Source organism: Gastrolobium bilobum, unplaced genomic scaffold (assembly GCF_033153095.1).
Source record: "Gastrolobium bilobum isolate Gb01-03AN ecotype WA unplaced genomic scaffold, APGP_CSIRO_Gbil_v1 utg682, whole genome shotgun sequence".
Classification (NCBI taxonomy): Eukaryota; Viridiplantae; Streptophyta; class Magnoliopsida; order Fabales; family Fabaceae; genus Gastrolobium; species Gastrolobium bilobum.
In genome coordinates, this window is record NW_026898450.1 from 355,009 (window position 1) to 427,097 (window position 72,089).

The 72,089-nt window shown below is 36.0% G+C and overlaps 5 protein-coding genes across 5 annotated transcripts; 3 read left to right on the forward strand and 2 right to left on the reverse strand.

Annotated features, from left to right (window-relative positions):
- Positions 1-24,966: 24,966 nt before the first annotated feature.
- LOC133316370 (rho GTPase-activating protein 1-like) lies at positions 24,967-28,521 on the forward strand. The gene is made up of 5 exons (XM_061518113.1): positions 24,967-25,397; positions 26,610-26,730; positions 27,085-27,204; positions 27,371-27,601; positions 27,988-28,521. The coding sequence occupies exons 1-5, from the start codon at positions 24,967-24,969 to the stop codon at positions 28,519-28,521; spliced, it is 1,437 nt and encodes a 478-aa protein (XP_061374097.1).
- Positions 28,522-34,064: 5,543 nt separating this feature from the next.
- LOC133316371 (uncharacterized) lies at positions 34,065-34,701 on the forward strand. Its single transcript, XM_061518114.1, has 2 exons — positions 34,065-34,160; positions 34,253-34,701. Exons 1-2 carry the CDS (start codon positions 34,142-34,144, stop codon positions 34,606-34,608), a joined length of 375 nt encoding a protein of 124 aa, XP_061374098.1. The 5' UTR covers positions 34,065-34,141; the 3' UTR covers positions 34,609-34,701.
- A 146-nt stretch (positions 34,702-34,847) lies between these two features.
- LOC133316382 (uncharacterized) lies at positions 34,848-36,967 on the reverse strand. Its single transcript, XM_061518125.1, has 4 exons — positions 36,840-36,967; positions 36,336-36,761; positions 35,757-35,822; positions 34,848-34,882 (listed from the first exon to the last, which is right to left on the reverse strand). Exons 1-4 carry the CDS (start codon positions 36,901-36,903, stop codon positions 34,848-34,850), a joined length of 591 nt encoding a protein of 196 aa, XP_061374109.1. The 5' UTR covers positions 36,904-36,967.
- Positions 36,968-39,890: 2,923 nt separating this feature from the next.
- LOC133316383 (uncharacterized) lies at positions 39,891-40,709 on the forward strand. The gene has a single exon (XM_061518126.1). The coding sequence runs from the start codon at positions 39,891-39,893 to the stop codon at positions 40,707-40,709; it is 819 nt and encodes a 272-aa protein (XP_061374110.1).
- A 5,921-nt stretch (positions 40,710-46,630) lies between these two features.
- Positions 46,631-50,894, reverse strand: LOC133316369 (uncharacterized protein At2g27730, mitochondrial-like). The gene is made up of 4 exons (XM_061518112.1): positions 50,762-50,894; positions 49,862-49,996; positions 48,909-48,947; positions 46,631-47,097 (listed from the first exon to the last, which is right to left on the reverse strand). Exons 2-4 carry the CDS (start codon positions 49,967-49,969, stop codon positions 46,885-46,887), a joined length of 360 nt encoding a protein of 119 aa, XP_061374096.1. The 5' UTR covers positions 49,970-49,996; positions 50,762-50,894; the 3' UTR covers positions 46,631-46,884.
- Between the last annotated feature and the right edge of the window lie 21,195 nt (positions 50,895-72,089).

Below are 72,089 nucleotides of genomic sequence, written 5' to 3' on the forward strand. Positions count from 1 at the left end.
TTTCTACTATTACCCTCAACGGGCATGGTGGAACACACAAGGGGATCAAACCCTAGTACCAAGAGATTACCTGTATAATCCTCTCCTACAGCTCCAACGTGATATATTTCCCGAGCTAGGTACACAAACAGAAATGCCTACACATAGGACATTCCTAATTAATTTTCCATTCACCAATTACATGCCAATTATCAAGCATAAATACGTGGTTCAAAATACTTACCACAATCCCTTTGGTCCGGGACCAAGGGCAACCCACCGAGCTCACGGTTCAGGGTTCAAATCCGCGTAAGGCAACCTACATTGATCATATACGGATCATTAGAACACGGTAAACCACCAAATTCACAAAACATCGATTTTTCTCCCCCCACCATGTGAGGTTCGGCCATTTAAGTGTTAAAATACAAATTATTTTTCTTTATTTTCTTTTCATTTTTCTTAAGCATCCCAAGGCTACCCCAATGTCATTTTAAGTGCCAATTTGCATTCTACATCATCACAACCTCATTTTGTCGTTAATTTCACTCTAGGTCTAATTACCAATTCCACACAACCAACCACTTTTTCCTTTGATTTTCAAGGCATCCAACCATCACACAACCCTTCTAATTACCATTTAATAACACAACTTATCAATCATACAATTTCACAACATAAAACCCCAATTTTTCCTCTCTTGGCCGAAATGCACCAAGCCCCACACCAAGGGTTGTTCAATCCAATTCAACTACTCCACACCTCATACAATCCTACCATCAACTCACACAACCATACAACAACTCAATTACATAATCCTAAAACAATTCAAAATCACAAAGTGTTGGATTTCTCCTTAAATTTCCTAAGTTATGAGCACATTTACTCAATAATTTTTATTGCATTTATCACTCCAACACATCATTTTAAGACATATTTATCTAATACACAATCTCATTTTGAGCTCTCTAACTCCATAAATCAAGCATGCATGCCCTAGGTTTTCATGAAATTAAATTCATCAAATCAACCATGAAAGGTGTTGAAACTTACCCACAATCAAGTCACAAGGCTCCTTCTAATGATCCACAAGCAATGACTTGAGCAGTCAACTCCAAAATCACAAAAACCCCTTGAATTTCGTGGCTGATTTCTCCTATTTTTCTAAAAAATGAGAGGGTTTCAAGGCTAATGGATGGTACGGTTGAGTCCGGATCGTCGTTTACTTGAAGATTGGTGACAAACTGTTCTCAATTTGGTGGCTAAATCACCTTGAATCAAAACAAGACATTCCCCCCCTTTTTTGATGAAGAACCCACGGCCAAAGAGATAGAGAGAGAGTGTGATGATGAATAGTAGCCACACATGTGTAGTTAAGCGACTTAAGTGAGGTGGGCTCCACCGCCACCTCACGCGATTTCAAAATAATTCAAATCTCCCGTCTATTTCGCTAAACGTCAATAATTTTATAACCTATTTAGAAACTCTAATTTTTAACATTAACCATTGTCCTTTAATTACTCTTGATCAGATGAATCCGGAGTTTTCCGGTCGTTCGAAGAAGTTGTAGTTTTAAGCTGTTACGCGCGCCGTAGGCACGCTTCCTCAAACTCACTAATTTTCGTCAAATTTCATTAGAAATCATATTTCCTAGTCCTACACACCATTTATAACTTATATCCAAACCTAGAGCTCAAAACTCAATTGGCACGTTTTACAGTGCAACTGTACTGCGGTATTTTTATCTAGTAAAACACTATTCACAGAATTTTCTAAAACTTGCCTAACCACTCAATTTTTCGTTCTGAATCCATTTCCAGAGTTATTTTTATCATTTGAGACCTCCTACTCAATTTTACCTTCCTAGGGTTGCGTGTTTGGCTAATTACCGTTTTACCCTTTCTTTGTATTTTGACCTAATTTTCAGGATTTTCACTAATCCTTCCCTTTAATCCAATTTAAATATATTAATATATAACTTAGAAATGTGAGGTGTTATATGTGACATGCCTCCTATTGATAGACAGAAAGTACGCAAAGTTAGGACACCCAAACTATTGTACCAAAGGAAGAAATAACCCACACTGCCCCACCAGCAACTGCAATTGCCTGAACCACTGGTAAATACTAAACACACTACTTCTTTTATTCCTGAGCCTGATATTATATCTGATGACTTACCTATTGCTGTAAGGAAAGGGAAAATGTCTTGTACCCAACATCCTATTTCTTATATTGTACCCGCTAAGAATCTCTCTATGCAACATAGAAGTTTTATTATAGCACTTGACTCCATTTCAATCTCGAAATCAGTACATGAAGCATTAAAGGATGATAATTGGGTTCAAGCCATGCATGAGGAGATGAATGCATTGGAGAAGAATAATACATGGGAAGTTGTTGATAGGCCAAATGAAAAAAAAATAGTAGGGTACAAATGGGTATATACTACAAGTATAATTCTGATGGGACTCTTGAGAGGTATAAAGCTCGACTAGTAACCAAGGGATACACACAGACTATGGTATTGATTACGAAGAAATATTTGCTCCAATGGCCAAAATGAACACTGTAAGAGTTCTATTGTCCCTCGCTGTTCATTTTAGCTGGGATTTGAATCAATTTCATGTGAAAAATGCCTTCCTCGATGGTGAATTAGAAGAGGAGGTTTACATGGAGATTCCACCATGATTTAACTCTAGAAATAGAGATAATAAAGTTTGCAGGTTAAAGAAGGTGTTGTATGGCTTGAAGCAATCCCCACATGCTTGGTTTGGAAGATTTACCAAAGTTATGCTTCATTAGGATACAAGCAAAACCATTATCCTTCTAGTTTATGTTGATGACATTAATATAATAGGGGATGGTATAGGTGAGAAATGTGCTCTAAAAAAAAGACTGACTGCTGAATTTAAAGTTAAAGATCTTAAAAAATTGTGATATTTTCTTGGGATAGAAGTTGCTCATTCAAAGCAAGGTATATTTATTTGTCAAAGGAAGTATGTTCTTGACCTCCTTAAAGAAACAGGAAAACTTGGGTGTAAATCTTCCAATATTTCGATTGACTAGAATCACAAACTAGAAAATGAAAACGCGAGCTCTCTAGTTGACAAAGGACAATATCAACGAATAGTGGAAAGATTGATATATCTAGCTCATACTAGACCTGATCTAGCTTATGCAGTTAGTGTTGTTAGTCAATTTAAGCATTATCCAAGGGAGAAACACTTGCGAGCTGTGGAGAGGATTCTCCAATATCTGAAAGGTACACCAGGTTGAAGACTATTGTTCTAGAGAGGAAGAAACCTATCCTTAGAAGTTTATGCAGACGCTGATTATGCTGGATCCGTGACTGATTGACGGTTTACTTCGGGCTATTGTGTGTTTCTCTGTGGAAATCTTATAACATTAAGAAGTAAAAAGCAAAATGCGGTTGCTAGATCAAGTGCAGAAGCAAAATTTCGAGTTATGGCTCAAGGTGAGATATGAAGGATCTCTAGTTACTTTCTGATAACAAGTCAGCTATCTGTATAGCCCACAATCCAATTCAAAACGATCGAACCAAACATATTAAGATTGATCGCCACTTCATTAAAGAGAAATTAGGCAGTGGACTGATCAATGTTGCATATATTCCTTCTAGTCGCAATTGACTGATGTCTTAACTAAGGGTCTTCCAAAATTAGAGGATTATTATAAAGACCTTAGGGTCATAAATTGAATGAGGATGAAATTCTAAGAATTCTGACATCCATATTGATAGTATTCTACACATATGGATTTTCATCTATTATTTTTGACTGTTGACGCAGTAACAATCAGTAGAATAACTTCAATTTAACAAAATGGAGTTGGAGAGCTATTTTGAGGATATTATTATCATAGATGAGGTTAATATATGATTTGATGAAGTTTGATACCCATATTGGGGTATAACACCTCGCAATTCTAAATTAAGTATTAAAATATTAAGTGAGTAATTAAGTGAAGGATTAGTGAAAAATCCTGAAGATTAGGCTAAAATACAAAGAAAGGGCAAAACGGTAATTAGCCAACACACAACCCTAGGAAGATAAAAATTGAGTAGAAGGTCTCAGATGATAAAAATAACCCTGGAAATGGATTCAGAACAAAAAATCGAGTGGATAGGCAAGTTTCAGAAAAATCAGTGAATAGTGTTTTTCGCGAGTAAAAATACCGCGGTACGATTGCACCGTAAAATGTGCCAGTTGAGTTTTGAGCTCTAGATTTCAAATATGATTTATAAATGGTCTATAGAACTAGGAAATAAGATTCCTGATAATATTTGATGGAATTAAGTCAGTTTGGGGAAGCGTGCCAACGACGCGCGCGACAGCTTAAAACAGTGTTTTCTCCGAACGACCGGAAAACTCCGGATTCATCTGGTCAAGTATGATTAAAGGACAATGGTTAATGTTAAAAATTAGAGTTTCTAATAGGTTTTGAATTTATGGACGTTTAGTGAAATCGAAGGGAAATTCAAATGAGTTTGAAATCGCGTGAGGTGGCGGTGGGACCCACCCCACTTAAACCACTTAAGCCACATCATCCTAGGACACTATTCATCATCACTTCCCTCCTCTCTTCCTTGCAAACCCGCAGCCATTCCCTTCCATGAGCTATTTTCATTCAAATTTTCTTTTCTCTATAACTACATCATTTCTTAACCAAATCAAGTGATTTTTGTGTTGAAATTTGTTGGAAACAACCTTCTAAACACATTGGCACTAGTGGCAAGCCTTGAATCCAGCTATATTTTGCGAAAATCCCTCCTCAAGGCCGCAGCTCAAGCTTGGAGATTTGTGTTCATGGAGCTTCTAAGTGCTCCAATGGTGGATTATAGTTAAGAGGAGCCTTGTACCTTCCATTTGGGTGAGTGTTCTTGCATTTTAAACGGTTGAATGAGATGATTTGATTTTTGAACCCTAGACCTTGCATGGTTGATGTGTTATGTTAGAGAACTCATTTGGAAAAAGTTTGTACAAGAAAAGGTCTTATAATAATGTGTATTGATGATAAATGCAATGAAAATTTTAGGTGAAAAAAATGGAATTTTTAACTAAGAAATAATTTTGATGGTCATGACATGAATTTTTGGAAATGTGTTAAGAGGTTATTGGTGAGTTGTGGTATGATTATAAGATGATATAGTGTGATTGGTTGAGGTGTGGAGTTGTAAGAATTGGTGGAAATCCCTTGGAGGGCACCATGTGAATTTTCGGCCATAAAGCAAAAAGAGGAGAATTAATGTGTTTGACATGGAATGAATGATGTAATGTGCAAGTAAATGGTATTTAGATGGGTTGTGTGGTGGTTGGAAAGTGGTAGAATCTATGGAAAATAATAAGTGGTGTTTAGATTCATAAAAGAACCTAGAGTGAATTGTTTAGCAAAACGATGCTTAAAAGACGTAAAACGGAGAAACGACAATTGAATTAGCCTATTGGCAACATATTAGAGCATAATAAAATGAGAAAGAAAATTTAGAAAAATAAATTGTAAAAATACACTACTTTGGCCGAACCTACAAGGGTGTAGGGGAGGTTTTGACGTTTTTCGTATTCTGATAGAATTGCCGTGTACTGATGATTCGTACATGGTTGTTGTAGGTTGTCATATGTTGACTTGAACCCCGAACCGTGAGTCGGTGGATTGCCCTTGGTCCTTGACCGAGTGGATTGAGGTAAGTGATTGTATTATGCATGTGAAATTGAGAATTGGCATGCATTTTGTGAACTTTGAGTAAGTGGGAACGTCCTATGTGTAGGCATTCTGTTGAGTAGTAGACTTGGAACTTAAGCTGCTGCAGAGCTAAGTGAAGGAACAAATTAAGGTAACCTCTTGGTACTGGGGCTTGTTCCCCTTTTCTGTTCCACCTTGCCAGTTGATGTCAACGGTAGAAAGTGTATATGAGTAGTGTAGAACAACATGAGCATGCATGCATTATCACAGTGGGTACTTATGTACCGAGTCTCTGGCCAATAGACAGTTTTTGCCTTCGGGCGTTTCGGACTTCCACTGGATAGGTCTCCGAGAGGGAGTTCCAGTTGACCTAGGGTCATGGTGTGTGATCCGGATAGGAGCACACTAGGAATGTCTCGGGTGTATATGGATGGTTGGGGCATCATGGTTGTGGTTCTTGGAACACACCTTGGATGATACCCGTAGGCTTATATATGCCGAGGATGTTGCGTGGTATTGGTAGCTACCATCCCGCTTCGTCGTATTTTATATCCCGATATTTCTCAGTTTCTCTAAATCCCTTGCTTTATCCCGTTTTGAAAGTGGTTGTTTTATACTATTGATATGCATCGGAGTGAACCATTAGGCGGAGTTTTCTCCAAAACCTCTGGGTTACTGAGATATATCCGTATATCTCACCCCGTCTCGGGGCATTTATTTCAGGAGGTAGCAATGGCACAGGAGTGGCGGGCAAGAGGCCCGTAGGATGAGTGATGGGAGCATTGTCACTACTTGTTCATGATATATATTGTGCCTGAGTCTAGTTAATTATTATTTCATTCGAAGTTATGTTTAAAGTTGTAAATTCAAGTTCATATTTCAAGTTGTAAATTCAAGTTATGAATATGTACGTTGTTATATTTAAATGAAATGTTGCAAGTATGCCTGAATATTGATGTAATATGATGGAAGGACTTTAGGCCTATTGTAGGATGATGATTATATGCTTATGTTGAGAAATGGCATGTAAATGGATCTTGTGATTGAAACAAGTTAAGGATTTTAAAGTGAGCATTATAGTATAAAATGTGTAATAAATATAAACTGAATTGGGTTGTAAGTTCTCCAAGACATTGTTGGTCCTTGTGTGTGCCACCCATTGGATTATTAGGTACATTTGAGGTACTTTTGGAGCTTATGCAAATTTGGGGATTTAAGGAAAAACAAAGGAAACTTTGGCGAATTTTCTGTAGAATTGGCAGATTTTAGGTGAACTTCGGGAGAGCATATCTCTCTCCACAGAGGTCAAATAGGGACGTGCCATACGCCATTTTAAAGCTTGAGATGTCCCCTACATAGTGTCAAAATATGGGCAGATTATGAGCTGCACCCAGCTATGGAGAAATTGTGGAACACAGACTGTCCATGTACCTCTGATACAGGGGCTGTTCTGGTCCAGTTTTGGGAATTTTATTCCCGCTTCGTTTCTTGGTCAAATTAAGCGTATGATATATAAAGTCAAAGATTGATGTGTCTAGTTTATGGTGTAAAAATTTGAGGGAAATTGGATTAGTGGATTCAGTGAAGTAATTCAGAGAGTGAGGTATGTTTTGTGTTGTTTTGGGGTTGGTTGGCTGTTTTGATTGTCCAACTTCAAACGGAGATAACCGGAGCAAACGAGCTCCAAATTGAGCGTGTGATAGCTTGTTGGAAAGAGAATTAAGTAAGACAAAAATATAATCTGAGAAGAAGGTCTGGTTGTGAACGGTGTGTTCGCAAAAAATTAATGAGTTAACCATGTTCGAAAAGGTAAAAACGTAGAGTTGAGAAATTGGCTAAGTGGATTTATGGGAACCTCTTAGTAACTTATAATAAGTAAAGTGTGATGTAAAAATAGTTAAAATAAGTATTCCACAAGAGTTAACAGTTATAGTTACAGCTTTTAATTATTACGCTTTTATTGTTTTAAATGCTCGCGTAATAATCGGAAAAAGTTTATCCGTATTTTTATAAATGAATTGCTGTAATTGTAACTACGCTTAATATCATAATTAATGTTAACAATACCGGTGTATAACGAGCTGTTACATGGGGTATTTTGGAAAAGTCACTTATGCCGGGTATTTTGTACTGCTGTAGAAGTAGCTGGTAGAATCCCGGAACGGGAAAAAGATGAGAAAATGGAAAGAAAGACCAATATATGCCTAAAAAAAAATCATAATTAGACCAATAATATTAAAGTTAAGAAGATTATGAAATCCGGGTTCCGTTAAGAACACCGGTAAAGTATACAGTGCAATTAAACAGCAGTAAGTGGATCTGTGATCTACTAATCAAATTTTTAAGTTAGGAACATGATAATTAGACAAACTTAATTTTAATTACTTATAGTTTGAGTCTTGGATGTTCTAGGTGTAAAATTGATAACAGTTCAGATAAAAATTACACTGGGTGTCACTAAAGGACAGAAATTCACTTAAGTGACTTGGTCAAAACCCTAGAAGACTAGGGCACCCTCCATTTTGAATTTTCAGCTCCACTTTCTCTCTCTCTCTCTCTCTCTCCCCTCCATATTTGAATCTCAAGCTTTTCTCCTCCTTCTCTCTAGCTTTCCACCACCAAAACTCCATCAAATCATAAACACTCTTCACAAAACTTGTTCCTCTCATCCTCATCTTCAAGAACATACCATTTTTGTTCTTAAAAACCAAAATTTCATGGTGAAGCACTCTCCATACAACAATGTTTTCTTGGCTTCTTCAAGCCATAGTCATGGTGTTTTGAGTTCTCTTGGAAGAACACTCATTTGGTGCCTATTCCCTGGAGTTCTAGTGTAAGTCTCTTGAACCTTGTTCTTGAAAAATCCCACATTTGAGTTGTGTTCTTGAGTTCTAACATAGTGTCTTTCTTAAAGGTGTGTTCTTTATGGAAAAAAAGCATTTTTGCTTGAGAAAGATTGGTTCTTGAAGCCTTGGTGCTCACTTGAAGAAGTAAGCATGAAACCTTGGTGAAATGGTGACCAAAACCCTCCTCCAACCACGTATGCAATTTGGTCACCATGCTTTCTTGTGGGTTTGATGTTTTGATTTTCTAAAAAATGGGTTCTTGAAGTGGTAAAGGGTGGAAAATCATAAGTGGAACCAATAAAAATTGTTAAAAATGCAATCTTTAAATTAAGAACCCTAATCTTGATTAAGGATGGCTTTGGAACCCTAATGACACTATCATGTCAAATCTGCCCTAATAAATATAATTAGGGATTTATGTTTAAAATTTAATTAAATAATGGATTAGTGGACTAATTAAGTGTAGGACTTAATTAACTAAAGAAATGAGGAAGTTGACAAGCTAAAAATCTTATTTATAGCACTTAAACAATTCGGCCAAGTCTGGATAAATTAGGATTAGTATGTTAAATATGGGTTCAAGACCTAATTAGGATACTAATCAAGGTTTTAAGTGAGGTGGACCATGCATAATGGATTAATTAATTATAGAACCCTAAAAATGAACCTAATTAGGGTTTAGAAGCACTAATTATGTATTTAGTGAACTTAATGAACTAAGACCTAATGTGACTATGTGGAAATGCATCAGTGACCTAATAATGGAAAAACCCTAAAATTAAAGTAACTTAGGGTTTCCAACTAAACCTAATTAGGATTTGCTAATTAAACACACTTTGGTTAAATGACCAGTTTTTACGCTAAATGTGGGAGAGCATATCTCCCTTCACAGAGGTCCAATAGGGATGTGCTATACATTATTTTGAAGCTTGAGATGTCAGCTATGTTGTATCAAAATTTGGTACCATTTAAAGATGTGTAGCGTCCTGCAAGTTCGATTGAGTGGAGACTACCCAGGGAGGCCATGTGCAGGGGCTGAACGTGTCTGCATCTTCCACGAATTATTTATCCCTCAGTTCTTACTCAAATCAGGCTCATGATATATCAAATTAAATCTGAATGTGTCTAGTTCTCTGTATAAAAATTTGAGAGCAATTGGTTTAGTAGATTTTCTAGAATCGTAGAAATGACGAGGAATGTCTGGGGCTCTGTTTGGAGTTGGCAGGCAGTTTTGCTTGTCCAACTTCAAACAATGATAACCGGAGCTAAAGAACCGCAAATGAGATATGTAATACCTTGTTGGAAAGATAATTGAGTCTAGATTAACATACTAAAAGATGAGAATGTTATAACAAGTGGGTTGCGCACAGTGACTAGAAAATAGAAGCGTGTACAGTTATAGAAAAACCGTAAAAGTGATAATTAGGCTAAGTGGGTTTATGGGAACCCCTTAGTAACTTATAATAATTAATGTTCAAGGTTATGGATAAATGTCTTGATTAGTTGTAAGTTAAGTGGAAAATGCCTTAATCTAAGAGAGTTCATTAATGGACTAAGTGTCTAATGAATTATTGTGGACTTAGGGAATAAATGAACACCTTATATACCCTATGTATGTCACAACCATGAAAGATATACATGACTAGGATGAGTTGAAAAGAATACAAGTTATCTTAGTTTCCTTAGAGTGTAATTCTAAGATGATTGAAGTGCTTAAATCACATAGTTGATTTTGTTGTAAGATAACAATTCCTTATGCACTAAAAATATGTAATTAAGTAATAAATGGCCGAGACTTGTAATGGGCATATTATTGGCATATAAGTACAAAATGTGGAATTATTAAATGGTTAAGTCTTGTATATGACTTGATTAATTACTATCTAATTAATGATATGAATGGTTCCCACTCTAGGTGTGCCTAGAGAACCTTGCACTTGAGGATTTTTTTGGAGTATACATATTATATTGGAGTGTGGGCTTGTGCTAAGGTCCTTGAGGTAAGCTCCTGGTTTTGGTTGCTCCTCTCTCTTATGGCCTCACCATGATGGTGGACATTATGGTTAAATTGTATGAAAGTATGTGATATGTGGTATATGTGCATTCATTCACATTTATGTAGATATTATATGATTCTTGATGTTTTGATGATGCACTGATGATGTATGGTATAAGGTTCCTAGCCAGTGAGTATGTATGTAGGCTGCCCATGGCTTGACCCTGAGAGATATTTCATACTACAGTTTGTGTTGACTGCCTATGGCTTGACCCTGGGAGTCACACTAGGCATGTGGGACATGTCAGTTAGCTATTCTCGGGAAGAGCCCTTGAATAGTTAACCAAACGATGAATTATGATGCTATGTTTATGCTGTCTGTTTGTTATATATGCTTTATATTTGACTTGTCATGCAGGAAGTGAGCTTAGGGGATTAGAGGATCCTCTAAGAACCTTGAGCTTACTGAGATGTTGTATCTCACCCTTTTTTGAGGATATCATTTCAGGTACCCATGGCAGCAGTGAGACTTCTAGCGGCAAGGGCCCAGTTATGGATTAGTAGATTGATGCTGCTGTTTATTTTATGCTTTTATTTTATTATATGGCATATGTATTGTTTTGACATGCCTATTTAGAGTATTTTGAGACTATATTGTTTTATGTAATAATGCTCAAGATTGTTATTATTGAGCTTCTGGGTTATGGATGTATTTATTATGAGATATGTTGGATGCATGTGCTGAGAACGTATAGACATTATGTATGGATATATTAATTTGGGCCCGGGGCCATTATATATGCACTGACCCATTGAGGGGATTGCAATCTGTATGAGACTTACAAGCTGTCTGTTATTTAACTGTGTTTATCAGGTGGGATTGTGTGTGAGATTCTTATCTCCCAGTTATCCATTAAACAACCGTTATGCTGTCCATGAGACTCCTTCAGGAATGACACTTGTTGTCATTTCCGATTGGTCATTGGCCATTAGTAATGGCTAATGGAACTTAATTAGTAGTTGTATGTTGTAGATTTACGCTGGCGCAATATCTCATGTGAACGATTTTGGAAAATGTTTCAGAAAATATTTTGGAAAAAGTTTATTCGGATTTTTACAAGACATTTTATTAATCTTTAAATAAAATCTTCCGCTGTGTACGCTATAATATCATGTATGTTAACAACTGGAGTACTACGGGGTGTTACAGGTCTTCCTAATGATAGATTTGAAGAACTTACTACTAAGCTAGGAATGATAAATATCCACTCCTCAGCTTGAGGGGGAGTATTATAAATATTAGAAGTATTTTGTAATAGTTAGAATACTCTAGAAGTGTATTTGGGCTTAGCCTATTAGGTCTTTTAGTCTCTTTAAATAAAGAACTCTTGTACATATATTACTCAGTTCAATTATATACACATATTTCTTTTAATTCTTTTTGATGTAAATTCACGAGTATTGTCCATCCTTATGCTCTTGATGGGATAATCATGAAATTATGTCTGTAACTATATAATCTACGCAAGTAATCATGCAAAAGCAACATTACGTGTTGATAATAGGCAAACATGGGACCATTTGCAGGATGCATCCACTAATACCATAAAATATCGAAATGGTCCACTTGGTGGTTGTATTGGTCCACAAATATCACCCTGAATTCTTTGTAAGAATAAATGGGATTCAAGATTAACCTTTTTCATAGAAGGCTTAGTAATAAACTTTCCTTGTGAACAAGCTTCACAATTATAATCCTTGGATAACAATATCTTTGTATTCTTTAAGGAATGCTCTTTTGTATAATGAATTATTCTACGCATCAATGTAGCGCCTAAGTGACCAAAACGATTATGTCATAATCCAAATTCATCAGGATTTATCAATTTCAAAGGCTTTATAGCATATGTTTCAACTAGTTTAATCATGACACAATACAAACCAGTTGAGGAAGCTTCCAACTTCTCATGGACGAACTTATGGCCCATCTTATAAGAAATAATGTCAATATATTCCTTATTTTGTTCTGAAATTGTCTCAATATGCTACCCATTTTGGAATACATCCTTTAAACTAAATAAATTTCTTTCAGATTTGCTGCTTAGAAAGGCATTATCAATATTCAAAACAGTATTATTTGGCAACATAACTTTGGCATTTTTGAAACCATCAATAATCTCAACAGGACCCGATATTGTATGAATATGTGCCTGACGCAATGTCATATTTGAGAAAAAAATGTTTATTACGAAATATGGAATGTGTTGATCCACTATCAAGTAAACATACATCCATCTTTTTCTCAATATTATCCATTTGCACTTATATTAACAACTTCATGTGTCATGTGCCATAAAATATTAACAAGTAAGAAACATTATATAAACTCACAAGCGTTTTATTTATAATCAAACAACAAAATTAAAATGCATAATAAGGAAATACAACAAGAAGTAAATAACAAAACTTAACAAAATTATTGTATAATAAAAATCCAAGCTTCATTTATCAGTCTGATACCAATCAAGGCATCTTGATCCTTAAAAAAATCAACAACATCCAAAGATATACTTTCTATTTCAAGGGAAAGAGAAATCCTACCAACATAAATATTATTGGTCTTAATAGTGGGATTTATTTCAATAGCGTGATATTCACCACGCTTGCCTTTATTTTCCAAAGATGTCAAGTATAAATCGACAAAATATTTTGGCGCACGATAGGTATGCAACCAGTGTCCAGTCATACCACAACGATAGCAGACATTACCATCTACCATCTTCTTTTCATTTGTCAATTTCATTTGCTTCTTTCCTTTATCATGATTTAAGCCAAATTTGGCTTTTCTAGGATAGTTAAATTTTTTGCCACCCCTGAGATAATTATTTCCTTTCCTGCGATCATAGCCTTTAAAACGACTAGAATTTTTCATTGAATTAGCATATGCTTCAGGTAATGCTTTTGAACCAGCACGCCTCAGACCATGATTTTTTTAGCAATAATTCATTGGTTTGCTCAGCAGTCAAGAGCATAAAAATCAACTCATAATATGTGACAAATTGACGTTACCGGTATTGTTGTTGCAATACTATATTAGAAGCATGAAATGTGGAGAAAGTTTTCTCTAACAATTCTGCATCAATTAGCATTTTACCACATAACTCAAGTTGAGAAACAATACAAAATAAAGCAGAATTATAATTAGACACTGATTTAAAATATTGCAGCCTGAGATATTGCCAATCATACTATGCTTGAGAAAGGATGACAACCTTTGTATGATCATACATATCCTTCAACCTCTTCCAGAGGATATGAGGGTCTCGAACAAAAAATATTGAGTCTGCAGGAAATGAGAGCGGATAAAAATCAATGCATTTGCTTTATCCTTCCATCAGAGCTACCAATATCTATAATCTCATTAGTGAGACCTTGTCCTTGAAGGTGCATTTCCATATCAAGGCACCAAGACAAATAATTATTTTCACTCACTTCAAGGATATGGAATTTATGCTTTTTAATATTTGCCATAATCCTGTCAGGATTATACTCACTGCTACTTTAGGAGCATAAATAATAAAAATAAAATAGAGAATGAGTAGAAGAATATGAAGTAGAAATCGATAAAGAATACCAACCTTATTTTGATATGGTAGAGACTATCATGCTGATAATGTATTATAAAAACTCTACAATACACTTATTATAGAAACTCTACACTTGATGAACTTGCGACCTATATATGCTCTATATAACTTCGTTGTTACTCAAAATAAAGGACGAATGAAGGATAGAATGGAAGCATATGTGAGTGAGAAGATGAGAGATAAGATAAGAGTTATTTTTAGGAGGAATATCTTATTTTCATTATTATCCTATCACTATTCATTGCTTTACATATATAATTACATTGAAGAATGATAGAGCAAATGATAGAAATAATTGTGTAGCATAGTACAAAACGTTATCTCGAGATTAACGTTGTTGCTCCACAAGAGTTTAGTAGCATAGGATCAATGATGGAGATAATAGGAACGTGACATCCACAAAAACATATTTTTATAACAATATCCTTATTATAACAATATCCTTATATACACTTTCATGTCCTAGAGTAAGGATCTTTGAACTTCTACACTTCTACACACGCAAGTACTAACTTGAGCATTGGTAACTCCGTAAATAAACAGTACCCCTTTTTTTAGGGGAAAGCAACCAAATTGACATATTTTTTAAAATAAATTATTTAAATGTCATATTTCAAAAAACAAATTGTCAAAATATCACGTTTTACAATTTGTTTTCAGCAAGTCCAATTTGTTAGAGTACAAATGCACTATAGCACTGCAGGGAAAGAAAATATCCTCCTTTTATAAAATAAAATGTCGCCTCGACAAGGATCCGCTGTAAAAAATAACAGTCCAAAACCTATTGTTTTTGCCAGTGAATTTTTGTCGAGTCAATGAGTGGAAAAATAATAACTCAATTGCATAAAAAACATTGTCTATTTGTCACATGTTTTGTGGACCCCGACTCATAATTAGAAATAATAGATCTTGGATCCTTTATTTTTGACAACGAGTCTTTGTCCACACAACACGTGATAAATTAGATCCGCTAAAACTGATAACGGGTCTTAAAATATAATATTTTGACAAATTTTATCTAAAACGTAATATATGAATTATTTATTTTGGAAAACATGTAAATTTGGTCTTTTAGTAGAGAACACGGCAAAACACCTAAACAAGCAACTTAGGCCAAATATTGGGGAGACTTGATTTGTTTATATCGAATCACTCCATCTCAAACTATATAACAAAGATTGAATCCACTACCCCGGATTGAATAGTTTCACTGCAAACTTGAAAGTTTGAGTAAGAGCAATATTATTAGGGAAAAACAAATATTATGTTGTAGGAAAATTCTTGGATATGTCATAGAGACAATCAATTGTGTGGTCTACTATTTTTAAAATAAAAGAAAAGTAAAAGAATTGATGGGCCCACTTTTGTGTTTGTGTAGAAAAATTGCTTATGTCATGTAAAAGGAGAAAAACATTACCCATATTATTAATATATGTTATAACATATATATTTTGTTATTAAGTAAATTATATGTCTTATTGTTAATGAGATATGATATAGAACCATTGAAGGTCCATCATTTGAAAGCTTGAGTTTTTAGGTAAAATGATTGTTCTCATAGCAATATTTTATCTGAAATACCCACCGACACGAAATTGCTCGCTTTCCACTAGGAAGTTATGTGACATACCAAGTGTGATTGCCTTCCAACGCTGTAGTCTCTTTCTGCATGGCCTCCCTCTAGTGGGGATCGGACATAGCATCATTGAAGCTGTGTGGCTTAACACCTGCTCTTACAAGAAATCCCTGTTTTAGTGAAAAATTTGAGCAAAGAATAAAGTTTGAGAGATGATATAGACTACCTGAGGGGCTGTTGGATTGGAGAACAGTGACCATTTTGCCACTGTTCATAATAAAATTTAGCAGAATGCCACGTGCATAGTAAAAATTCTCAAACTGCCACGCAGGCTAATTCACTACACAGTGTAGCGAATTAGGCCTGCTAATGTGTCACCTCCCCACTAGTTCATGTATTTCGCTACACAGTGTAGCGAAATACGTGGTCAAAAGGTCAGCCTGGTCAGTCACCTTTTGGACACGTGTCAAGCCACCCATATTTCGCTACACTGTGTAGCGAAATACGTGACAACGGTCACCTGCTGCACTGCGCATGTCAGACACGTGGCAGCTTGGCAAAAATTTGCTACCCTGGGTAAAGAATTATGTGCAAGTTTTTTCCTATTTATACCCCACGGTCCCCACCCCTCTCCCACCATTTTCTCTCATCCTCTCCCTCTCTCTAAGTGTTTTCTCTCTCTACAAGGTTAGTATTTTTTTTATTGCTTTTATAATATGTTTGTTTCATTAATTATGTTTTTATAAATGTGTTATATTATCTTATATTTATACTTAAAACAATAGATTAGTAAATATGTTATATTATTTAGTGTTTAGGCTTGAAACTTTAGGTTAGTAAATATGTTATAGTATTTAGTGTTGATACTTGAAACTTTTTTTTTTTTTTTTTTGGTACATTGCCCGGAGGTATCCCCATTCAACCTTCTCCGGGCACCATGCCCTCGGGGTACGGCCCGTTTGGGCTAGCCCCTCATTGTAACAGTGGGTGCACTAAGCTTCGCAACCGGAGAAAGGACGAGACTAATCCCCCAACCGAAGATTTGTTGGCTTATCCTCTGGCACCCAAAGATTTTCCAAGAAACTGCTTGAGGCAGGGTTTGATCCCTGCACCAAGCAATCCCTTGGGAGCTCAGCTGCCAACTGAGCTACCCTTGGGGGTTTGATACTTGAAACTTTAGGTTAGTGAATGTGGTATATTATTTAATGTTGATATTTCCAACCTTAGGCTAGTAAATGTGATAATTTTAAATCATGCATAAATGATTAGGTATAATTTATTTAATTTATTATTTAAGCTTTAATACATGTGTAATGTTATTTAGTTTGGTTTTTGATACCTTAGGCTAGTAAAATGAGTTAATTAATTCCACGCTATAATGCTTAGGCTAATATAAATAATTTTTTATTTATGCTGTAATATTTTGTGAATATTATTTAATGTTGGTATTTGAAACGTTAGGTTAATAAATGTGTGAATTTATTTTACGCATGAATGAATGATTAGGTCTACATAATTAAATTTTTTAATTAATATATAAACGTTAATAATTTATAAATTTAGATTTAGGGTTTAGGGTTTTAAAACCTTAGGCTAGTAAAATGTGTTAATATTATTTAATGTTGGTATTTGAGCCATTAGGTTAATAAATGTGTTAATTTATTTTACGCATAAATGAATGGTTAGGTCTACATAATTAATTTTTTTAATTAATTTATAAACGTTAATAATTTAGAAATATTGTTTAATTCTTAAAATTTTGAAACCTTAGGTTGGAAGTTATGTGAATCTATCAACGCATAAAATCGTAGGTTTAATTTATTATTTATGCTTTAATACTTATTTCATTGTTAGTTACTGTTGATCTTAGACACGATAGGTTAGCAATAATTTTTAATTTAGTTAAAGCAGAAACTTAAATGGAGAAAAACCTATTGAATTGTGCTTTTATTAATTTAATTTATTTAGCTAAATATTTATGAATTATTTGTTGATGAATATTAATTTAATTGTTTTGTATTAATTTATTTAGATATGGAGCATGATGAGGCACCTCGTCCTGGGTCTCCACGCAACGTGATTGACCCTGGGCCTTCAGACAAGACTCTCCTAACTTTACAGGAGAAACATATATCCACACATGTGTGGAACACCTGTGAGGATCCGAATGTCCCGGATCGTGTGATTAATGTGCGACATGCTGCGACACATGATCACCGTGCCATTCCTGAAGAGATTGAGCCATGGCTGAGGCAGGCTGGCTTCTACCATATTGCGCGCCTGCGCAACCATGAGGTTAATAATTTTTTATTGTATCACTATATCCTGACTTTGGAATATGGCAGTGTGATAATAATATTTTTATTGCTGATTGACCACATTTTTTATGATTTCAGATAGACCTTGCGCTTGTGTCTGCACTTGTTGAGCGATGGCGCCCAGAGACACGGACATTTCATATGAGGATGGGCGAGGTCACCATTACCTTGGAGGATGTGCATCATCTACTAGGATTGCCCACTGATGGTGAGGTTGTGTCCGGGCGCCACTGACGACATTCATTTACGCAGTTGGTCAATGACTACTTAGGCGTTAATCCACAGGCTGGTAGGGATTTGTCTGGAGGTTTGTTGGGTCTCCACTTCCTACGGCAGAAGTTTCGGGATTATGCAGGCCACACAAACACTGAGGTTGACTGTATGAGATATACTCGCGCACTAATTTTGTGCATACTCGGGGGGACACTGTTTGTGGACACTGCTTCCAGCTTCGTTCCTGCGAGATATTTAACATATTTGGATAATTTCCAGCGGTGTGGAACCTATAGTTAGGGCTCTGCAGTTCTCGCCGTCTTAGATAAGGAATTGTGCAAAGTGACTGACAGGAGACGTTCTGAAATGGGTGGTTGTGCACTCTTATTGAAAACATACCTAACTTCTTCAACTGCTTCTTCAACATGACATACTTGAACTTGTGATTGAAATTACTGGCCACGTGGCGAAGGCAATACACATGATATGCCTGTGGTGGAGACCATCCTAGATCAGCATTGTTGACTGCAGATAAGATTCCCGCATGCCGATCAGAAATCAGATAGATTCCGTGTTTTTGTGTAACATGTATTCGAAAGTGCTAAGAACCACGACCAGTTGTCAGTATTCTCCGCAGACACGATAGCGAATGCAATTGGAAGAATGTAATTGTTGCCATCAACTGCTGTAGCAATCATTAGGGTCCCACGATATTTGCCATATAGATGGGTTCCATCGATCAGGATTATTGGCTTGCAATAATTGAATGCTTCACAACACTGTTTAAATGTCCAAAACACCCTTCTTAAAACCTTGTGAGCTTGGTCTAGGCAACCATCAATGGAATGGTCACGTAAATTCAGCTTATATGCGGATCCGGGAGAAAAACGCAACATGTAATCCAGCCACCTAGGTAAGAACGTATACGACTCGTCCCAGTCACCAAATACTTCCACAATAGCCTTTTGCTTTGCCTTCCATGCCTTCCTATACGATATATGGAATCCAAGGCTAGTAGCGGTCCTTTCTTGGATAAGGCCAATTTTGACACTGGGCTCCTCTCTTATCATTTCTGTTTATGTGGTCAAACAACACTGTATTAGTCAACAAGAGACAAAGTTTTTATAAATTTAATAGCAATAACTGTACGCACCTAAGATCAATGAATAAATGAGATTTGAGTCCAACTGCTTGTGATATTGGGTAAGAGACTGACTAACACATGTGTGTTCGTTGTTCCATATGCCTATCACTGATTCGCTGCCACCTTTTTTTTTGGTATGCTCTCATCCTCATTGGACAACCCGCATTATGATTTTGACAAACCATAATCAACCTTTTCGTATTACTTTTCAGAACGACTGTTGTGCGATGATTTGCCATACAATATTGTTTAATTGCCATCTGTACATCTTGCTTAGTGTCAAGCAATTGGTCTTTATATAGCTCGTCTCCGATCTGCCAGTTAGGTATTTGTGCTCCATTCATATCATCCAATTCTTGATCTGGATATTCCCAATTAACATTCTTGAAATGGCTAACTCCAGACCAAAATGGTACATTATCATTTTCTGCATAATAACATATCCAAAACCCCAATATTAATGTCGTTATATTTTGATATTAGATATTTTATTATAAAGCATTAATCCTTACGTACCTACAACAGGAGGATCTTGCATTCCGACAATGCCTGGCGATGGAATTGGTTTTTCAACTGCAGTAGACGGACAATAATCAAAGTCACCATCGACATCCGTATCCGATGACTTGCTATCTGGAACAAGACCTTCATCACGCTCTTCCTCGGAACTATCCGTACGCCAAGATGGATCGTGCATGTCGTTGGCTGGAACCGCTTCATAAAAAATTTCTTGAGTTGGTGGTGCAAGCGTTGGGGACGCGACCTCAACTTCCAGATTAACCACTGGCACCATGTTTATGTCGATGATGTCAGTGCATGGATTGCTTGGTTGACTGCTGGATTGTCCACCGTAGTTGACTTTTGCATACAATTCAATAAATCTTGACTCGCCATGTTCAGAAGTGCTTGCATCTACTACTAACGTTACATCTTCATCGTCGACAATTTCCAAACCAACCCATTGCACGGGGTTACCCGAGGCACATCTAGCGGTCAACCGAGCAAGAGTTTGACCACGTTGTAATCTCAACTTCTTCAGCTCGTGAAGATTGCATCTTGGGCTCATGCGAAACATTTTTGCATCACCTTCAAACACTTGCCCGTTTGGACCAAAGTATTTTCTCCCATTATAATAAACAGTTGCTATTAATCATTCCTACCCTCACTCATCCTACAAAAATAGAAAAAAACTAAGATTCAACAACAACACAAAAGTAGTAAACCTTAACATAAAAGGAAAATTTTCGTAGTGGTGGTTCACACCCGAAATGGACTTATTTATAGCTCGTAATTCGCTATGGGGGGTAGCAAATTAATGATCATAATTCGCTATGCCCCCTAGCGAATTAGTGGGGAGATGACACTTGGCAAATATTACATATTTCGCTATGAGTCATACCAAAAATAGCCACATAATTCGCTATGTAGTACATCGAATTATGTGGGGAAGTGACACGTGGCCTGACTTTGAGTTGACATGATCTAACCCTTCTGATACATAATTCGCTACACATGGTAGCGAATTATGTGTCCAACAGGGATGTGACACGTGTCCAAATGGAACTGACCAGGCTGACCATTTGACCACGTATTTCGCTACACTGTGTAGCGAAATACGTGGACCAGTGAGGAGGTGACACATTAGCAGGCCTAATTCGCTACACTGTGTAGCGAATTAGCCTGCGTGGCAGTTTGGGAATTTCTACTGCGCGTGGCATTCTGGTAAATTTTATGATAAACAGTGGCAAAATAGTCACTGTCCCTTGGATTGGCGCATTGAAAAAGGAGGGTGACCAATGGATACAGATCAGCTGGTAACGCAGGCTAAGTAGGTGTGAGAGAACCTAAGTTCGATTCCTACCAAATACATCTTTGAAGAAGGACAAAGAAAGTTGAAGCTTGTGGGGATCGACTCACCTCAAAAGGTAATTAGGGTCAGTATAAAAGAAAAAGTTAATTATATTACTGTGCGAATAAGAATTCTAAAAAAAAAAATAGGCTTGTGCAATATCCATGTTTCAATCTCAAAGGGCTATTGAGTTTTTTGGAGAGATGAATTTTCAATGATTTTATATTATATTTCTCTAACACACCCCTCGTACAAAAGTCCTCTGGGCTTGAAGCATGGTTATTGTATAGACTCATTTTTTTTTATTCTACCTTGTGTTGTCTTAGTTCCACTAGAAAGTGGGGGCACATAAACAACCATCTCACCTAGCAACTTCAGTTTTTGGATAAGGCTACATCAATAATTTTATATTATATCTCTCTAACACTTATTAATTTAAAATCGTGTTTAATTTTTATTTTATTTTATGAAAATCCATATAATAGCGAAATCAGAATATTGCAGAAAAGAAAAAAGATAAAAACTGAAAGTTATCATATTATGACTACATTATGTATTTACACTTTTGGCTGGCAATCCTTGAATAAATCCTTAAATTATTATATTTAAATGTCAATTCATTGACAGGCTAACTCCACCAGCAATTATTGTATAGATTTCTTCCCTCCAATAAATCTATTTTTTCGTAAATATAATTTTGTTCCCCATTAGGTTTTAAAGAAACAAATTTGTATTCAAGATTGAGAAATTATTAAAAAATAGTAAAAAATTGTTGTTTATCTCCGAAAAATGAAAAATGATTTTTACTGAATCATATAACGAGATTGTGCAAATATCAATCCATACAACAATTTAAATAAGTTAAATTGTAATTTAGTTTCTCATGATTCATGAATACGATATAAGAAACGTGTGAAAATCTATTTATACAATTACAAATACAATTATTCAATAAAAAAATTAAACAAATTAAAATATAACAAAGTCCACTTAATGCTTTGACAAGGTAAAAAAAAAAGGGAGCCTGTACAAATTTTTTTCAAAAAAAGATAACGATGTGGTATCTATGATATATTATTCTTCTGTCAGTTAATGAGATTCTAACTTTCATATCATTATTTTATGAATCTCAATATAAAAAATTCAATGGTTGAAAATACAAAAATAACATACGTAGGAAGTGTCATAATTTTTTTTTTAAAAGAACAAACAGAAAAGAAAAAAGACAAGTGTAAATTAATAAATATTATACAGCACATATCTATCCTAGCTGTACAAACCAGAATAGTAAGCAAAATGTAAATCCTTAATAAAATTTTGAGTAAATATTCTTTTGGGCTCCTAACAAAAAATACGATACCTACTTTAGTCCTTTACAAAAAAAAAAATTAGTCAGTTGGTCCCTATGAAATTCAAAGTGGACCCATTTTAGTTCTTTTGAGGGACTAATATGAGTTTTTTTTTGAATTTATGAGGGACCACGATTTCAACTAAATAGGTTTACTTTGAATTTGTTAGGGACCTCGAGACTAATTTTTTTTGTAAGAGACTAAAGTGGGAACTGTTTTTTGTTAGGGACCAAAAAAAATATTTACTCTAAAATTTTATTTAATGTCCAAGATTAGGGCAAATAAGGTCTTAATCACTTCCATAGGACACATAGTGATAGTGGCATTACTTCACCCCCCAGTGCGAGAGCCAAACTTAGAGAGTTCAGCAAGTAAGGATTTTACACTTTCCTAAATTTTTTTCCTGAAATGCCACATAAATAGTACTTTTTACCAGACTATTATGCGTTCAAGTTCATTATCAGTCATAACGAACTTGGTTAGGTCATGTGGCACGTTCCGATTACCAAATTCGCTACCAGTTATAGTGAACCTCGTCGCCTATAATTTCATGACACGTTTTCATTAGCGGACCAAGTTCGCTTCCAGTCGTAGCAAACTTCATTGCCTATAATTTCGTGACACATGCACACTTTGCAAGAAATAAGCTGACTGAACTAAGTTTGCTATGAATGGTAGCGAACTTGGTACGCTGATGAGAATGTGCCACGTGGCCTAACCAAGTTCGTTATGATTGATAGCGAACTTGAACGCGTGACAGTATGGTAAAAAGTATTGTTTACATGATATTTAGGCAAATTTTTTTAAAACACATGACAATTTGATCACTGTTCCAAATTTTCCATTATGAATAACAGAGTGGGTTTATCTGAATTTAAATAATTTATTTATGTATCACAAAAAATTATTTATTTATTTGTTTTAAATATTTTTTACCGATTCATTCATTATTTGATTAATTTGGTTGAGTCAAGAGGATCATAAAAATAACAAAATTCTCTGATCTAAATTTTAACACTACTCAGATTCGAACTCGAGACAACAAAATATGGAGAAAAAACATTTGAATATTGAAGAAAATGTCATTAAGAGGGCGTTTGGTAGGGGATAAATTTTTTTTATCCGGGAATCACAATTTTCAGAAATATGATCAGAAAATGAGTTTTCCGAGAATATTATCAAAAAGTTATTTGGTAGACTAACATATTTCCGAGAATATTGGGTTAATTTTCTTGATACTATATTTGGTTGTATTAAAATTTTCCTTGTTATAGAAATCCTAGAATACCACCCCATGGTATTCTTGGATGGTATTTTCAAAAAAATTTACACAGAATAAAATTTCGGAAAAATCTGATTCCCAGAAATTTTTTAAAAATCTCATACCAAACATGAATAAATAAAATTACTACTTTCAGTTTTTCAAGAATGCCAAAAAAAATCTTGTACCAAACTGCCCCTAAGAGACTCAATAATTTTTTATGGGAATTAATCTCATGTCACATAGACGTTAAACAAAATATGTGTTAGCATCTTTTCTTTTTTCTTCTTAAAACCCATGGACCCCATGTTTCTTGTTTTAGTTAAAAAAATTTTCTATTATATTAAACGAGAGAAATATGACTACTTTTTTTTTTATTATTGAACGAAATTTAATTAAAATAACATTATATATATATATATTTTATTAGGATCATTTTATATAAGTACAAATTATATTTTCAAGCTTGATTATTGCTCTTATTATATGCAATTGTTTTGAGCCATTTATTTAGAAGTAAATCAATAATAAAAATTTAATATAAAACTTTTTTTTTTGAGTTATCCACTCCTAAATTCCGGTACCTATACAAGAATAACCTCCATCTCTCTCACAAAGAATAAAGAGTATAAGAGTTGAATAAATGACAGAAGCTCTACCTAACAGTATAATTGTTCTTAACTACTGCACTCGTAGAAATTACTAATGTGCTGTAAAACTAAAATCTCACCGTCTTGACTTCATTTCTTTTTCTCCATACCTGTCTTTTCTGTACTATCTTCTTGTTCTTGTTGTTCACATATACACGCTTGTTCAAATGCTCCAAAACACGCAACAATACATAAACAAATGCAGTTAATGTTTCTCACGTTCCACATTGTTGGGGACCCTTTTCTTGGATCCAATTCTCTCTCTCTCTCTCTCTCTCTCTCACACACACACACACTGTGAAAAAACAAAAAAAATGACCACTTGCTGAACAAAAATCAAATCTTTTTTTCTTTTTTTCTTCTTCTTAAACCAGAAAAGTTTTTTATATTCCAAGAAAAAAAAAAGAAGCCTTTTTCTTTTCTTCATTGGCAACCATGACCGAGGTGCGCCACTCTCCAACAACATCAACATCCCATTTTTCTTCATCATCATCACCAACCACTCCTTCTTCCTCCGATGGCATTCTCATTCTCAGCACCGACCAAGAACCACCCTCTTCTTCTCCTTCTTCTTCTTCTTTAGCGGTGGTGGATGGTTTTTCTACGGCCACTGACTGTGACACAGTGGATATCACGGACAGGGAAAGGACACAGCAAGAGCTATCCCTCTTGGCCATTCTTGTGACCCTTTTCAGGAAATCATTGATTGCTTGCAACAGTGACATGAGGGAGCTTTGCACCATGGAGATCGGTTGGCCCACTAACGTGCGCCATGTTGCGCATGTAACCTTTGATAGGTTCAATGGTTTCTTGGGTTTGCCCGTTGAGTTTGAACCTGAAGTCCCCAGAAGGCCTCCAAGTGCTAGGTACCCACATTGTTGTTGTTTATCTTCTTCTTTTGTAATTTACTTGTTGCCAACTCATCACATTGTTTACTTATATATATATATATATATATATATATATATATATATATATATATATATATTTCATCATTCATATTATATGCCATAATATTACTAATTTTCTGACCACAGGTTTGTGTGTATAATTACTAAGTAGCAATTTAATCATTTGTTCATTGAGATTAACTTGGTTATGGATGTGACTATGTGGAAGTTTATTTATTAATATTTACATATTAGATACCACTCCTTGGATTAATTATTGGGTGGGATAGATCATGGAATTTCAAACAAACAACAGTTAATTTCATCTTCCTCGTTCTGTTACTTTTGCAATATAATATGTAGGCCCTCATCAGGCCATTTGCATAATGGGGTTGCATGGTGATTTTCTCCTTTTGGAATTTGGATATCACTGACAAGAGGTGCATCTTCTTGTCTGAGTAGTGGGTGGATTTAGATTCTGCTCTCTAATTGGTTGTGTGCTGAGGTTTAAATGTTATAAGGTTCCTCAATCCTCATTAGAGCAGAGATTAGTTGACTTTTCTAAAAAAATTTGCCTTCTTGGCCTTGTTACTTAGTTGAGGTTTAACAAATGCTGCTATGTCCCCTCTATGAATTGTTTTGTTTATAGCAAACCGCTTGAAGTTGGCTAGTTAAACAATTTTGTAAGCCCATTATGAGCCTATTGAATAATGACTTTTCAGTCACATAAAAAGTCTTTTGTAGATTTCCTGTTTTTGTCAATTCTTCATACAAGGCCCTTATTTCTTTTCAATTTTTTGTGCTGCATTGGCGCCTGGGATATGTTCAACCTTTTGAAATCTGTAAATTGCTCCCTTTTTTTGGGAAAATGGAAGGGTAAAAGGATCATATTTGGTTGACAAAACATCAACTTGCTGGTCATTGATTTCATATTAATAATTCATGGATATATCAAAAGGATTTCGATGACTTCTGCCGGGTTATAATACTTGCAAATGTTAGGTGAGAATGTATAAATAGTTTTCTTTGAAAATTTTAAAAACTCTGTCAACCTTGTACAATATTTGTAGTTGGTAGTATTTATCATGAATAAATATGTTACCTGTCTTTATCATGATGGCCACTTCTTGTTTAGTTATCTGATGTGTGATTTTTTGTGTATTCTTTTGTTTTGATTTTCACATGTAGTGCAACTGTTTTTGGAGTTTCAACAGAATCCATGCAGTTATCGTATGACAAAAGAGGGAATAGTGTGCCAACAATTCTGTTACTAATGCAAAGGCACTTATATGCTCAAGGAGGGTTGCAGGTTGATCTTCTAGATTTTTTAGCTTCTCTTCTCCTTATCACCATTTGTCATGGCGTTGAATTTAATAACTGAACACAACTTGAATTTATTCAAATGACTTAGTCATTACTTCATTTTACAAATTACTAGTTGGGAAATATTTTTCTTATGTTGTAGGAGAGTGATTACCTCATGTTATAGAAATAAAATTACAAGTGGGACCCATACGTAAGAGGAGAGAGAAAAAAAGAGTGGTGGGACCTACCCCTTCTTGTGTGTGTAGAAAAATTGTTTATCTCATGTAAAATGAGATAAACATAACCCTTACTACTTATATGTCCCTGCTTTGTTAAACAGTTGAATCTATCCATGCAGGCAGAGGGGATTTTCAGAATTAATGCAGACAATAGACAAGAGGAATATGTTAGGGATGCATTAAATAGGGGACTGGTTCCGGAAGGCATTGATGTACATTCTTTGGCAGGACTAATTAAGGTATAACAATTTACGATACATGGTACATGCTAGGAAACACTATTTGCGGCTGCTGCTTACTTTCTATTTTGTTTGTGTTTTGTTTTGGTGTGTGGAGAGGTGTACTATATACTCATTTTACATTATATATATGATAATTTGACTTTATATTCTTGTACTTTTCAAGGCTTGGTTTAGGGAACTGCCTACAGGTATTCTGGATTCTTTATCGCCAGAGCAGGTAATGCGATGCCAGACTGAAGAGGATTGTGCTGAACTGGCAAGGCAGCTACCTCACACTGAAGCTTCCCTCTTGAACTGGGCTATCAATCTGATGGCTGATGTTGTCCAACAGGAACATGTCAATAAGATGAATGCACGCAACATTGCCATGGTTTTTGCACCAAACATGACTCAGGTTAGTTCCAATAAGTTTTTAATTCTCAAGGAATTGCGGGGAGGAAAATATATACACATACTATATCAGTCCTATTATATTGCATTTTCCAATTTAATATCATGCTTTTGGACATCTTGGAAATCCAATTGAAGTTTTGTTCTATAAGGAAGTATTTTCTGCATTATTTGTTTGAAATTGTTCATGTATATGGGTAAAGCTGTAAAGGCTTTTGTGCTTCATTTTGTGTCATGACAAATTACATGGTTATTGTGACAATACTTTTACCTCTAGTGAAGTCCTGACTGTGTTGTTTTTGTTCATAGGAGTAGTAAAGATGCCAATGTGATATAGTTTATCTATCTGATGGTAGGTTCAGTTACAGAATTTAGTGTTTCTAATTGCAGATGGCAGACCCTTTGACTGCATTGATGTATGCAGTTCAAGTGATGAACTTCTTGAAGATACTTATATTAAGGACATTGCGGGAAAGAAAGGATTCCGTGGTAGAATCGTCTCCTGGATTTTATTTAGAGCCTTCTGGTGAGAATGGTGACCATATCCTTTTGAAGTCCTGCCAGCAACATGCTGCTTCAGAAAATGAAGAGGCTGGTGAATCCTTTGTTTCTGAGAAAACTGTATTAGAATGTTGCCTTGAATCCTTACAAAACAAAAATTCAACTGAAGGAGAATCTGGCAGTGTGATAAGCTCTTCTGAGAATGTGGTTTGTGATGAGGATTTGTATTGTGAGTTTCCACCCAAAGGAAACATGGGGAAGTGTAAGACTGGCCAATCAAGCAATTCAAGTATTAAAAAGTGGCCCAAAAAAACTAGAGGCCAGCTACCTGTAATCCATGGAACAGTGGCTGTTGAGAAAAAGGTTATTAGCAATCTGAGCCGCATAGATTCAAGATCAGAGAGGATAGAAGCCTGGCGGTGAAAGAAGCATCATTGTGCAGGGTTGTAAATTGATTCTGAGTTCTGACATATGTGGCATTGCAATTGTAAGTTTGTTTGGGTCTGAAGTTGCAATTTGCAAGGACAAGTTTGTGAAGTGGTTCAGTTTTTTTTTTTTTTTTTTATTTCCTGTGTTTGTTTAACTTGTCTGATTTCAAGAATGGCACTATTATCAACACTAACATTGTAATGAAATCTCATTTACTATGTGTTTTTACTTGTGTTCTCATAATTAGTTGTTTCTGAATGATCATTCATCTGTCACTGTTGCAATGTTTAAATTAATCACTTCTGGATCCTCACTCTACCAATTAGGTTTCCTGCCAGTGTATGGTTACCATTGTAGTACAATAGGTTTGCCATACATAATCTTCCATTATTTGCTAAGAAGCAATATGATATGCTAATTAATACCTAAAGTCGTAGGTCAATGTAGCTTTTATTTTATTTTATTTGTGCAATAGTAGAAAAACCTTCATATCTACTTCAATGAAAGTCTCAAAATTGTATGATTTGTCAGATTAAAATAACTAAGTGTAATGAATGATAAGTATTGTCTAAATGTGAGTTGATGCGTGAGTAACCTTGTATGGGTAGAATTCAAATCTTATGTACCCACTATCTCTGACCGTGTGTATAGAAAAGGCTTTGTTGAGAGAGGCTGTATCTATAATTGCGTGATCTCTCCGCCTCGAGGGGATTAGTCGGCTTTGTTGAGAGAGGCTGTATCTATAATTGCGTGATCTCTCCGCCTCGAGGAAATTAGTCCTTGACTTTCGGCTAAGAGATATTCTTGGAACAATTTCCAAAAAAAAAAATCTTATGTAAAGTTCATCATACAAAATAAATTCAGACTATTTAGTCTACTTATAACAAAGTAGATTTTTTGGTGCTACGATAACTATAGTGTACCAAGTAATGTAGGATAAGTACGGATCTATTGTCATCACGAGAAATGAAAACCACACATTAAGAAACTTCAAATAAAGCATCACAAGCTACTTTCCCAAAAAAAAAAATGCATTTGTGGGTTCTTCGTGTGTATATATTGAAGGACAAGGTAGTGAAAGCGAGAGCTAAGTGTGAATGAACCATTTTCGAGCAGGCAAATGTAAAGGAACTAACCGAATATTCCTCATGCTCTTTCCAACAATAATAATAATTTGCAAGTGGCTGTAGTGTTTGTTTATGACTTTCCTATGCTGTAGCCTTATCCGAGTGCAGAAACCTGCATGGGATACTAGAGTTTAACTTTAACCAATTCAACCAAAATAGAGTTAGTTGAAGTAGTATATTAATTCTGCTGAAGTAAGATTTTGGGTTTAAATATTTGTGAATGCAAAAAGTTCTCTTTGGGTGAGCTAGCTCCATCATAATGTAAATATTCCCGACTCAGACAAGATTATTTATAGTAAAAGATACTTATGATTTATAAAAAAGAAAAAACTTTAACCAATTCCAATTGCTAAAGTTGATTTCAGAACGAAAATACTTGAATAATTTTATATTTGGGAAATAGTTTTATCATTTTATATAAGAAAATTTTCTCATGTTACATTCACAATACATGAGTGGGTCCCATCTTGATTTTTTTTGTCTTCTCACCTTTTTGTGGACCACACTTATGTATTGTGTGTGTAGTGTTGGTTTGATTTTTTAAAAAAGTATAGAATTTAGAAAGAATTCAAGTATGGGAACGGGAAATTTAGTTTCTTTCGTTTGTTCTTTTTTTTTTTTTTTCTTGAAGGTAAATTTGATGGTTTTTTTAAATTATAAATTCTAAAATGCAAACTATACTAAGAATAATAAGAACACGTTTAAATGAGTAAAAATGATGATTAAAAAATCTAGAATTCTGAATTCAATGACTTTTCCTTGAAAGTCGCATGTCTGCGTTTTAACTGCTATAGCACCTATCTTGATGGAATTTGACTTTTGTAGAACTTAACTAAACTTTCCCAAATTTTGTTCTAAAATGATTCAAATTAATCCCTTAATCCTGAATCAGTTCATTGATGACTTATAGTCAAATTCTTTCCTAGATTATTCCTAATCTTGAAATCTTGAATTAATGAAATGCATAAACTCAAATTTCATTGATCAAACCTCAAGAACATGCACAACAGTTTGAATCGATTAATGGGTACTTGTCAGCTTCATCAGAATTCTAGAAAATGAAATTAGCAATGCATGTTGAAAGATAAAGCAAAACTGAATTCTGAAATAACAGTAAACATGTTTTTCATTCAAAAATACCAGAAATAGTAAAGAGTAGAAGATAATAGACCAATCTCTTCTTCAAATTCAAATTGCTACAACCAAGAGAAACTAACACACGATGCTACTGTTCCAGAAGGACGTATGCAAAATCCGTTTCCTCTTGAATCCCTTCAAGAAAGATCTCCTTCATACATGTATCTCCAAGAAACTCTCAAAGAAAATTAAACGCTCAAAATGTAAAAAAACTGAATACAATGAAAAAAATGTAAAACTGAGTTCAACAAAAAAATCTCACTTCAACTAAAATCTGACATTTTTTAAGTTCTGAGTTCAACTCTCCTTTTCAATGAAGACTCTGATTTTTTTATTAAAACTAAAGCTTCAAGTTGATTTTGTCCCTTAGATCCAACAAGCATTCAATGGTCCTCAAATTGCTATCTCATCTTCTTTTTTCATCTTTCATTGCCATGTGTCCTTTTCTGTGTATAATAAAAAAATAATTAGTAAAAAGTTAAAATTCCTTTTTTTACCTCTTTTACCAACTTGGGCTTACTTCTTTAAGTTTGGGCCAAATTTTACTTGCATTTTAATACAATTCAGCCCATAAAATATAAGAGAATTACCACTGAATTAAGTAGAAATTAAGACTAACATATAGCATAAGAAAATTTTCACATAAAATAAGAAAATCAATTCCCTTTATATTTTTAATGGGAAAAATATTTCTCCTTTCATAGAAAAAGTGTCTTCTCATATCATTCTCTTTTTCATTTTCACAATTTTTTTTAAAGTGAGCCCATTTTTTTTCCTCTATCAACTAAAAATTCTAATGTCTCGTTTGGATGAGCTTTTTTTTCTTCAAAAGCTGTTTTTTTAAGAAAAAAAAAACTTTTCAAAAAAAGTCTGTTTGGATGCTTGCTTCTAAAAAAAGCAAAAATCATAAAAAAAAGCCAAAAATATACTTTTTTCGAAAACTAAAAATTTTAGCTTTTAAAAAAAGCAGAAGTCAAAAGCTAAATATTTTTCAAAAAATTTAAATAACTGTAACTTTTATAAAAAGTACTTTTAAAATAAAAAATAAAAAAAACAACTTTCTTAAAAAGACAATACAAACGAACCCTAAACCTCTCCTATGACGGGAGAAGTTGAAAGCCCATCTTTAATATGTTCTATTAGGTAAGAGTTTATTTTGACTTGAAACCTGAGTTGCATATATTCATCTACATGCTAAAATTCCACTTTTTTTATTAAAAGAAAACGAAACCGCAATTCGCTTGGTTACCGACACTATAATGATAGTCACATAATGAATCAATTCCCTTAAAAATTTAAACTCTTAAATAAATATACATAAACAATTTTATATTATATCTCTACCACCCAATACCCCCAGTGAAGAGTAGATTCATCTTAAGGACAACTTCAGTATCACTGTAGAGAAAGATGACACCATCTGAACCAAGATTTGGTGTTATAATCTTTTGTCAACACAAAAGTGATATTTGTGAGAACTGGGAACTTCCGAATCACCACGTGTCACATGAAGGTGCACAGAAGCATGCCGCGTTGCATGCAATATTGAATCATGAAAAGCCACTTGGGCAGCTAACAAGTGGTTAAATATGTGATAACGTGGAAAAATACTGTAAAGGGTGTGGTTGTATTGTATATATACAACTAGGGTTTTTGACCCTTATGCCCCTTAATTAATAATTAATTACCAAATTGTCTCTCATTCAAAACTATTTCGAAAATTTACCCTTCCCAACAAACATAACACCAATCTGCCCCTACCGTTGACCAACAAACATAACACCCCGGGTACACCATTACCTACCCGGGTAAATTTTGAAACTTTTTATCTACCCGAGTATGTAGGGGTGTACCCGGGTAGAGTTCTTGAATCTGGGAAAATGTTTGAATTATTTACCCGGGTACGGAGCAGTGTACCCGGGTAAACATCGACGGTAGGGTTTTAAAATACCCCAGCAGCCCCATTTCGAAAACCCACAAAAGGGGTACCCGAGTAGAGCTGCTGGAGGAGTGTCATCTTGAGCGATTTCAGGCAGAATCTTGCACTAATTCGTCTTGTTTGTGATCATCATTCGCGGACCTTGCAACCTCTCTGCCTTCTACCGATTGAAATCGATCAAAGGTGAATTTTTTTTTCAGTTTTTTCAATTATGTTATGATTTCTGTTCTGATTCATTGTATTTTCGTTTATATCATTTGATTCTGTCCGAATTATTTTATCAATTTGTCTAACCCTAACCCTAACCCTGAATCTAACCCTAACCCTAACCCTAACCCTAACCCTAACCCTAACCCTAACCCTAACCCTAACCCTAACCCTAACCCTAACATGTATCTAATTTCTGATTTTGGTTATTTTTTCAGTTTAATAGTGTGACACAATGACCTCTCGACGCGTTTCAAAGCTGCCAGTGACCCATTCCGAGAGAAGAACCAAGAGTCGTCACGATGGGTCGTCATCCTCTCAGCCCCAGGCTGCTTCGAGTCAGGCTCCGGACTTGACGTTCGGATATTTGTTTGAGGATGACATTCCTTCACACGAGAAGTTCGTGAAGTTTTTCATGACCCGGAAGATCTGCGAACCGAAATCACTGGATTCGGCATTCTTCAACCTAGAGCGTTTTGACATCGTGCCGCTTCTTGAGCAGACACATTTACTTCACCTGGCGGAGATGCGGTGCCCATACTCGGAGGTTATGGTAAGAGCCTTCTACCAGAACCTTGGCTACTCGCAAGGCGAGCTGACTTCCCGTGTCTGCGGGATTGATATCATCATGACTGCTCCTATCTGGACGGAGCTACTGGGGTTCGATTTTGATGGTGTCACAGGAGCAGCACTATATGATGGAGACAGCCATCATATATTTGGTGATTATAACCGGGAGACCATTGTTACAGAGACTAGGAGGGCAGACGCTGAGCCCGGTCATTTTGCTCATTATCCTGTTAGCAACTTGTCAGTTTCTGCTCGCATTCTTCATTATGTGGTGACACATATTATTTTCCAGCGCCCGCATAATCACTCAAAGGTGCTGGAAGGGGACTTTGTCATCCTGTGGGCCCTCCTTCACAGTCAGCAGGTGAACTGGAGGCATTACATATGCATACTGATGTGGAAGGCAGCCAAGTCAAAGAAGGCTGAATTGCCTTTTGCATTTCTGGTGCAGAAGATTCTGCATAGATTTGGAGTGCCTATGGCAACAGAGACCTTGAAGACCGCCAGAGGCTGGAATGCTATATTTGGTGAGAGGCTCCTGAAGCAGTGTGGGATCCTACCGAACAGAGCGGGTATCTGGACGTGGAAGAAGGCACCAGAACCACCTGAGATCCCATTCCACCACGATGCTGAGATGGAGGATGCACCTGCAGGTGATGTGTTGGTCTTTATGAGTTTATGCAATTTTGTGTTGTTTAATTTTTAATGTGGTATTGAAGTTTGTTTTTCATGGTTTATGATGTAGGCCTTGATGATGATGACGATGATGATGGCGTTGCTGAGGTTGATGTCAGACCGACACGTCCCACCCGCAGTCGGCGACCACCAGCTCCTCCTGAGGGTGGATGGACACTTGATCATGTCATGGCATCCTTATATGATCTGACTACTGACTTTAGAGGATATAGACAGAGCACGAGCAAGTGGCGAAACCAGATGGACACAAGGGTTGCACGGTTGGACACAAGGGTTTCACGCTTGGAGGGTTTAATTGGCGAGGGTGCCCATACTCAGGAGGAGGAGGAGGAGGAGGAGGATGATGACAATGGGGATGACACACAATCGGATGAAGAGAATGGGGAGGACACGGCATCGGATTAGTGTGTCCATAGGGTTTCATATCATTGATTTAGTTTGATGTAATGTAGTCATTTTGGTACATTTAGGAACTTTACCTACATTGCATGGATGTTTTTGTACTGGATATTCAAAATTTGAATGAATGAAATTTTCGTTTTGTGCACGTTCAGACTTGTTGGTTCTATGCATTAGTATGGGACCTTGCATTAATATTGTCAATCCACCCCCAAGTCATACCGTATGTAGGTATTGCACAACAATTACCAAAATGCAACAAAAATTGCCAAAACAGCATCTGCAACAGCATCTGCAACTGGTCTACCCGGGTACCACGAATAGTCTACCCGGGTAGTATGTACTCGGGTATATCATTACGAGTTACCCGGGTAGACCAGTTGCAGATGCAGCAGCAGGTGCTGTTCAATCCATTTTGTTAGCATCTTGGTAATTGATGTGTAATACAATAACCTTAACTGACTCGGGGAAGGGGTAAATGGGTATGGTAGACATTCGGATTGCACAATACGGAACGAGTGACTCGCTAAACTTAACGGATACATTTCAACAATACATTTCAACAACACAAGAATACAGTTCAACAATACATTTCAACAACACAATACATAACAAATACAAGATAAAGTTTAGGGTACAAGGAAACAAAACAATACGTAAAGTGATTGTCATTACAAAACAAAGTACTACACAAAAACAATACGTAATCATGCTTGTCTTAGTCTCAATGGACATGTACGAATGTTATGTCCAACTTGCTTGCAATGCTTACATCTGCTCTGACTGCTAGAGGGTTGAGACTCAACCCAATCCATCTCATGAAGCAACTTCAGGATTGTTCTCGATAAATTCCTTGTACCTAATGTCGAAATTTATCTTTGAACATGTGTACCCTGCAAAAAACCATGACATATGCATTAGTTAGTGAATTTCATCAACGTTTTCTTCAAATGGTTGAAAATGTGAGTAATTATACCGTACATTACCTAATTTCATCAACGTTTTCTTCAATTCCACATTCCTAAAACGGGTATTGAAGTTGCTTCCGATGTGACGTAGACAAAATACATGATAAGCATATGGAGGCTGCCACCCTCCGTGGTCTTTCACCGCCCTTATGATGCTTCGATGACGATCGGATATTAGACAAATACCATGCTTGTGTGTGACATGAAAACGTAAAAGGCTAAGAAACCAGGACCAATCATCCAACCTCTCACCTGGAGGAACAACAGCAAAGGCAATAGGGAGCAGAAATCCATCTCCATCCTGAGATGTTGCAATCAATAGAGTACCTCTGTACTTCCCATATAGATGAGTGCCGTCAATTTGAATTATAGGCTTGCAGTGTTTGAATGCTTCAATGCATTGGTGAAATGTCCAAAAAACCCTTTGAAATACGGCCCTGTCTGTATAAACCCGACGTTCATCAAAACATTGATTTGTATCAAGTTTGAACACAGAACCCACATTCACCTCCGTCATATACTTTAGCCAATTTGGCAAGAATGCGTACGATTTCTCCCAGTCACCAAACAACTTAACGATGGCCTTCATTTTTGCCTTCCAGGCCTTCCTGTACGTTATGTTGTATCCATATGTTCCCTGTATCCTCTCCTGTATCAGAGCTGGTCTTGTGGATGGATCTTCCTTTAACATATCTGGAAAAAAAAAATTAACTTTACCATATTCTCAATTAATCTGAATCATTAAATAAACAGTAGAATACATACTCATTATAGCCGCACAAATGACATTTGAATCCAACTGTCTATGATCCTGTGCTAGGCCTTGATTTAGGCATGTGTGACCTTGACCCCATTTACGGACCACCCAGTTAGCTCCCTTCTTCGGCTTAATTGCCCTCATATACCAGGGACAACCGTCAGCATGGTTTTTACACTTCATAACAAATCTTGACTCGTCGCTTTTTTCAACTATGGCTGTCCTGCGCCCCTTCATACAATGTATCTTCACAGCATGTTGCAATTCTGGTTTGGACCCAAATTCTTGTTGCACAAATAACGGATCTCCTAACTTCCAACCTCCGTGCAAGTCATCATCGCCATATAGGATCTCCAACTCGTCATTAGGGTGCGCCCAGTTAATGAATGAATAATGTTGGCTTTCATTCCAGAATGGCTCCTCAGACCCTGCATCTAAAGATCATGTCAAATTTAATAACTTACCACAAATAATAAATTGTCTAAAGCAAATATTCAAATTTAATAACTTACCACTACTGACTGGGTCGACATGAAGTGGTGACAAGGCTGGGGTACCGAGACTTACGGCGCTCATGTCAGCCTCAAAATTACCGTCCACATCAGTGTCTGACGAATCACCTTCTGGAATAGCACTTTCAGGTTCTCCCTCCTCTTCGCTGTCCACATAGTCCTCGTCTTCATCCTCTTCATCCTCATCCCATGCTACCTGAGGAGGTGCAGAAGATCGTACAACTGTATCTTCTTGACCGGTACAGTGTGCAGTAGTGGTTGTATGCACCGGTAAAGATGAAGATTGTCCAACATCAACTTCAACATATATCTCAATATATTTTAATACTTTCCATTCAACAAACGCATCTGTTACGAACTCCACATCTTCATCATCATTTATATCGTTTCCAATGTAGTATATTGTATCCATATCCACTACAGTCTCTAACCTGGCTATCATGCGGTGGATGGAATGTATGCCTTCTGACCCCATTTTTTGAAGAATTCTCTCCTTCAGTTCATTGCATGTAGTGCCCACTTTGATTTTCATCGTTTTTGTTTTTCCTTCAAATCGGACACCGTTCAGACCTTCAAAATGCCTCCCATTGTAGTAAACAACTATAGGAACCATGTTTGGACTTGAACTCATCTTTCACACAAAAATTAGATCTAGGTTTTGGGTTTGGAGGTTGGTTCAGATTTTTTAGCACAAAATGGGAGTGTGGAGATGTAATCTCAATGTCCCCCCAAGATTCAGCTTTCTGAAATGATGAGATGAAATATGTGTGATGTTTCGGATTAGAGAGGGTAAGAGAGAAAGATTTGGGGTTTCAAAAACCCTATACCTCGCAACAATGGCCGAAACCCATACATATTGGGGTTTCTGGACGCGATTTACCCGGGTACACTGCTACGTACCCGGGTAAATAATTCAAACATTTTCCCAGATTCAAGAACTCTACCCGGGTACACCCCTACATACTCGGGTAGATAAAAAGTTTCAAAATTTACCCGGGTAGGTAATGGTGTACCCGGGTAGGCTTCGTGGTCAACGGTCAAACAGGGGCAGATTGGTGTTATGTTTGTTGGGAAGGGTAAATTTTCGAAATAGTTTTGAATGAGGGGCAATTTGGTAATTAATTATTAATTAAGGAGCATAAGGGTCAAAAAGCCATACAACTAGTCTTGCTGTTCACATCATTATGCTCTGGACGGCACCATGACACGAGAACATTTGCTCAAAAATTTCAATTCACGTACTAAAGTTTGTTGTCCTGTCCCTTGTTTTCCATTGGTGAGTCCAGTCTCCATATGCATATATGAGCATGCTCATGGTTAAACATATTCATGTATTTAGGTAGAAGCCTAAAAGGATAAAAAATTTCTGTCTGATGCAATTTATATATATACACCCAAAATTAGGGAATGCTCAGCAACTGATCCAAACTGATCTAAACCACGGTGATCGAACTGAAAAATCGATAACCGAATTATTTAAAAATCAAAAATGATTTTTTTTTGCATATTTTAATTAAATTAGATCGATTTTCGGTTTGGTTGGTGAAACTCGATCTAATTGTATTATGTATTTATTATTTTTGAAAAATGGTGACTTGGAATCTTATTGTTTTGTAGACTTGAAATCTTGAATATTATTAATAACAAACTACCTTATTTTAATTTTTTATTGTCTATTAATTTATTTTAACTTTTCATAAATTTTATAATTTTGTTTTAGTTTGAAGATTTGAATTTTTCAGTAGTTTATAACTTTGTATGACTTTATTTTATAATAGCTAGTGATTTATATGACTGAAATTTTAAGCTTTTTGAAAAATCGAAAACTAATCAAATCCAAACCGAATAAAATTGAATTAGATTTCAAAAAAAAAATTCAAAACAAATGGATTATTAAATAATCAAACAGAAAGAATTAGATCAAATGATTTTTGTTTCAGAATACATCCAATTCAGATATAGAACACCCTATCCAAAACTACGTCTTTGTTTTATAAAATACCAAGCCATAAAGTAATCATCACCATGACAATTGTCAGGTAAAACATTTTTTCACTAGGTTAAAAGCCAAAAATGCTAGGAAGGATACAACTTTATTTTAAAAAATAATCATATCCTCATCTAAGCTGCACCAATCACATCACCATGGGCCAAAATGTTAAGTCCACGAATTTTAATATAGACAGATGACAAATAAAGTCAATGCATTTCCTTTCAAAAACGAAATATTAAGTGAGGGCACCTAGAAGATTTTTTAAGAGATAATAACTCAAATAATCTACCGGTTCATAAATCTTACTAATATAGTTTAACGATTTTTTTTTTTTAAATTTCTCCGCCAATTCATAGTTTAATCAACAAATTCGATCAAGTCCGTCAAGACCACAAAGCACCAAAACTTTTCTTATTAAATTTTTAACACAATTATGTACTCAGAACTCCGATCCAAAATAACTAATTAAGCTATAACAAACTTATAACATCTTATGCGCGTGCTTGGTAATTTAGGGACGTTTTTGGCCACCAAATCCTGACCAAGCCTCGTAACCACCCATTCCTGTTCCACATAACCGGATAAAAAGTTACAAAAAAAAAAAATAATAATAAGGAAGAATTCACCAATATTCAGTAATTTGCTTCAGAATCATCTATGCTTTTGAGATTTTTTTTTATCACAAATATTTCTGTGCTTTGTAGAATATAAAAAATCACAAGAGCATATATGATAAAAAAATATAGTCTTTTGCAAATCACAGATATATGTGATAAAAAAAATCCATATAAACATAAATGATTTTCGGAGTAAATCACGTCATCATTGTTCAACTTTTCCCAAAAAAAATCATAGCATCCTACATATAATGGCATCTTCATCTTGATTTGTTCAGCTCATGCTATTTTCGTGCCTCTTTTCCACTTTCCTCTCACCTTCCCAACCACCAAAAAGTTGAACATATCCTTAGTTTCTTTTTTTCTTTCTGTCTGTCTGTCTGTGCTGTTTTCTTTAAAAAACACCAACCTATACAGAATATTTTACTAGATAGCAAAGCCATGTCAGCCTGTGGAAGCCTGCAACACATCTTTGAAAATCCATTGCCAGAAAACCATAAACTTCTTGAACCCTTATCATGGAACCAAATTAAACCACTCAAATCCATTGATCACACCTCCTCCATCACTGAGATATTTGGTGAGCTCCATTTCAAGGAGAGTACTCCTGACCCATCACCACCACCACCACCTTCATTGACTCCCCGCGTTTGTTCTTCATCATTCACAGAGATAGACGATAACCAAACCCCATCTTCTTATTCAGTACCCTATGTTTCAAGCACCACCCCAACAACAAACCATGCAAAAAGTCACAAAAGTAGTGACAGCTTTTCATCCTTGAATTCTGAAAGCTTGCAGCTTTGCACCGAGGGTCTTGGTTTAGAAAGCTCAGATGATGTTGAAGAATTGAAGAATGGGATGAATGAGTGGTGGCAAATTCAGAATGAGGAAGAAGGTGCCAAAAACCATTTACCTTCATTAGAAGATTCTCATGGTGAATGTAGGACTAAATCAAGGGTCAATGGGGTGGAGTACCCTCCTCCCATTTCATGCATAGGGAGGAGTGGGAAGCCTTGGGTTAGCTTCAGGTGTTACAGGAATGATGGGAGGTTTGTCCTTAAAGAAATAAGGATACCCACCCAGGAATTTTTGCATGCTCATAGAGAAGATGGAAGATTGAAGCTACACTTTGTTCAGCCTGATGAAGAGTCTCCTGAGGAAGAAGAAGAAGAAGAAGATGATGTAGATAGTATAGACGAGGGAAAAGTAAATGATGAGAGTGTAAAAGATCAAATAAATGAAGAAAAAAGAGATTGATGCCCAAGCCACCTGATGGAAAAAAGAAAAGAAAAAGGGTAGGACATTTATATGTTTGTGTCTTTGTCTCTCCAATGATGATATATTTTTATTACACAATGTATATGTCACTTCTTTTATTTGTAATAAAATAGAAAAGTAGACACTTACAATAGAAATGTAAAAATGATATAATAATTATGGCGCGCGAATATCAAAATGATTTCTTTCCTAGGATTTGGTAAAAGTAATATCCTGATCGGTAGATGTTGAACCCGATCACACACAATTTAGTATGGTATAATGAGTACCTGAGATGAATCTGTACTGGGATGGTTTTTGGCGCTGGGATTATTTCTGCAGAATGGTAGTGTTGGTGCGGGAAGGCTATGCTTGATACTTGATAGGGACAGATGGAGAGCAACCAACAAGATACTTTGAAGCTTGAGTTTATGAGGTAGGATATTTTTATTACCTATTTTTTTTACTACCACTCCACTATCACTTTAATCACCATTGGATTCAAAAGTTATTTTTTTTTCTCTCTCTTCATTCAACTTTTCCTTTAATCAAATGGTAATTAGAGTGGTAGTAAAGTGATAGTAGAAAAAATAGGTACTTAGAATATCCTAGCTCTAAGTTTAACGAGCTTGATAAAATGACTTGGTTATGCTGCCTTAACATGAAATTTAATTTTAGAGTAAACACCCTTTTTAGTCCGTGGCAATATCTACGAAGTCCTTTTCAGTCCCTGGCAATAAAAAAGGACCAAATTGGTCCCTGAAAGTACAAGAAAAGGGCCACTCTACATATTTGGGAGTTGACATAAGGACTAACATGATCTTTTTTTTGTAATTTCAGGGACCAATTTGGTCCTTTTTTATTGTCAGGGACTAAAAAGGACTTTGTAGATATTGACAGAGACTAAAAAGGGTGTTTACTCTTAATTTTATTGGTGGGCTAAGGTTATTTCTGCTACTTATTTTGTGTGCAGAATGCTTATTAGTGAGCTATGTTATTTAGACATAGTTGAAATTACCTGTTTGTCCCTTTGCCATTCGCTATTAAATAAGTTTTGGAACTCTGAACTGTTGTTGTCATAGCTTTATGTCAGGATAACTTGGGAACAGTGACTAAAGTGCCACTGTTCTGCATCTTATTTCCCTACATGCCACGCCAACAGTGTTATTTCTCAATCTGCCACGGGGGCAAGTTCGCTACACAGTGTAGCGAACTCGGTGTGCTGATGTGTCACGTTTCTGGTGGACACCAAGGTCGCTAGTGTCAGTAGCGAACTCTGGAGCAATTAATGCTGACACAAAGAATAAGTTCGCTGCATGTGGCAGCGAACTAGATGTGAGTGGTGTCTCGTGTACACATAGTTCGCTAAGAGGGATGGCGAACTATGTGCCTTTCAGAATTTTTATTTTGTTGCACGGATTTCGAGAAAAACAATTATATTTCACATTGAATCACGCCATTATGGATTTGTTGCATATACTGGTTACGTTGTTTTTGACTTTTGCGCACAAGATGAATTTTTGGGACGGTGACCAGAAGAATTTTGCATGATATCATATTCAAAACAAACAAATAAATAAAATATCAACTTAAATAATAATGCAGCATGAATATTATTACTGAATGTACTAGTCAATTTTAAAATATTATCCGGCCAATATATTTATTGACCAACAATAATATCCTTTCAAAAATATACAAAATCGAAACACAGGCTGCATATATTTTTCTTGTATTAAAAAACAAAAACAAAATCCAAAACAAAAATAAACCAAAAAATAGCATAATAAATTCATGGATGTAAAAATCAGCACCCAAATAATATCAGTGTATAATATAAAATAATTCAACAAAGTGGTTGATACACGTATGTTCTGCAGTAACCACTGTAACTATTGCGGCATTGCTGCCATAGCCTTTGGCGTTGCGTCTTCGCCTTGCCTGCTATATAGCCTATTTTCCTACCTGCAACGAAAGTTGCACACATAATCAAACAATAGCATGATTCAACGAGAAATATAATTGTTTTTCTTCGAAAGCCGTGCAACAAAAAGAAACAAGCAAATTGATCAGATTTCAAAATTTTGGAAGGCACATAGTTCGCTACGCCCTTCAGCGAACTATGTGCATGTGAGACGCATGTCACATCTAGTTCGCTGTATGTGGCAGCAAACTTGTTCTTTGTGTCAGCATTAATTGCTTCAGAGTTCGCTACTGACACTAGCGACCTTGGTGTCCATCAGAAATGTAACACATCAGTACACCGAGTTCGCTACACTGCCCAGCGAACTTGCTCTCGTGGCATATTGAAAAATAACACTGTTGGCGTGACATTTAGAAAAATAAGATGGGAAACAATGGTACTTTGATCACTGTTCCGATAACTTGTAGGTGGGATAAACACATTTCCTTACCCTCTAAGTCTAGCCTTTTGGGTGATACATGAGTTGAGTTGTTATATCTAGTGTAAATAGGTTAGGTTACACTTTATCTAGACTAGATATATGTAAAAAATCTTAGACATGATCTATTAGTCTTTGTAAGTCCAAATTATAACTTTGGCATAACTTATACTTAAAAATAAAAGTCTTAATCTAGGCCTGTTAGCTTGTTTAAGCATATTAAACATTCCATAATAAAAAAAATAATTAAAATAATATTACTTTATTATTCAAAATTATTAAAATAATAATTTTATTTAAAATAAATAATATGATATAGGCTATCCTATATGCTTATGATATAGGCATGTACAAAAAAACCTATGACCTGCTTTCTAAATAGGTTTTTTTAAAAACATAGACTTATTTTATTTGACTATTTATAATAGATCATAGGCCTTATAGCCCGGCCTAGCCCATTTACATCCCTAATCCCCATGTAACATAAATTCAAATCACAAGAGCATTTTCGGTACACTCAAGTACTGTCAACTTCCATTAAAAAATTGACACTTGGATTTTTTTCTCTCATTTCCGTACACACACATAACAGAAAATGCCACATTGTAATTGGTCTGTCACAACGAGTCAATGTTGCAACTAAAGTACCGTAAATTTTTCGCTATGCAAGGCTGCAAGCAAACTCCAACAGCGCAAGTATTTTGCTAGGTAGGCTTCAATTGAGAGTGATTCGAAGCATAACATGTTCCCTCGCTTTTATCCAATGTTATGAAAATCAGACCTAATCGGCTCTGTCGACCCAAAACTCGGTGAATCGGTCATTTGACCGGTTTGGTTATCACATTGGATCGGTCAAGTACCAGACTCGATACGACCCGACCGATTTTGGTGAAGAACGGTGACCCGGCACGGGTTTTTTAAAATAAAATATTTAAAAAAAAAAGTTTTCCAAAAAAATAATCATAATTAACATATTTGAGTGATCTGTTATTTATTGACTTACCTAAGTTATGTACCTACAATACTAATATTATCTCAGTTATGCACTATGCATAAAATTTTAATTTGATTTATAATTAGAGATGTCATTTACTGAACCTGAGACACTAATATCACAAGTATTATATGTTTGCTTGATCCTTTATTGGACAATAATGTATAATTTATTATTTTTTATATTAAAATATTTAGAATTTATGTTATTTATTTCAGCTATTTGAATATATTTATAATTTTTTAATATAAATTATAGATTTATATATAATCACCGCGTCATGCGATTCAATCTACTACCCACTGATTAAAACATGACCTGGTACCTCGACCAAGTCATTGACCGGACCGATTTTAATAACTGACGAGTTTCACATTGGTTGATAATGGACTAAGTGAAGAGTATATAAATGGAAGTACCCATGAACCTAATGCCTTAAGTTTTGGGTTGAGACATGGTGTCGAATCTACTTGCTACGGTTGGTGTAGCCTTAGCTCATTGGTTGTGGCCCCCCGCCACGGGCTTTCCCTTGGACCCGCCTGACAGTGGTATCAGAGCTAGCTTTTGGGGTGGTAACCTCAAGATTCTTAACATGGTATCAGAGCGTTCGAAATCTCACCGCCTCCCACTTTCTTTGTAGTGGAATTTCCACATGTAGGTGGGCTTGTATGTTGTCCACCCTTCAAGCCCAGTGGGCTCTCGTGTGAGGGGGTGTGTTGAGAAATATAGTCCTACATTGGTTGTATGAACAACTAATGTGAGGTTTATAAAGCCTTGGGCACTCCCACCCTTTGAGCTAGATTTTAGGGTGGTGTATCCCAAAGTTCTTAACATGGTATCAGAGCTAACTTTTGGGGTGGTATATCCCGAGGTTCTTAACAATAACATTGCATTTATCTAAATAATGTATTATCATGCATACCAATAAATTTGCCCCCAATAAATTTTAATATAATATTTTTTTAAATAATGAAAGTTCGATCGTTAATTGTAAATTTAATTTTTTATAATAATATCAGAAATTTATAATTTTTTTTTAATGAATGTCATATGACCAATCTCATAAAATTTGGAGAACAAAACGCCATAAGCAATGTAAAAGACTAAAGAGGCATTAAATATTTAAAATCCATATAAATCAGAATAAAGTTTTTAAAGTAATTTTTATGTAATTTTAGGAGTAAATTTTATGAACTCCAAGAATTGACTTGGTGGAAATATCAGCCACAGAATAGACATATTGCCAAAACAAGAAGAGCAAACTCATGATTAATTTTATATTGGCTCACCCCCAAAAAATAATCAAGGTAATGGAATAACAAAAATAAAAATTTTATGGTATAGAAAAAGTGAGTGCTTCTTTGGTTGCATGTTTGTGTACGCGTAAATAGTTGTTTATGTAAAAATAAAATATAAAAATTCAACTAATAAATATCGAATCATTGTTACACCAAAAGAAAAAAGTAAGAATTTGATCACAAGTAGTAATTTGAAGTTATAATAACTACTATAAAGAGTTATATTCATACGATTAGTAATTTATGAGATAAAAAAGACTTCGTTATTCTCTATTTCATCCTTAAATAATTTAAGAAATTAGTATTCGAAACTTAAAATTAAAAAAACTCTATCTTCTTAACTGGAATTAATAATTACAATTTTATGCCGAAGGTGAAACAGAGCAGATGATAGCACCTTAAACTTGACTCTTTCCTTGTATAGCCACCTGCAGCCGAAGTACAATGGCGATAGTAACTTAACTTCCACTGCGCCTCAATTGCTATCCCTTATCAGCCATTCCAGCTCTCTTCGCTATAAATCTCTATTTTATTTTTTCAATGTTTTAATTTATTAATATCAATACGATTACTGTTTCACCGCCTCGTTTCTAAGTCAAAACATTTAAAATAAAAATAAAAATAGAAATTGACCATTCGGATATCCATATTGCTACCCTGTGAAGCACCGACACTTCAAATATCCTAACGTGTCGTGTCAGACACTTTCCAACATTCACCGACACTTCCCGACACTCCATACTCATTGCAAAGACTTAAAAAAAATTCAAATGTTACGTTGTGTTGCATTTTGAGTTTCAACTATTAAATTCGTTAGATTACGATTACGATTTTATTGAGTTTAATATAAACATTTGAAATATCTTATGTTTCTTTGCAAAATTGATGGGTATTATATGTTTAGATTTATTTTTTTGTTAAATTATTGAATACTAAATATAATATACACTACATAAATTAAAAATATTATATAATATCAAAACATGTCTTAAAATTTAATATTTTTTAGAATTAACGTGTCCCGTGTCAACATAGTTGCTACCAAATAGCATGTTGTTTACCTAAAAAAGAAAAAATAGAAACAAGACAACCAAAGACGGATTGACAGAAATGCTGAGGTCTACTCCCAATATCCTTCTCGCTTGGTAATACTTAGTACTTAGTGCCACTATGTACCAATCTTAAGCTCTTTTCATCACTAGACCATGCCAATAAAGGGCAAATGCATTTCAACCAAAAAAAAAAGAAAGGGAAAATGCAAGTGATCAATCACATGACATTTGAACAACTAGTGAAAATAAACATTGATTCTCGTCATGCTAAGTAGCATCAAGAATATATAGGTCATATGTAAGATCACGGGAAACATAAAAGAAGCAATTCATGACAATAGCATGATAAACAGAGTTGGTGTGTGGTTATTTATTTCTGTGCAACTGCTGCAACCAAAACTAAAATGAGGACACGCACCACTGAAATCTTCAATCCTGCACTTCTGGCTTCTTTGCAGTGCCTTTGAGGTACCACCCTAAAGCCGCAAAAATTGTTATTGTACCAGCTACAACTGCATAATTCCGGTGCTTGTCAGTTGAAACTTTGTCAGTCGATGATTCTGTATATCCCGAGGCACTTGGTTTGGCATCAGTTACTGAACCACCTGAACCTGCAGCTGCCGTTGCTTCTGGTTGAGGACCCTAAATTAGAATATATGTTTTACCATTAAGTTCAAAGCATGTTACTGGTAAACAAATGCAAAAACTAAGGGAGAGCAGTTCTTGCAAACAAGTTGCAGAAACAGAGGGTCTGTTTTTGAATTCTATTTCCAAAATAAAAAAATAAAAAAATCTGTTTAATAATACCTGTTTTGTAAAAATATTTCTAAAAATTATATTTCTTTTTTATTTTTTAGAATCAAATTTAGAGAACATATTTCATTTGTTTCTATTTTATGTTTTGACTTTTATCTTTCAAAACAAAAAGAACACACAAGAAACACCCATTTCATTGACTATTTTACAAAACAATTTCAAGAGAAAAAAAAGCCGATCACAATCAATCAGGCCAGGGTCACACACCACAAGTGACTCTTCAATACACAAAAACCTAGAAGGCTGTTGCCTGCAGTAAAAACAGGATGTGAGAGAATATCAAGAAAAATCAACATGACAGAATTATTTTTTCCTTTAGTTAGATATCGATAGACTTTAACAGGATTAAAAGGCAATCAGCTTTTATTTAATCCAAATGTTGGTTGAAAAAGAAAAGGTAAGTGAAACTGCAAGATTCTATAGTCAAAGCAGCATGGTTATGTAATTATTAATTAATGATAATACTTGTGAGGAAATAATATAAGTTTTTTGTATTCATTTTTTTCTGTTAATTTCTGCAAGGAAAATCATTTGTCAATTAGCCCATTTTTTGAAGTTTCCATTTTACCAAGCACCAATTGCTGAAAAGCAAAAAATATGTCGTCCCTTTCTTCTTATATCATCTTACCTAGAACCACATTTCATTCCCCTTATTTCATGTCACCAAGCATCAACTAGTGACAAAAACAGAGCTATGGACAACGGACCTCACTAACTGCAGTCATCTAAATTATCTACATTTACACAATTTGCATGTATGAAAAAAGCATACTTTGGCACTGGCAAATAGTAATCAAGTTCCATACCCATAGCAGTATGGGTTAGGAATGTTGTACACAAGTGCTTCTCAAGATACAGACAGTAGATTAATTAATTATGGATTTGGTTCTAAAATCAAAATGTTGCAAGATAGTCAACCAAAATTCATATTATCACTTTTATCTATAAGGAAATGGTCCATCATGTGAAAATAAGATCATTGATGGTAATTCTACTTGTTATATCATCAGACTCTACAAGGAATCCAGTTATTCAAATGCGCTAATTGACTCAATATGTCAATCAGTATTTCTTTATGGGTGTTTAATGGGCAGCCGAAGACATCTGTTGTTTGTGTATAAATTTCATGCCAAGGACGAGACAATCTATGCTGAATCTGTTATAGGCAAAACTAAAATTCCCAAATAAACACGTGGTGAAATATATATATTTTTTAAAGTTCGTTATAGGCTCAATTACAATTACAAGTTTCCTCATCGGTTCTCCATAACAGAGTAGCAATTTCAATTTAAAAAGAAAAACACTAAATAGGTTGGACACATAAGGCTATTGCATTTAGTATTTTAGAGGATTTCTTTTTTTATGGATTTTAAATGGGCAAATAAGTCTTTCCTAGCTAGATCATTTGAACCAAGCAGACCTATGCATCTGACCCATCCATTTGCCACCCACATAAAAAAGGTAAAAATCCTCAATCAGAAAACTAAATGCAGAATAAAGGGTTGATGACCCAACAAAGACAATATCTATTTAAATCCAGTTCAACTGTTAAGACTGTTTAAGAAGTCCAGCATGAACTGCACTAAAATCATAAAAGATTAAAAAGAATAAGAAGAAGGAGAAATTTGAGGACATACTTTGCGGGCAAGCTTCTCCAACTTCTCTTGCTCAGCTTTCTGCAATATGAAAAATAAATAGCAAATACATCACAAAGATGCCATCCACAAGCATAAACCTCTACTAATTAGACAAACTGTGCCAACAAAAGCTGGCATCTTTTTCTACAGTAATTGAGGAGATTATCAAAAGATATGGATGCATATTTCTAACGTTTATATCTATACCAACATGTATATGTAGATGTTGAACAGCAATCTATTTTCTAGGCAAGTAGTAGACTAAATATGAAGATTAACAGATCACGAAAATGAACAAATAATTGTTTCCTTCGGTTAGAGGTTAGAACTTAGAACCTAAGGAAACACAAATGGCCCTAACACTCTGGATAAAACTATCTGTACAATTTCAATACATTAGTCAAAGACAAAATGAAACCATTTAAAACAAATCAAATTTTGAATGCACTTAAAAAGAAAATATTAATTTAACGTTCCTCAACAAGTTCAGAGGATGCATAGAGTGGCCTATGCTAACATAACTGACCATCACATTTCTATATTAACAGTACATGCTAGTGGCAATTTTTCACAAGGATTGGTTATAACACAGATTCTAAGCATGTAAAAATATTATGTCTTCATTACAAATTCATCATACAAATCTTATATTGCTCAGTTCATACTTCATACGGAACTTACCCTAATTACACAATGATATTTATGTTCCTCAATACAAAGAGACGCATCAAATGTAATAAGCACTTACTACCGCACCATATGCAACAAAATATCAAAGGAAATTAACAAGGAAAAGCTTCTGAGCACGCAAATTTGCTCTAAAGGCACTACACTAAAACTTCCAATTTTCTCAAATTGATAACAGCATCCCTCAGACAATTTACATCAATCCATAGCACGATAGAACCAATCAACCCGAAGCAAAAGTAAACTATAGCAGCTTTCGAGGTCACCTTGAAGTAAGCATTTTCTACAGCTTTTTCCTCCTCGCTAAGTATTTTGCCAGTGCCGCTGCTAAATAGCCTTCTAGATGCGTATCTTGCAGCCACCCGCATTGCCATTGCAGTTAGGTTTTATGTTCTTCTCACCTGTCAATGATATAATGAATGGTATATGTGCTTGTTATATCATCAGACTTTACAAGGAACCCAGCCACTGGTAATTCACACACACACACACACACACACACACACACACACACACACACACACACACACACACACACACAAGAATGACACAGCTAGAAGAATGCCTAAAAGGTGCCACACAGTTATGACACAGCTAGAAGAATGCCTAAAAGGTGCCACACAGTTCTCATCGAGTTTTCCAACAAAAGGGGCTCTATTCATCACAGATGAAAAACAGTTTTAAATTGCGAATCGCATCACACGATGTGGCAATCGCATAAGCCCATAACGCGACCAAACAGCAATTTAAAACCCTGATGAGAAATAATTTTTATTTTTATTTTTTGTTGGAAAATACTTAAATGATGAATTAGCACCAAAAACCCTCAAACATTTGCAGTGAAAAAGGAAGAGGAAAAAAAAAAAAAAACTACTCCTATCAGAAGTAGTGCATCATATCATAAAATTCCAATGTAAAGAACAACAAAGGCGAGATTCTCTATTTATTGTGAAATAATAAATGGAAAATGAATCACTTAACAGAATGAGATCGTTGGTTGATTAATTAAATGAATGATATAAAAACGTGAACCTAGCTTTAAGCATTGCGTTTCTCCAGAATGTTCTTAGACACAGATTCGCGTGAGCTCCAAAATCCAATCCCAATGTTATCTATAAAGCTTTTTCTTCAGGAAAAAAAAAAGATAAATAAAAAAGAAAAATTACCAGATTCAGTTCAGTGGAAGACTCGAGAGGGATTTCGGATGAAGCAGAAGCAACGGGTTGAGTGTACTATAAGAGCGAAGGTACTTCAGCCTTCCTTCGAGGGTTTAAATACGTCACCGTTTGGAACTATTTCACTGGAGTAAAGACCAAGTTTTTCTGACCTTCATTTTATACTGCTGTTTTTTACTTTTTATTTTCCTTAATCTCTTTGTTAAAAGTGATTAATATAAATATAAAAGTATATAAGACTCGTATAGAATTATGTGAAAAGAAGAGAAAAGAAAAAATATGAGCTCATATAATTTTATAAGGGATAGGTTATTGTGCCTACTCCTATTTTACCTACTTTTGCCTACCCTTTTCGTTACCGTTCGATTACCATCTCATCCAACGATCCATATTTGTGATATAAAATAAACCTTTTTTTCCCTTTCTTTCTTCTCACTTTCTCCCATACCCTTTCTCTCTCCTCTCCTTTCTCTCTTCCTCTACGCTATACCTAATTTTTTTTCCCTTCTGCCGCCGTGGACCTCAATCTCCTGACAAACTGTTCGATTCTAATGATATTTTTAATCTTTATAAATTAATACGATTGAATCGATGACTAACAAAGAAGTTTTGATGTGATTCAAAGCGGTGGTGCCACAAGGTCGATCTGTTCACAGAATCCTCCTTGTTTCTGCTTCAATATGTCGATCTGTTCTTCCACATGATAGATACTCTTAATTTCTAATAATTAATTGGCTATCTGTATCAACATAATTGCTGGAATGGCACCAATTAACCCTCTTTCCGGATTTTTCCAATATCAATTTTTTTTATTCTTTAATTTTTTTATTTATTTTGAATCTTTTCCAACTCTGCACAGATCTTTTGAATTACATTAAAACTTCTTTGTTAGTCATCGATTCAATCTTATTAATTTATAAAATTTATGTTGTTCTTCAGATCTAAAAATTTGTTGTGATTTTTCAATCCATTGACACTGGTAATTTGATAGAAACTGATTCAAAAGGAGAAAATTTATATTACAATAATAAAAAGAGAGACTAATGTATATTGACGATGATTTCAAATGCTGTGGTAATTGATTTCAAATGCTTCCGCGCCGTTCACCTGGGCAGAGATTAACGATAAAGGGGAAAAAATAGGTATATGGCAGAGGAAGAGAGAAAGGGTATGGGAGAAAGTGAGAAGAAAGAAAGGGAAAAAATGTTTATTTTATATCACAAATATGGATTGTTGGATGAGATGATAATCGAACGGTAACGAAAGGGGTAGGCAAAAGTAGGTAAAATAGGAGTAGGCACAATAACCTACTTTCTCTCTTCCTCTACGCCATACCTAATTTTTTTTCCCTTCTGCCGCCGTGGACCTCAATCTCCTGACAAACTGTTCGATTCTAATGATATTTTTAATCTTTATAAATTAATACGATTGAATCGATGACTAACAAAGAAGTTTTGATGTGATTCAAAGCGGTGGTGCCACAAGGTCGATCTGTTCACAGAATCCTCCTTGTTTCTGCTTCAATATGTCGATCTGTTCTTCCACATGATAGATACTCTTAATTTCTAATAATTAATTGGCTATCTGTATCAACATAATTGCTGGAATGGCACCAATTAACCCTCTTTCCGGATTTTTCCAATATCAATTTTTTTTATTCTTTAATTTTTTTTATTTATTTTGAATCTTTTCCAACTCTGCACAGATCTTTTGAATTACATTAAAACTTCTTTGTTAGTCATCGATTCAATCTTATTAATTTATAAAATTTATGTTGTTCTTCAGATCTAAAAATTTGTTGTGATTTTTCAATCCATTGACACTGGTAATTTGATAGAAACTGATTCAAAAGGAGAAAATTTATATTACAATAATAAAAAGAGAGACTAATGTATATTGACGATGATTTCAAATGCTGTGGTAATTGATTTCAAATGCTTCCGCGCCGTTCACCTGGGCAGAGATTAACGATAAAGGGGAAAAAATAGGTATATGGCAGAGGAAGAGAGAAAGGGTATGGGAGAAAGTGAGAAGAAAGAAAGGGAAAAAATGTTTATTTTATATCACAAATATGGATTGTTGGATGAGATGATAATCGAACGGTAACGAAAGGGGTAGGCAAAAGTAGGTAAAATAGGAGTAGGCACAATGACCTATCCCATTTTATAATACGAGAAACATTAATCACTTGTTTAAACTAAAAAGTTCTCTTTGGTTCATATTGGGCTATTTCATATTTTGATTGTGTTACTTTTTATAAACTGAACTTAAGGATTTAATGTCTTTCATATATTATACACAAAAAATATTTCTGCAGTTACTGCAGAAATTATCTACATTTACTTTCAAAACGACGTCGTTTGAGATTGAAATATTAAAAAATTATAATTATAAAAACTATAATAACTCTAAAATAAATTAAAATTATAAAAACATCATGATTTTTGTCATAAAACGACGTCGTATTGGGCTTACTGAAGATAACTTATATGCAGTAACTGCAGAAAAAATGAACCCTATATTATATGAGATACAATTATTTTTTACACATAAAAATTTGTGAGATTCATGTGAATCCTTGTGAAAAGAAAAGAGAAAAAAAATAGATCTTACATATTTTTATATATATATATATATAGGAGATATTATCTCCTACAAGATAAGAAACAATAAACCCCTTAACTATTTCAAAATAAAATAAAATAAACCCCTTAACTTAATTTAGTTGTAACTTAATTAATGATTAAATTGAGATTGATTAATTTAATATTTAAAAATATATAAATGTAGACTCTATATAACTAAATCATAAAATTTTGAAAGAAATAAACTAAAATTAGGAGATGTTTCGTACTATATATTTTTAGTCAAAACTATTATGTTCATTCTTCACAATGACAGATACATATTTATTTCTTCATTTTTTTAGATAAATTAATTGTTTTAGAATAATATTGTCTCGATATAAAAAATTGTCATGTAATGTAAAATATATTCATTGACGTCGAAAACATATTATAATTAATAATATTTTTTTAAAAAAATTATAAGTTTTATAATACTATTGACCTTAGACCAGGTTGGGTCACTTCAAAATATAGTTAGTTTTCAAAAAATAATTAACCTAAACTCAATCTAATTAATTTTAAGTTAAATTAAATTATCAGGTTGCACTAGATGATGCTGAGCGTTCATACTCTTCCTTTCCTAGGTGAAAGAATTTTAAGAGTTGTATCATATTGAAATTTTGTGTTCATCTAAGTAGGACATGATAATTTAAAAAAATTAATAACATAATAAATATTTTTTTCTTCATATGTCTTTAGCGTTATTTAAAGAAAAAAAAAATACTGGGATTCAAACTCACGTCCTGATATAAACTTTGGGAAAAATGTTTGTCATTTTAATTGACATAACACTGTCTTTTCAAGAGAGAGACAGACACAAAAAAAAAAATTTATTTAAATTTTAAATTAAAAAAATCATCCACTTTATCTCTTCCATGATTTTCATTTTTCTGTGTCTATCTCTTTCTTAAAATGATATAACTTATGTCATTTAAAATGACAAACACCAAATCCATAAACTTAATCCTTAACCAAGTGTACCTGCTTTTATTGGTTTCCAAAACTATTTTCAGTGTATTATAAACAAATTGTTTACATAGATTATTCCATTAAATTATTATTTGTCAGATTTTTTTTTTTTCTGTAGACTTATTTGTCAGATTTACATGAGGAGAAATATGAAACATTTTTTCTTGTAAAAATGAGGTTGAATTTTTTTATTCTCATACAATTTTGTTTAAATGATAGAGTAAAATCACTTTTAAAGTGTAAATATATTTTTTGCTTTAATATTTTTACGGTGAATGTAAATAACTTATCTACATTCACTTCCAAAACGACGTCGTTTTGAGTTAAAAAATTTAAAAATTATAATTAGAAAGACTATTATAACCCTAATATAAATTATAATTACAGAAATATCTTGATTTTCGTTTCAAAATGATGTCATTTTGGTCTCAATGACTTGTCTATATTGATGGTAGAAAAGAGGAACCTGTATCTTTTAGTAAAAATGAGGTTGAACTTTTCTTGTAGATACAATTTTTTTAGTACAACTAAAAAAAATCACTTATGTTATCAAAAAATAAAAAAAATAAAAAAAATCACTTCTCTTAAAATAAATTTTGGGTAACTGCAGAATTAATTTCCAAAATCCAAAATTATTATGCAAACTCATTTCATTGACTGCAAACGTGATTGCCTATCAAAACAAACCGGCACTAATCGTATGTGTTGTCCAAATTCTTTCCGGAAAAAAATTCAAAAGAACCTACAAAGATATTATTAATTCACAGTAAATGGTCAATGAAATGTTCAGTAATCTCAAGTTAAATAAATGGCATTAATTTTTTATTTATTTTACAAACTAATTCATCTCCTGCTCAAATTTCACTGATGTTAATTTTGATTATGGGTTCTGTTATGGACCTGACAAATGTCTATATTATAGAAGGTCCAATAAAGGATAACACAAACAGGAAGAAAATCTTCTATTAATGACGATCTTATCCAGACAGCTAAGCAACTCATATTCTAGAAGGCCTAAATAGAGCTAACAGCTAAGAGGGAATTAAGGAAATATTCCTTAATTATACTAATCCTACTACGGCAGCAATGGATCAACAATTGGACCTCCAATACTCCTAAGATGCCCAAAAGTCTACTCCTGCCAGGTAACTCATCTATAAATAAGAGGTTAAACCAATAAAGTATACACGCTCTAAACCTTGATTATGTCGTTTATAATATTGTGCACAGTGATCCGCTTATCTTTAGGGTACCTCTCCTATAGGTACCTGAGAGAGGACAAATAGATCCTATATTAACATATTAATCTCTGATTGGACATATCGATCATTGTAACATTGGCGTCGTCTGTGGGGAACGATAAACTTCGATTCCCACCCAATTTTGGTAAAGGCGTAAAGCCGCCGACTAACCAAATCCTAATACGATGATGGATGCAAAAGAAAAAAATGAAGCTCATCAGCAGCTCAAGGCAGACCAGAGTTCGTAATCCGAGATATGAAAGCCAATCTCAACGAGCATGATGAAACCGAGATCAAAATCGTGACCACCGCTGTCATCTAGATCGTGGCTGAGATCCAGACAAGATCGTGGCCGAGATCGAGGTTGAAAAGAAGGGGGCAAATCAAGCAAAGAGCAAAAGCTAAGTCTCCTTCGTTTTAAATTCTAAATTTACGTGGAAGAGGAAAAAAGGATCCATCTTTTAAATATTTTATATCAATATTTAAGAAAAGTGTCATTTTTCGTGAAATTATATCAATATTTGAGATAAGAATCCATCTCTTTAATTATATATGTCAATATTTGAAAAAAAGATTCGATATTTTCAATATTGTATTGAGATAACACATCACATGATACAAAATCTTGCACTCTTGATTGAATTCAAGATTGGGTGATATTTAATTAATTGTTGATTGCACCCCTGATTGCTAAAGTGTCAACAAATCCGATAGTATCTCATATTATCAATTGATTATAAAATCAATTTTTGATCTTAAAACGATTTGATGCATCCTGGGCATTTATCAATTCTCCTCCAAATTCTGGTGATCAGGATCCTAAACATTTATCTTCATAATTAATGAAGGAAAGGCAAAAGACGTTTTTTGCTTATTATTATATATATATATATATATATATATATATATATATATATCAATTGCCATTTGCATATCAATATGACTGGATATTCATACATTTAGCCATTGTTCTATTGGACGAGCATTTTTCTTTTTGGAGAGAATGTATTGGATGCTTTTTTACATAAAATTATTTGATATATAGAATGTAACAACTACGAAATGAAGGTCACGTAGCCCTACGCGCGCGAAAACTTTACCCTCTGCTAGGGTTTCTGGGTTTTGTCGATCGCAATCAATGGAGTCGGTGAAAGTGATGATTCAAGATACGATGGATAAAGATGGAGTCAAGGCTTCGAGAGAGAGGGTCCTTTCCGAAGAGGATCTCGCGCTTCGGAGCGGCAAGAAATCGAAGGGTGACGTCATGGTTGACTTGACCATGGATGAAAGTATGCAGGAGAAGGGAGAGGGAGGATCCGTATCCCAGTCGTTCCCGGGGGAGCTTCGGTATGAGATCAAGGTGGGGTTGAAGATTAACTCCCCATGAGTGGTATCGTATAAGGACAAGCTCCTTAGGTTAAATGGGAAAGGAGGTCAAGCTGATTGTGAAGAGGAGGACTGGATCGCGAAGCAAAAGAAAGATGATGAAGAAGCAGATCTCATGGAGGGGCTGTCTCATGATCTTCCCGAAGATCCACTCTATCCTAGGTACACCTTCTCACTGGAAGAGCACAAAAGCGATTGTGAGATATGGAGGAAGGCTCTTATCATTAAGATGCTTGGTAAACGAATAGGGACCAGATTCCTGATGTCAAGATTGGTAAGGCTGTGGTGTCTGGTAGGTCCTCATGAACTTATTGATCTTGATAATGGCTATTTACTCTTGCGATTTCAAGACGATAGTGACTATCACCATGTACTGGAAGAAGGACCGTGGATAGTGAATGATCACTATGTGACCGTGCAAAGCTGGAGGCCATTCTTCGATCCTTATGATGAGGATTTCAGGAAGCTTGCTGTGTGGGTTAGGATTCCAGGACTACCCATTGAGTTATATACAGCTAGGCATCTCTGGAGAATTGGAAACATCTTTGGTAGAACACTTAAGGTTGACAGAAATTCACTCAGGAAGAGTGATGTGGGAGAAGGTGTGATCACCGAAAGAGGGAAATTCGCTCGGATTTGTGTAGAAGTGGATTTGAGGAGGAGCTTCCTGTCCAAGTTCAAAATTGGCAGTAAAGTATACCATGCTGGGTATGAGGGCTTACACCTCATTTGCTTCAAGTGTGGGGTGTATGGTCATAGAAAGGACCAGTGCTCAGTTGACCAAGGAACAACTAGCAACATTGGAAAAGAGGTTACAGGTAAGGATGTTGTTGATCCTGGGAAACCAGAGAAAGTTATGGTTAAAGAGGAACAGGAGGAGGCATTTGGTAGTTGGATGGTGGTCCAGAGGCAAGCTAGAGGGCGCAAGCTTAAGGCCAAGCCTGTTAAGAAAGGGGCTGTTGATCTGGAGGTTCAGAGTTCTTCTCCCAATTCTGGGATCCTGCTTGAGGCCAACCTCACTAAGGACATAGGTGAGGCTGTTTCAATTTCCCCCAGTCAGGAACAGGACCCAGGTAGTCAGCCTTATCCAATCTCTTGCAGTGATCACTCGAATAAGGGTATGGACCTTCCACCTGCGAAGGCTTCCAATGAAGGAGCTCCTGCTGGGGTTGGTATGCAGAACAAGTCTAAGTCCCCGAAGAGGACCCTTGCTAAGGAGACTAAGGATAAAGCCAAACCTCAGGCCAAAGTAGCTTTGAGGAAATCTGGAGCCGAGAACATCCCTCCAAATTCTGGCCTGGATGGTAGCTTGAAGGTTCCTGGGAAGAGTAAGGCTAGGAGTAAAACAATCCAGGAAGTGAAGGAGCCTTCTGCTCCTGGGAGCAGCACTCATGCCAGGAGAGAGCAAGGTGTTGCTATTCAGACTCTGTTGGGTAATTTTGTGCCCAAGCAGTTTGAGTTGGATCCTGGAATTGTCCCCAATGTGTTTGGGGGTTCACCTTCCTTCTGACCTTGAGGTATGCCTCTTAGGGCTTTTTCCTTTTGTTTTGTTTACCTATTAATGGTTTTTATGTCAGTATTTTCTTGGAATTGTAGAGGAGTTGGGAAGAAAAGTTTCCCACATCTCATTAAGGATTTATGTCATAGGTTTAATATTGGTATTTTGGCTTTGCTGGAAGTCAAGATTGGTGGCTCTAGAGGAGATAATATCATTAAGCAGTTGGGTTTCTCTAAGTCTTTTAGAAATGACCCTGTTGGGTTCTCTGGGGGTGTATGGCTCCTTTGGGATGATAGCCGAGTAAGGATTGAGATTCTGAAATCTCATTCTCAATTTGTGCATACCAGGGTCCAGTATCTGGATTCTATGAAGTCTGATCTTATTACTTTTATATATGGTAGTCCAAGGAGGATGGAGAGGAAGGTTCTGTGGGAGGAATTAATCTCTTTAAGTCTTTCGGTTGATTCTCCTTGGATGGTTATGGGTGATTTTAACTCTATATTATCTGGTTCTGAGAAGTTTGGGGGGAAGGAGGTGTGTTGGAATAGTATGGCTGAGATGCAACATTGCTTGATTGACTGTAATATCAATGATATGGGGTTCAAAGGGCCTGACTTCACATGGAAGAGAGGAAAACTCCATGAGAGGCTTGATAGAGCTTGCTCCAATGAAGAATGGAATATAGCCTGGCCTAACAGGATAATTTCTCATCTCCCTTATTTTGATTCAGATCATAGACCTCTCTTGTTAGTTAATGATGGTAATTTCAAAACTCAAGAGTTCTCCAGAAATTTTAAGTTTCTTGCAGCTTGGCTGACTGATCAGGATTTTAGCAACCTTGTGAGGAACAGCTGGGGGAATATTGTGGATTGGATCCCTGCTAGGAATAACTTTGAAACTGAAGCTATGCTTTGGCATCAAAGAGTTTTCAGAAAGAACATCAATCAGAAGAACATAATTTTCTCTAGACTGAAGGGTTTGAATAGTTACAGGAAGGGTAGATTTGACAACAATGTGGATATTATGCAAAGATCTCTCTGGAAGGAACTTCAGACCATTTTAGTGAGGGAGGAGTTGACTTGGTTCCAAAGATCCAGGGTCCAATGGTTAAAATATGGGGATAGGAACTCTAAGTTTTTTCACTCCTCCACTGTGGCCAGAAGAAGACACAACAGGATAGTTGCTCTCAAGGATGACCAGGGTAGCTGGATTTCTGATACTAAAGACCTAGTCAACTTGGCTGTCTCTTATTATCAGGAGGTATTCAAAGCTGATGAAGAGTGTGGTGGTTTGTTCCCTGTGCAGAATATCTTCCCTAGGCTCTCTATTTCAGAAAAGGAAGCTTTGTCTGCTTGTCCTAGTAAGGAAGAAATTAGGAAGGTGATATTCAGAATGGGCAAATTTAAAGCCCCATGTCCGGATGGGCTGCATGCCTTATTCTTTCAAAGTCAGTGGGATTCTGTTGGTAGTTCAGTTTGTAAACTGGTTGAAGAGATCTTTGATTGCCCTGATAAAGTTAGAGCCATCAATGGTACCCTGTTATGCTTAATTCCCAAGAAAGAGAGCCTAATGAGTATGAAAGAGTTTCGGCCAATTAGCCTTTGCAATGTGATTTACAAATCAATCACCAAGATCATTGCTGAGAGACTCAAGGAGTTGATGCCTAAGATTGTCTCACTGAATCAATGTAGCTTTATCAAAGGAAGGCAAGGTTCTGACAACATAATTGTAGCTCAGGAGGTGATCCACTCTATGAGGATCAAGAAAGGGTGCAAGGGTTGGATGATGTTGAAAGTTGATCTGGAAAAAGCTTATGACAGGTTAAGCTGGAAGTTTATACTAGAAACTTTGAAGGATATTGGTCTCCCTGATTCCTTAGTTCAGTTAATTTATAGCTGCATCTCCACCTCCTCTATGAATCTGTTGTGGAATGGAGTAGCCACTAAGAAGTTTCTGCCAGGTAGAGGAATTAGGCAAGGGGATCCCATTTCCCCTTACCTTTTTGTTCTCTGTATAGAGAGGTTAGCACATCTTATAGACTTGGCAGTGGATACTAAAGCCTAGAGACCCATCAGGTTGAGGAAGGATTCCCCTCCCATTTCTCATTTATTCTTTGCGGATGATATCATCCTTTGTGCTGAAGCTAGCTTAGATCAAGCGCATGTGATTAATCAAGTGCTGAAAGTTTTTTCTGAAGCTTCTGGCCAAAAGGCGAGTTGTGATAAAACAAGAGTGTTCTTTTCAAAAAATGTCAGATTTGGGAGAGCTAAAGAAATCAGTGAGTCCTTGGGAGTTGGTATTACTTCTGATCTTGGAAAATACCTTGGTGTCCCTCTCTATCATAAAAGAGTTACTAGAAACACTTTCAGTTATGTGCTTGAGAGGGTTCAAAGAAGATTATCTAATTGGAATAAAGCCTCTCTCTCTCTTGCAGGTCGTTCTACCTTTGCAAAGGCTATCCTGGAGGCTCTTCCAGCTTACACTATGCAGTCTTCTGTGATCCCTGGTGGTGTTTGTAAGGAGGTGGAGAAGCTAACTAGGAGCTTTTTATGGGGATCTTCCAGTAATCAAAGGAAAACCCATTTAGTGAGTTGGAAGAAGGTTTGTAAGCCTAAGGCTGGAGGAGGCTTGGGATTCAGGGAACAAGATAGGATCAACAAAGCTTTTTCTATGAAATTAGGATTTGGCTTGATCTCCAAAAAAGAAGACCTTTGGGTCAAGGTTCTTCGAAGTAAATACAAAGTGAATGGAAACCTCATTCCCCAACTGAACAGCTGTAGGAACAGCTCCAATACTTGGAGAGGAATCCTGAGAGTTTGGGATCAGGTCCATGAGGGATCCAGAATTAGCCTTGGAGATGGGCTAGTACTGACTTCTGGTTTGATTTCTGGGTTCCTAAGTTTGGGAAGCTGATTGACAGGGCTTCAGGTAATATCCCTGAAGAAGTTAGGAGATGGAAGGTGGCTGATTGTGTGGCTGATGGCAACTGGGATATGAATAAACTGAGTCAATTTCTATCCAGTGATACCCTTGCTGTCATTACTGAAGTGGCTCCTCCTAGAGAGAATGAGGGGCAGGATAGAGTGATCTGGAATTTGTCAGTGTCTGGAGAGTTTTCTGTGAAGTCAGCTTACTGCATGTTGTCGTCAAATGATGGGTATCAGAATGTATTTCACTGGGATTTGGTGCGGAAATGGAGTGGTTCGCAGAGAATTAAAATGTTCCTCTGGTTGCTATTAGGCAACAGCTTACTTACAAATGCAGAAAGATTTAGAAGACACATGACAGATTCCTCTTTCTGTCCCAGGTGCCACCACCCTTCTGAGGATATTGATCACATCTTCCAAACTTGCCCTTGGGTTCAGGGAATTTGGAACCTGTGGATTGAATCTGGTGAGCTAAGCTCTTTCCTTAATGTAGATAATGCTGGCTGGTTTAAGCAAAATTTGAAGAATGGTAAACAGAATGCCTCTTGGAGCTTGAAGTTTGAAGTTTGGGGTCATTTGCTGGCTCATCTGGAAAGACAGAAATGATCTGATCTTTAATGATAAGAGTAACTCTCCTCAGGATATATATTATCAGGTATCTAACCTTGTTTCTAGTATTAATCTAGCTAACAGTATTCTGTCTGAGGCAGGACTGAGTGTGTTGAAGCACAAAGAGATCTTCATTTGTTGGAAAGCCCCTCCCCATGGTTGGGTGAAAATTAATTCAGATGGTTCCTTTAAGGACAATGGAGCTAGGATGGCTTGTGGGGGGGGGGGGGGGGGGGGCTAGAGATGCCTCAAGAGGTTGGTTAATAGGTTTTTGTAAAAAGCTCAGTACGGGTTCAATTTTGATGGCTGAATTGAGGGGGATGCTCACAGGTCTAGAATGGGCTTGGGAACAGGGGTTCAAACAAGTTATCTTCGAAGGAGATTCTCTAATGGCGTTTCATCTGTTGGAGAATGGTTACCCCAGATCTCATCCTTGTGTGGATCTTCTGGACAGGATTATTTTGCTCCTATCTTTCTGCTGGAAGTGGAACTAAGCCAAGTCTATAGAGAAGGGAATCAAGTGGCTAAGCCTCCCATGCTGTCCCTATGGATTGGGAAGTACTCTACTTTGATTGTCCTTCTGCTGGGTGTAGGGCCTTGTTGGCGGATGATACTTTAGGCACTGAGGTGCCAAGATGTGTTAGCGTTTAGTTTTGTTTTTTGTTGCTTTCCTTTGTATCAAAAAAAAAATAAAAATTATTTGATATATCAAGAGAAAATGATCACTGCTATATTATTAGTGTGTCATATTCAAGCCGTGAAGGGGCGATCTTTCTTTACACAAAAGTCACCAAGGTGATCTTGGAAGAGCATTGTGCAGTGCCAAATCTCCACCAGATGAGATCTGCGTCAGCACTGGCAGCGTCAAGTTCGAGGTGCACAAGGATGATATCATAGTCCTATGTCTAATAGAAGCTGGGGCCTGGGTGGACTATAGAGTTCCATGACGGCTCATCGCTGGGACAAAGGCCAAAGATGGTGCACCCACGAATTTCGAATGTGAGACTCGCAATGTTTTTGAAAGTCCTGGACAAGTGAACAAGGTGGGGACCACATTAAAAACATTTATTGCGGGCCTCTTCCAACCTTAATTGGAAACAAAGTTGAAGTTGCATGATCCAAAAGCGTGGAGGACTATATTAAGGAAAAATGAGATAGCCCAAGCCACCATGGAGTTACACGGATAAAAATTTATTTAAATGCTGACTATATCAATAAAGCTATGTAACCAGTTAGTCCAACTCCAAGATATGAGCGCGGACTCATCAGAATTGTACGGCTCCACCAGATAAGGTCTTTGCATATCGCGACCGGTGGAGGGCATAGACGAGCTTGGAACGGACTTATAGGGAAGTATTCCCTTTTATTTTAATTTGATTTAACTAATCTAGAATAGATTTAAATGGTGTCAGCCTCCTAGCCTCGGGGATGGGGCTGTTGTTGGTCACAGCTATTTTGTCGATTACTATATTCCATAATTTGTCTACAACTATTCTTTGTATGTGACTACAAAGCTGACCAAGGGTTTGATCCGAGGTGCCATAGACACAGATCTGAAACCAAGCTCAAATAGGGAGGTTCACTGCGGAACTAAAAGGCGCGAGCTCGTCTTTCCGCCTACTACAACTCGGTCATGAAGGATTTCGGCCACAAGTGAATTTTCAGCACAACATATGCAGGCATATTAAAATTTGTTAATTGGAGAGCCTGCTAGCATGGTTGATTCGATTCTGAATTGGCATATCGAGGATCAGTTCTCCGCCATTTAACAGATAAGTAATCCTATTATCATGTTTTCAATTTTTGTAACGTAAGCATCCCAAATAAATTGAATTGGGAGCTTTACGTTTCTTTTAAAATATTATTAGTATGTTTCCTTTTACAACCCACTACCTAATAAATTGGGTAGGAGATACGGTTATGTGAAAAAACTAAGGCTATTGAAAATCCATTAAAGCCATGGCATAATTTGAAAAAGTCCAGCGATGTTTATGTTATATATTGATTATAAATCATACCATGTCTCATCCTCCCAAGAATCAAAACATGTGTGATTGCAATGTCTTACACCGTTATATACTTTTGTTTGGAAATAGTTGCAATATTTAAACTGCAAAATTTGAAATTATATTGAAGTTTATGGAACATATTCATATATGATTACCTAAAAACTTCTTTTTTGTTATATCCTTCTTGGATGATATTAACGAGATCCTTGATTGATTATGAGGATGGGATTACCTACCTCGAACTGTTCTCATATATATAAAATCCATGGAGAATATAACCCGCTTGGGATTGAAGACGTTGGCATCGGAAATACAACTCAGATAACGAGATAATTTCCTTTATGGTAATTCTATTTTATTTACTTTCAATTGTCACGATATGACATATTGTAAATACACAATCTACTCAAGTAGATAATATTATTGTTGGTAGCTACTAACAATTTTTCCAAACAAAAGATGGGTAACTGATATGCGGGATGAAGAGGAGTTGGTTGAAATTCAAGGCTGGCTTCAAAAAGCATCTTGGCCAACATCCAATAAAAAGCATCTCGGCTAAGTCATAACTAGAGTCGGGATCAGACTTCAATAATTATGACGGTTCGACATTACGACCAAAATCAGGATCAAATTGGAGTGAGAATAACGTTGCAAGAACCGTCCTCTATTGCAAGCAGGATTGTTACAAAATAATAAAGAAGCATTATTTTCCTTACTTTTATATCCCAAAAATTATTATCATATGATGTGAAATTTTCATAAGCATTGATATGCGAGGTGTATAATTTTGAAAGTTGGTCAACAATGTTATGCATATGTTTGGTATTATATGTCGACAAAAGCAGGTCAGCAGATATTTTGAATATTATCGTGACAAAGGAGTTTCGGGTTTCACAATAAAGCCGCATGCCCTAAGTGATGAAGATCAAGAAAATTAGGGAGCATGGAGCTTTATGATGGATGCACAATCAAATCCGATAGCATGAAATACGGTCAACTAAATATTAATTATTGATTGATGCTGGTCAACTATTAATTGTTGATTGCAATTATTATCTGATTAAACATGGATAATTACTGATTGTTGGTTGAAGCAAAATTATTGCTAATTGCCTACTTCATGCTTTATTATGTTGCATTTATTTTTGCAAAAAATAATCAAGCAGGTGGTGTGGAGATCCCTTCTAAAAAAAGGAAGGAGATCCAGATCCACTCAAATAAGGAAGAAAATCCACCTAGATGAATGCAAGATTTGGGCGAAAGAAGCCAAGCTGAAAGAAGAGCCGAGGCATAAGAAGCTGTGCTCGAGAAAATGAAAAGACCACGGCAAATGAAGCCGGGTTCAGATAAAATGGCACCGTAAAAGAAGTGGGGCTCAAATTAAAAAGCCATGCAAGAAGAAGAAGCAATGCAATTCAAAGAGGCAAAATTTGTCTCCTTAAATATAAGGCTTCAACAAAAGAAGCCAAGTTAGAATGAAGACCGGCCCTCCGGGATATAAATGGTTTATTAAATGGAGCCAATCCATCATAAAGACTAGACGAATGTGGGGAGATCCAATTCGAGATAAAAGTTGAAGAAAGAAAGAAATAAAGCAATACAACCATAGAGTCGAGTTCAAATACTCAAAATATAAATTGAGAAAGAACCCGACCAAAGGCCCCTGCATCTGCAAGGCCAACTAATCGACATTCAAACAGATGTGATGGCTAGCAAATATAAAGTTGACAAGCAGAAAATTATAGGCCAGGTGAACATAAACTTGCACCAACGGTCAGATAGTCAACATTTAAATTTTTATCAGCATATTTGATACATTAATTTGTGAAATGATATGAGCACACTAACAATTAATGGGCGAAGCCCATTTGCAAGTGTATTATCTCCATAATTTCAGGACATCTAAAGGAAATTTGGGTAGTCAGCATGCCTTATGTATAAAAATGATGATCCAACAAATTTATTCCTCCTTCAGATGTTCTAGCAGAGAAATAGCAATAGGGCCATAGCCCCCAATAAATAAGCAAACTGGCCATGTAGCCGAAAGCTTTTGACACTAAATTCAAAGATCAAAAGCATTCCGATCACGGCGGGATCCGAGATAAAGAATAAAGACTGGATTGGAAAGATGGGATCTTGGCAAAAATATCACACCCCAATCTGAAATATAAATATGAAGACAAATTGCAATCCTTACGACAGGATGGCACTCAAATCCGGGATAAAGACTGGCCCTCTGGGATATAAATGGTTGACCAGCCCTCAGGGATATAAATGACCCTCAGGGATATAAATGGTTAATTAAACGAAAGATCCGAGATGCAAATCGAAGGTAAATTGGAGATGGATATGGCGAGATCCAATCCAATCCAAGTTGAAGATGGATATGGTGAGATCCAGTCCGGGATAGAAATAAAGATCCGAGATACAAATTGGAAATAAAATGAAGACGGATATAACGAGATCAAATCCGGGATAAATATAAATCATGACGCCTTTGAAATTGAAACTTAGGCAAGAAGCCGATTTGAATATTACGAAACCACGATATACGAATTCGGGTTAAAGTAAATCGAAGGAACAAGTATATACCTTCGTAAATATGGATCCTTGTGTTTTCTGATGCATCAAACATAAATTTGAGATACAAGCGCAATTTGTCATGTTGACTCTGGTCAAGTCAAAATGCTCTGTACTAAGGTCGAAAGACTCAAGTGGGATATGTGACAATACTGCCTTTACCTTGGATAGTACCGGATTACAAAATCCAGGTTATGATTGAAGGCGACAATGATCACCTTTATCAATGCTGACTTAACAAAATGTTAAGTTAAAACAAACATGCGTCACAAAGAGTGACAAAAAGCGAAATCCGTATAATGCTTTGACGTCGGCCAGGTCAATATACCAGAACTCGTAAACTGCACGAGTTGTGAAAATAAGAATTTATTCGAGTTGTAAAAATAACCCGTCTCGGATGAGAAACAACTCGAGTAAGGTTTGATATTCTTAGAAAATTGACTAAGTTACAAACCTAGATAACAAGGATACAAGCTTGTTTATCAAAATCAAGAGAATGCTAAGTCCTTAGAAGTATTTAACGAATACTTCAGGCAACTCTGGAATCTGATGAACCTCAAATACTTAGAAAAATATATCTAAGTTATCAGGGAGGCATAAAACTAGAGATGCGAATATAAAGGCAAAATCATCCAAAGACATGAAATGGATGAAAAGTGTAAGAACTAGATAAGAGGCATCCCGGCCCTGAATTCAGTGGGAGTCTCATCCTGTTCCATTTGAACGTCACGACAATGCAAGCCGGACTCAAAAAGGTGAATGATTCTGATCAAGTCAAAATCTGTGAAAGACACATTATGCACTGTCGGGTTAAAACAAAAGACGATATCACAACGAGATTCAGAAAAAACCGAGCTCAAATAAACAAAGCTACAATATATAAAACTGGGCTAATTATAGCAAGAAGAAATTCAACTCTGCAAACGAAACATGCAAAGAATCGGGAGCAATGCCCGATAATATCAGTTAAAAGGGGCTCAAAGATCCCCAAATCAGAAAAAGAAATTTCAAAGGCAAAGTCGGTATTCCGACATACACAGCTTGGATTAAAGTAATACAGCTTGATAACCCAGATTTCCCGACTGCCGGACTGGTGGGAAAGTGCAGGAATACAACCAAAATTAAAAGAGAAAAACAACAATCCTCATACTTCAAGATCTCGGTAAGACAGACAAAAAGACTGGTCAACTAGTCCGAGCTACATACCTCAGCCAAAAAGGTTGACGGAGGAAGGTTGAAATAGCATACACGGTACCCGACTCATGAAGCCCGGCATCGAAGAAAGAACAAAATAAGAAAAAATAAATCTGAAACACGGATCGACAAGAATCTATGGATTCAGAACATAGATCAATGAATCAATAAAACTTCGGCAAAAAGGTCAAAGGGAAAAAATTTCCTACTTCATATAGAGACCTTGGTCACGGAAGTTTGACCAATAAGATTATGGTTCAATGGACTTCGCTTTGGACACCCAAACTACCGGGTAGGAAAACAAAGGAGGATGTCTGAAGTAAGAATTCAACATGACAAGATAGTTGAAGCCACACATCACATAACAAAGGCTAAACAAGGCTCGGACCATGAACATGGCCGACTTCTAGGCACTGAGAATAAAATATTCACAAAATGCGATCAAGAGCAATGCACAGCAACCCAACTATATATATCAGATATGCACCCCGGACACCCAGACTACCGGATTTGGAGAGATGTGGTCTTGGAAAAAAGATCACACCCCAATCCGTGATAAAATGAAGACGAATTTGGAGAGATGTGGTCTTGCAAAAAGGATCACACCCCAATCCGCGATAAAGTGAAGACGGATTTAGAGAGATGTGGTCTTGGAAAAAGGATCACACCCCAATCCGGGATAAAGACCCATGATAAAATCCAGGATAAAGAATGAAGACAGGTTTGGAGAGATGGAATCCTAGAAAAAGGATCACACCCCAATCCAGGATAAAGACCCAGGATAAAAGTATGGGATAAAAACGGGTTTGGAGAGATGAGATCCTGGAAAAAGGATCACACCCCAATTTGAAATGGCTCATAAGTCAAAACGGCGAAATAAGTCGAAGTCAAAAAATGACACTTTCGCAAGAAGCCGAATCAAATATTATAAAAGCCAAGGTATTGGAAACCTATGTCTAGCAACGTGTAAGAACCTGGATAGAAAATGGGTTAAAAATAAAAAGCACACTGCAGGACTATGGCTTCTAGCTGAGGCATACGAAAACGAAAGGACGCTTCTGAATCCTAAATGTTGTCAAAATAAACAACATGTGTACAAGCTGTGATAAATGAAATCAGGCTTGAAAAATAAGGGGCAGATTGGTACGACCTTGATCAAGTCACCATGACGCCTCAAATTTGAAAACCTAATTAAGAAAATAAGGTTAAAAGCAAAAAGCGAAATCCGCATGAAAGACCTTGGCTAGGTCATTTTGTTCAGTTAATGCTGAAAAGCTAAATCTGAATCAATAAAGCCACAGTGCAAGAAGTTGGGCTCAAAGCGAAAGCCTCGGAAGGAGAAGCCGAGCTCGATGTTGAAAGGAGGCAAACACTGCCTCACCAAAGCACCACCTCAGCCAAAAAAGGTTGAGGGAGAAATACGAAAATAACATATTCAATACTCGGTTCACTAAAGCCGACTGAATGAATGATAGAGATAATAACTGCAATCGCTAACCCAATTAAGTCGGCCAAGGAAAGTTCCAACCCAAAGAAAATTGCTTCAATGAAGATGCCAAGTCAAAGCAAGAATTCGACTGCTAACTTGAAATTCAAATGCAAAGATTACTGCTATTACATGGAAGTATACGACAACTCTTATCCGGGTTATACGAATGATGCTTGGGGGCAACTCACCACTCGCCAGTTGGATCCCAACCACTCAAGCTCATTTGTTACCCAATTATACATGCAGAATATCTTGCTGGGTTCATGCATAACCCATCCACATAATTGACAAAGGAAAATCATTCCCAGTTTCAGAAGAAAGCTACAAGCTCAAGACATGTGCGTATGAATGATGCTTGGGGGAAACTCGCCAGTTGAATCCCAACCACTCAAGCTCATCCCAAACTTGGTATATGAATACGTGAAATATTTTCCATGGTTTATGATCAACCCGCCGAGATAAGGGGCAATGAGGACCCCGATTTAAAAGCATGAGATGTAAGGAACATATATGCAAAAAGTTTACAAAAACTCAAACGCTCTCAGCTCAGCAGAAAACCTGAAGCAAAAGGCAAGACAATTCACCCCGGCAGCCTAGACAACCAAACTATCGGACTGGGGGGCAACTGTTATGGACCTGACAAAGGCCTATATTCTAGAAAGTCTAATAAAGGACAACACAAACAGGAAGATGATCTTCTATTAATGAAGATCCTATCCAGTCAGCTATGCAGCTCACATTCTAGAAGGCCCAAATAGGGCTAACAGCTAAGAGGGAATTAAGAAAATATTTCTTAATTATACTAATCCTACTACGGCAGCAATGGATCAACAATTGGACGCCCAATACTCCTAAGAGGCCCAAAAGTCCACTCCTGCCAGGTAACCCATCTATAAAAAAAGGTTAAACTAATAAGGTACACACACCCTAAACCCTCTATCTTAGCTTGTCACTGTGCACACACCCCACGCCTTGACTATATCGTTTATAATATTGTGCACAGTGAAAAATTCCAATTATTCCAATTTATATTGAAAAATTCCCTATTATTATGGCCCCCTAGAATCAGGTTCCAAATTTCTCGAGCATAAGGGGAGTTCTTGAAGATATAAGTGGAGTTTTCAATAGGGAAAGTACATATAGGGCAGCTCGCATCACTAGACATATGGCGTTTAACTCTCTGGTCGTTGGAGAGAAGATTCCCCCTAATTAGTAGCTAAAGAAAGGTCTTCACTCTAGAGGGGCCTTCCACTTTTTTAGAATCTTAAGACACTGAGGGCTTTGAACATTTGTGAAACCATAGAGATAAATATAAATAGATTTCACTGAGAATTCTCCATTGTTTTAAAGAGACCAAATGGCATGATCATGGCTAACAAAGACTAGGGGGAATAACTCCTGCTATACGGTTGCAGACTGCATTAAGTAAGGATTGATTGAAAAGATTCCATTGCCAACAACCATTCTGAGAAGCAAAGTGGGCATTTTGATTAATAAGGTCTTCTGGGATAGGGCTAGTCACTTGAGGAAAGAGGGGACCATTTCCCTAAAGCCATGGGTCTTTCCATAAATTAGTTGATGCGCCATTTCTTATGTGGATTTTTGATCCACTGATCACCTGAGGCCACACTTTATAGATACCTTTCCAAAGGTTGGACCAATAATTCTTTCTTGAGATAGAGGGAATAATATTATTCCCTACTTTGTATTTGCCTTTGAGAACTTTAACCCAAAGTGCATCCTTCTTCGTTAAGAGATCAAGTTGAAAAAAAGAGATAGTTTTATTGATAAGATTGTGTATTACATCTATATAATTGCTCTCTAATTAAAGAGACTAAATAACCTAATGGGCTAAGCCCAAAGGAGATTCTAGAATGAAAATAAATAAACAAATACTATTATTTACAACACTCCCCCTTAAGCTGAGAAATAGATATTTATCATTCCCAACTTGCTAGTAAGCTCTTGAAACCTTTCTGAGGGAAGTCCCTTTGTCAGAATACAGCTAATTGACGTCCAGAAGGGATGTATGGAGTGGTGATCAACCCGCTATCAAGCTTCTCTTTGATAAAATGGCGGTCGACCTCAATGTGCTTAGTCCGATTATGTTGAACTAGATTATGAGCTATACAAATGGCGGACTTCATAGGTCCAGACTGAAAGATAGAAGGTGATGAATCTATTGAAGAACTTATCCCCCTTGAAGAAGAGGACATGAGAAAAAGGACTCAGATTCATAAAATGTGACATCCATTGAGACAAAGAATTTTCAACTAGCAGAATGATAATACTCTTAGCCTTTCTTATCAGAGGCATAACCAAGAAAGATACATTTGAGGGCCCTAGGATACATTTGACAACACACCCAAATACTCGTGGCTGAAGACTCTGTATAGAGGGAACAGAGGGAAAAAATGAAGTCATTGAGTGAATAAGACTTACATTGTCAAGGACCCGAGAGGGCAAGCTGTTGATTAAGAAAGCTGCAGTAAGAATGGCATCTCCCCAGTAGCATTTGAGTACATGATTCTGAAAAAGTAAAGCACGAGCAACTTCAAGAAGATGACGATTCTTTCTCTCAGCAACTCTATTTTGTTGAGGGGTGTCCACACAAGTAAGTTCATGAATCATGCCCTGATCTTGGATGAATTTGGAAAGATACTGATTGACATATTTGGTACCATTATCAGACCTTAATCTTTTAATTCTTTTTCCAAATTGGGTCTCAATCATTATTAACAATCGAAAGAATAACTGTGGTACCTCAGAATTTTCATGCATTAAATAAAC

Bases quoted from the DNA above. Each gene is read 5' to 3' on its own strand.
- LOC133316383 (XM_061518126.1), top strand. From the start codon at position 39,891: ATGTCAGCCTGTGGAAGCCTGCAACACATCTTTGAAAATCCATTGCCA.
- LOC133316369 (XM_061518112.1), bottom strand. From the start codon at position 49,969: ATGGCAATGCGGGTGGCTGCAAGATACGCATCTAGAAGGCTATTTAGC. The intron at 48,948-49,861 runs GTGACCTCGAAA...TTCATATTGCAG, and splicing joins TAGAAAATGCTTACTTCAAG to AAAGCTGAGCAAGAGAAGTT. The intron at 47,098-48,908 runs GTATGTCCTCAA...ATTCTAATTTAG, and splicing joins TGGAGAAGCTTGCCCGCAAA to GGTCCTCAACCAGAAGCAAC.
- LOC133316370 (XM_061518113.1), top strand. From the start codon at position 24,967: ATGACCGAGGTGCGCCACTCTCCAACAACATCAACATCCCATTTTTCT. The intron at 25,398-26,609 runs GTACCCACATTG...TTTCACATGTAG, and splicing joins AGAAGGCCTCCAAGTGCTAG to TGCAACTGTTTTTGGAGTTT. The intron at 26,731-27,084 runs GTTGATCTTCTA...CTATCCATGCAG, and splicing joins ATGCTCAAGGAGGGTTGCAG to GCAGAGGGGATTTTCAGAAT.
- LOC133316382 (XM_061518125.1), bottom strand. From the start codon at position 36,903: ATGAGCGCCGTAAGTCTCGGTACCCCAGCCTTGTCACCACTTCATGTC. The intron at 36,762-36,839 runs GTAAGTTATTAA...CATGATCTTTAG, and splicing joins TGTCGACCCAGTCAGTAGTG to ATGCAGGGTCTGAGGAGCCA. The intron at 34,883-35,756 runs GTATTTGTCTAA...ATGCTGTTGCAG, and splicing joins TCATGTCACACACAAGCATG to ATGCTGTTTTGGCAATTTTT.